Below are 72089 nucleotides of genomic sequence, written 5' to 3' on the forward strand. Positions count from 1 at the left end.
ACAATTCTAGTCAGTTAACGTACATTATTTTTACATTTTGTACCTAGTCAAGAGATGATAGTGTTTTGTATTCTACTCATTTCATTGTTAGTCTGTCATTTGGTTATTTAGTCTAACTGAATTGAACTCATGCATGCAAGTTGTCTGAATATGACCGTTTGAACTAGTTCTTAGTGATAGCATAATGGCTCATTTATTTGTGAATTTGTGTGAAAATGGAGATATTTACAGTATCTGGCGCGGAGTGTAGTGGAACAAGTTATCTAATTTGGTACTTCTGCATCCTGTGTGAGAGTTATCGTTCGTTGTGTGAAAAAGGCGCAAAGAATGCACGCTTGTTTTTGTTCAACCATGTGAATGTGAACATGATCGCTGAGAAAGTTGGTCAAGCACCTCGTTGTAAGTGCATTATCATACTATCATATTGTTTGCTAACGTTAGGCATATTGATAGGTGATATTTTACCAAGTTGACTCTTTTAAAGCTGTATTAATGGACAGTTCGAATTTCCTCAACCTTTGTTTTGGTGTTTTCTATAGTTTATAACTCTGTATCTCGTGACTTTAATTAATTACATAGTATTTGATGTAAATGTATGTGAGAATGTAAGAACTTATTAGTGTTTTGTTTATTATAGTTCTTACGGCGAACTTATGCTGAAATAAAGACCGTAAACTAGCTGCCGAGTGTTTTGTGGTAAATACAGGGGCAGTATACCAATTACTTGTCAATCAATCAATTATTAATCAATCATTCAAATCAGATATCAATCATGTCAATAAACATTGAGCGTAAGAATATGTGTTGCACTCGTCCAGTTGTGTTGAGGTGTGACAGAATACGCAAACATTAAGAATTCCAACCACAATAAGGCTGAAGTGGACACTATCCCCAACAGGCAGTCATCACCATATAGGTAAAACAAAGACTTCATCACTGCGACATTGGTTGATGCGGACGCTGTACCCAAACGGTAGTCTTTGCAGAATACGCAATCATACAGTATTCACTAATGTAACACAAGTAGATGAGGGAAGAGGAGGGTGGGTGGAAAAAATTAATTCATTGCAACAACTCCACTATATAAAATTTCCCATGTCCTTACCTAGTTATCGATTTATCAAGAAAGAAAGAGAAGGAAACAAGAAAATATTAGACTATTTGCGATGGGACCTAATTTTTCCGGAATGCTAGGTTGTGACTAAGGGTGAATATAATTATATATCTGAAAGGACTTAAGATATCCGGAATGGATGGACATAGGGTTACTGAAATCAAATCACTTATCCGAGTCCAGGCTCGTATAAACAGTTTTATTTATGAAGTAAAAATTTCAACATAAATAGCAATTTAGAATGTTCAAGTAACATGTACCTTTAATATATATATATATATATATATATATATATATATATATATATATATATATATATATATATATATATATATATATATATATATATATATCCAAAAATGAAAGAAATATCACAGTGTCCGGTAATTAATATTAGAAAAAAAATTGACAAGGCAACAATGTTAGTAAAACGTAAGCGCTTTCTTCATTATTTCTTCAGACGTTTTACAATTAAAAAAATGTGACGTAATAACGTTACCTGTTGATAACGTCAAAAACAATGCAATGACGTCACAATGCTTATAGAGGAAACAATTATAGAGTCAAAGTAAAATAACATAATTCATAGTGTTATAAGTAATTGAGTCATGAGACAGTCTATATCAAACTATTTAGGATAGTTTAAAAATCTTGATAAAATGTTTTTCTTTTTCCTGTCTTTCTAAAACGTTCTCTGTTTTGAGTTTATAAAAGGGATAAACTGTGAATTGTCCCTGTCCACAAACAGCAAGATGTTCACTGAGTTTTATCTTTCTGTACTCGGGTTGGTTGATATGCTGTCTGTGTATTCGTATCCGTGTGCGAAGGGCGGTTCCGGTTTCTCCTATGTATAATTCTCCGCATCCAGCGCATGATATACAATAAATCAGGTTTTTTGATGCACAGGTCATATCTGCATATACGGTAAATTTCTGGTTTCCGAGTGTAAAAGTACTCCCCTCTTTAATATGTCGGCATGTTCCACAACGTGAATCCGAGCATGTATTGACCGTGTATGAATTCCGTTGTTGAAATGAAGATTTGCACAATATTCTCCGGAGGTTTTTAGGTTGTCTTTTACTGTTGATGAATTTATATTTTCCAGCACTTTGGACATTTTCTCATCAGTCTGTAAAAGGTTGTTGAAGTGACGCACTGTAGGAGTAATATTCCTGTTCTTCGGATTGTAGGTTGTTACAAGCGGTAATATTGAGTTATCCGGGTTGTCAATTTTGAGGAATTAATCAGCGTTTCTCTGTCGATTTCTTTGGCCTTTTTTATCCCGTCCTCAATGATTCCGGAAGGATAACATTGTTCAAGTAAATATTTTTTCAATTCATTTAGACGATCATCTCTTGTTTTCTCGTCGCTAACTATTGTGCAAACTCTTCTAGCTAAATTGTACGGGATCGAGCGTTTCGTATGGCTAGGATGACAGGAACTGAAATGAAGATATTGATGGGTGTCCGTCGGTTTGTAGTATATGTCTGTCGAAAGACATTCTCCATCTTTTTTAATTAGGACGTCCAAAAATGGAATACTTTGTAGACTTTCTTCCATTGTGAATGTGATATCAGGATCTAGATCATTCATAATATTTAGCTGTTAGATTCGCATCGCTGTCATTCCAAATTATAAAACAATCATCGAGGTATCTTTTCCAATTGTTCTTTATATTTTCTGTAGTTTGTTGGTCAAAGTACCGAGTTGCGCTTTCATACATCTTTCAGAATGAGGGATTGCTTCTATTGGTCTGCTTTCATTTTGTGTTTCAAGAAACGATTTTAGCAAATTTATTATCTCCATTATTACGTCATAATACCGCTCTTGACGTCAAAAAGTCAAAAATATATTGCACATTGTTTTGTTTTAAAAATGACATTTGAACAGCGTAAATTTATGGCAAGTCATCAGAAAAAATGTAAATATAAGAAATGAAAATATAAGGAAGAATTTAAACTTTTGAAGATCGATGAGGTATATGACCTACAACTTCACGCCAGCATATTTATCATGAAGCGCTAACGCTAATTCATTTCCTAAGATAAGTCACTCCTGAAATTTGTCATATCGAGGATTTTTGAGAAGTATATTTTGGATAAAAACTCATAAAGTGTAATTCAAAATAGCAAAGAAAATAAGGGGTCAGTGTGCATCCTACTGATCTACGGTACATTTAATTTGACCTTTTTGCACTTAAATTTCATCTCTTTGGTTAATTACTTTAACCGTTATTACATTTGATTAGATGTAAGCATGGCAATAAATGAAATCTTTTTTTTTTACGTAAAATAGTTTGAATAATATTTATCAATATTTACATTCGCTGTGTTTTTCTACTAAGCCAACTGTAAAATTGATTTGAAAATTATTTTCGTGCATACTCACGCGTAGAAATATACACCAAGAAACGTGCGTTACTCTGATGTCACAATGAGACTGCAGCGACGTTAAAAAATTATAACAATATAGGGCAACGAGAAATTCAAATATTGAGTATATTTAGGTGCTTCCAAACATGTAAAATGTAAATATAAGGAATGTTTAGTTTAGTGTGAATTATTGGTGTGAGAATCACACAGACTTGCACGTAGGCATATTTTGCATGAAGCGCTAGCGCTTTTAATTATATTATAAATATTAATTTTTTTCAGTAGTTTTGAAGTAAAAGCTTCTGCGTGAACTTTTCTAAAAAGCTAACGAGTGACTTACCTTAACGTAGGACCACGTCGTATGACAACATTACTAGTGAATGTGTTTACCCTGTGCTAGATCCATTATGGCGTCATAATTGATTCATTGTCACTTTTCCCCGTACTTTTCGGCTTCAATAGAAATGGTAGAAAATATATTCACATAATTCAATTTAAGGGGGCCGACTATAGTTTCCATTGCACAATATTTCGCGCATCATAGTGTAAAGCGTAAAGCGTATTTACTGTTTTAATTCAACTTTCTTCGCTTAATTATCAAAAAGAAACAAAATTAAGAAATTATAGGTATAAAAATGTAATTACAATTTGATATAACTGATTTTTAACCGATTTTGCAAATGATAGGCAGGTTGAAATCGTTGTAGTGTGTTTTTGACGTTATGATAATCTGTAGCTTTTCAAGAAAGAGGTGATAAAAATATTATTTAAGAAAAAGTAATTAATATACGCTCTTGAAATTTAAAACATAGAAATTTGAGAATATCTCCAATATTTTTATTATGTTTTCATGTGGATTCATTGTGTACGTCATATTTTGTAATTTCTATAAAAATAGTAAAATTTGCTAATTTTTGGCATTTTGAGATGCCCCCTCTGGTTACAAGACGGTAGAATTTTGTGTTTCTTACATATATTGTATAATATTGTATAAGTCATCAAATTATATACAATTATGGACTCTTTTGGTGTTGAATATGGTTTGTTATTCACCAGAAAAATATTCATATTGACCGACACGAAGCCGAGGTCAATATGGATATTTTTCTGGTGAATAACAAACCATATTCAACACCAAAAGAGTACATAATTGTTTTATTATATAGTCGGGATTTGAATGCATAAAACATTGAAGGCTGTATGACGACACCATTTTCATTCTCGATCTTCCACTGTTGTTAATAAAAAAATTTCCAGATTACTGTTTGTAGCCTCTGTGTTTTCCTTTCCGAGTTTCGCTATGTGTAAGACGTCCAAATGTTAAAAAATAATCCTGAAATAGGTTTAAATGATTGTTTTCCTGCTCAGATACGTAGCTCGCTGCGGCCGTTGCAACCATTGTTTACAACGTTGATCGATATTTTGATTTTGACGTCACAATGCCGCTGCACGCGCATTGACCCTCCGGTGAATACGGCCTAAAATCCGGTGAATATGTAGTGTTTTGAACTGTTTGCGTTTGTATAGATTATATAGGGACTATAAATAGACTATATAATAATAATTATTATAGTTTGAACAAAATGTCTATTGTAGTATTTGTATAATTTGTTTTAAAGTGCTAAAAATTGGCATTTCCCTTTATGATCCTATTATAAATGCACCTGTATTTTAAAGGCCGAGGTTTTCAACCGTACGGTTTTCCTCAGGTAAGTTTGGTGTGGGGTGGAGCTTAATCGAAGCGGCTGAGAAGGCCCGAGAGAACGACGCTGGCTTGTGTATACTACCTATATACACAGGATGTTACCTGAGTGTATTACCTGTATGAGTTTTTCTACGACTTTTTATTTCGCGTTACAGAGAACCAAAAAGAGACCATCATATGCATGGACCTGACCACACTCATGAATTGAAATGAGAAATAAAGCATTTTTTGTTGCAGACAGAATTCTTCTCAATTTCTTTCTTTTAAAATAATTAACATTTTTAATAATTCAACATTTTTTATATACATGTATCACCAAAATCTGTCGTTGTAATCTAACGACAAAAAGGGAAGTAATTCAAATTGCATATCGTCTGCTCAAAAAGAAAGAAGAAAGTGAATCATAAAACAGTCTTTTGGTAAATAACAATAAAACTAAGAAACGATGTTTTGAGAATAAAATGTTGAAGTAGAAATATTATTGTCTAAATATATATCTTTTTAAGATAAAACCTTGTTGATTTTTATTTAGAAAACAGTACAGAATTGTCTTATAAACATGAACAATGTTACAATGCTGTCTTATTTGTTAAAAAAAAATATGATACTAGCTTCAAACGCTGGTCAGGTTATTTTGTTAATTAATGGAGGAATAAATGTAAATTAACTCATGTTTTGACACGGAAATTAAAATTATCGACTGTAATCGCGATATGAAATCCCCCATTTAAAATTAAATTTATATTATATATTAAATTAATTTATTAATTATTTGATAGTTTGATTATATTCCAGGCATATTCTTATTAATTGAAAGAAAGAAAAAAACGATTTGATTGCTTCTTTATCACGTCGGGATGTGCGGTAGGCATCAAAAGCCTGAAAGTTAATTCGATGGTTGGTACGATCTCCAGACAAGGTACACAAGATATACACAACAGCAGCAAACTAAATGTCAATCAAATCAACGTATCCAATCCCAGGCTTATTTCAGATGATTGACAGGGGTTCTAAGACCAGGTAAATTTTAAGGAGGTGCTTATTTCCTCCCCCTTTAAGACGGTCCCTCAAAAATACCTGTACGGTAGATTGTCCCCAAACTTTGCATGTACACTGAAATTAATGTAAATTATATATGGTATAAAAAGGAAGAGTTTCGCTATTGTAGTTTTCACACAATAAAACTATAGTCGGTCCCCTTAATATTATGCCGAAAAAAATCTTAATTAATTTTTTTTGTTTTGTTTTAATGCTTAATGAAATATGTTTTTTGAAATAGAGAAACCTGTAGGCACCTTTCAATTAATAGATCTTGACCTTAATTAAGTTAACAAATCCAAGACCATCTTGTGTAATGAAATAACAATGTATAAAGCTTACTGTATTTATGTAAATGGTATGTACATGTATTTATTTTGTAGGAATGCAAAAATCCTAAAAAAAATCTTCAGTTGCCAACTAAATAGTTGTAATTGTTTATGAAATGTGTCAAAGATGTACATGTTGTAGATCGTGTGATCGTGTGTACATTCTGTGATATCTATCATTCCTTTTCATAATTATTTGTCACTTATTCATATTCTTGGAGTTTGATTACAATTGATTACAAATTAATTTTTATTCTATTATATACATGTACGATCTTTTTAAATTAAAATTACAATTTTTGATAGACATTTATAATATGAAAGAAACCCCAAAGAGTCAATTAATAATTAAATCCCGTGTAAGTGCAAAAAGGTCAAGAATATAATGATTCATTCATTATCTCTCATTAGTTAGAGGGGAACGGTATATATTTTAATCACTTTTTGTAATCATTTAGATATATTCTTTATCAAATTAAAAATTGAAAACATTGTGACAAAGACCTCTGAAAAATATTTACAAATTTAGGGTGGACAATTGACGTGAAATTCAAATATATAGAGTTCATTCGCCTATAGTTTTTAAAAAGTGGACTTATCTTTTATTGCAATTGAATAAAAAAATTATACTCGGTAAATATTGTTTAAAACTACTCAATTATTAAACAATAAAATCTACGATGTTTAAAAAAATAATTTTTTGATTTTTTCTTTGCATGACAAGTACCCCTGAAAATTACTGAAATTTTTTTGAAGGCGTAAATTGTAATTACATGACTGTATCATTCCTTGTTTAACTGCCTGCACTACATTTAATAACAAAGAACATGTCATGAGCTTTTGACTGATTGATAAGCAGGTGCTAATTTATCATTATGAAAAGTTTGAAAATCTTGTGACAAAGACTTTTCCGACATAGGTTCTACCTCAAGTATACAGTTAATTAAGACAAACCACTTAGTTTAAATTCAATCAATGAGAGAACTGATCATTTTAGCAAAAGAAGGAAGGTGTTTAAAAATGTTACTTGTTATGTTGCCCAGTAATAGCAATTTTGAAAAGAGATGTGTTTTTAATTAAGCAATTTGCTGTCAAAGACTTCTGATTTGCACTTTGAAGAATAGTGAATATTTGAACAATAAAATAATCATTTATACCTAATATATGATTTACTTTAATAAAAAGAAGGCACTCATTCTCTTTCCACCTTGAATAAACGTCTCCCCGTAGACGGAAGATTTGGATTTAATGGTCGCCATGCTTATTTTTGGAAAAGATATTTATATCAACCCATTCTGTTGCCAAGATTTGACCACTTCTGACAAATAAACCGTTCTTTTTATAAAATAACTTACATGTAAATTAATTTAAAATTCAGAAAAATCATTAAGCTTTTGTGGCAGAGCGCTATGGAAGGGGTCACGTGTCCGCCTATATCACGTGATTCGCGCATGAGCAGTACGGTGGTTGATGTGCATTAAAATTAGGGAGGCATATTTAAAAAATAATCAACAGTGAAACCAAACATGTTTTTTTTATGGGGGTTATTCAATTAGTTCGCGAACTTTTTGATCACCCTTCTTATTAGTGATCTTTTTGTTTAAATTATTATTCAGGAAGACAGCTCAATTTCTGGAGGGTCTAGAAGCAAATTCTTTGCCAAAACAATTGAAGGGTTTTTGAGAGGAAGAAACCAGGGTCAGGAATCCACTACATTAAATCTCTTTACACCTTGTAGAGTTAAAGTGTGTTGGGGATAATCAGAAAGTTTTGGTTTTGTCACACCAGCAATATATGCGTCAGATCTGTAACCCTTTGACTTTGTTCAATTTTCCAAACTTGAAAATCACACTTTTCAGAAAAAAAGAGTCCAGGAAATCATAGAATCTGCTATATTCCAGAATATTAAGTGGCATTCAAGAAAATAAAACTAAAAATTCGATAAAAAATTTACAGATATGTGTTTTAATTAAAAAAATAATATTTCAGTTAAATCAATAAGACTAAATTATTAAAAAAACGTTTTTTTTGTTCTTTCTGAGCAGGGAGGATATTATTTATTGAACAGTTCTCTTATGGAAAATCAAAGTTTTCAAACTTATCACTATAGTGTCCTAGTTACATTGTTTTACTATAGTAAATCAAGGAATCGAAATGTTCACTATAGAAAATCAACATTTTCAAAGTTATCACTATGGTAAATCAAAGTTTATACCATAGTAAATCAAAATTTTCATAGAAAACACCATCATGGTAAATGAAAGTTTTTATAGTCATCACTTAATTTAGTGAATCAGAGTGTCAAATTTATCAATAAAGTAAATCAATATTTTCAAAGTATCAAAGTTATCACCATAGTCAACTAAAGTTAAATCAATTGAATATAATATCTTTTATTCGGGTTACAACACCTGTCCAAACTCCTTTTAAAGATTATTTTAGTCATAATACTATGATAATAATTTTGAGATGATCCACATCTTTGACACATTTTATACACAATTTGCCAAATTATCTTAATTGTCTAAAAACTTTAAGGTTTATTTTTAGTCTTAATACTGGGTGTGTGACTTTTATATTTTATTAGCTCACCTGAGCAGAAGGCTCAAATGAGCTATTCGGATCACATTTTGTCCGTCTGTCCGTCTCTCTGTTTGTCTGTCTGTCCGTCCGTCTGTAAACTTTTCATATTTTTGACTTCTTCTCAAGAACTAATGGGCCAATTTTGACCAAACTAGGTTTAAAACATCTTTGGGTGAAGGAAAATTTAAATTATTAAAATAAAGGGCCAAGATCCCCTTAGGGGAGATAACCAAGAAAAGACAAAAAATAGGATGGGATTATTAAAAAATCTTCTTCTCAAGAACCACTGGGCTAGAAAAGCTGAAATTTATGTGAAAACATACTTTGGTGGTGTAAATTCAAAAATGTCCAATTCATGACCCCCAGGGGTTTGGGTGGGGCCACAATGGGGAATCAAAGAAACATTTGAAAATTTTTTGAAAATCCTCTTCTCAAGAACCAATGAGCCAAAAAACTGAAAATTATATGACACTAACTTTTCTATTGTCAACTTCCCTTACTTTGCAGCAATATACCTTCATCACCTGCATACGGAGATTATATATCTCAGTTGATTCGATACGCAATAGCATGCTCTACGTATGAACAATTTCTTAAACGAGGTAACCTATTGACAAGCAAGTTGATGAAACAAGAATATCAACAGTCTCGTTTAAAGACATCATTTCGTAAATTCTATGGTCGATTCAATAACCTTGTTAGCAATTACAATTTATCATTGAATGAAATGCTGACTGACGTTTTTCATACCAATTGTTAGTCCATTATTTATACACTGAATTGACGATGGATTTTTTCTGTTATTTTCTGATTATGACAACGAGCACACGGCGGGTGTGACCGGTCGGCAGGGGATGCTCACTCCTCCATGGTACCTGATCCTACCTCTGATGTTTCGGAGGTCCGTGTTTGCTCTGCTCTTATTTTGTATATTGTTTAATGGACGTTGAGATTGAATACTGTTCGTTATTTCCATATCCTTCATGGAAGCATCCTGGGGTGGTAAAGATTCTAAATTGTACAAATCATGACCCCTATGGGTTGGGCGAGGCCACAATGCGGAATCAAAGTTTTATATAGAAATATATTGGAAAAATCTTTAGATATCTTCTTCTGAAGAACCACTGGGACAGGAAAGCTGAACTTATATGGAAACATTCTAAGGTGATGTAGATTCTAAATTGATCAAATGATGACCCCTGGGGGTAGGGCGGGTCCACAATGGGGAATCAAAGTTTTATATAGAAATATATAGGAAAAATCTTTAAAAATCTTCTTATCAAGAACCACCTGCCCAGAAAACTGAAACTTATGTTAAAGCATCCTGGGATAGTGTAGATTTCAAATTGTCTAAATTACGATCAGTGGGTAGGATGGGGTGACAATATGTATTACAAGGGGAATTATTGTAAAGAACAGAATGGTCAAAGCTTCTCAGGTGAGCGATGTGGCCCAAGGGCTTCTTGTTTTTAGAGCTGTAGCATTTTTGGAATATTTAACCACAAATCAGAACAACCTACATTGAATTGTGGTAGTTTGTTGGATGTATAAATGTTTTATATATTTTTGGGCATACTAATTTGTCATTTATTTAAAAATAAATGAATTACAATTTTAATTCATCAACAATTAGTTGAGTTTTCTTGTTTCAAACTGAGCACTTTTATAGCAGTTATCAATAAAGGATTTTCCTCAATTTGATCGTTTATCTTTTCGAACTTTGGAAGTAGTACATATTGTTTCTACATATAAATAGGTTATCGATGGTGCAGAGTATTTAGATGTGAAATAATTGCTGCATTATCTATCACAGTTAAGAAGATCATTTGTGGACCTCTACCATTGGTAACTTGTAAGTCTATTTCATTTGTTTGTATGTTAATAAGGGTGTGCTGAATTTTATTGATATATTTTATTTTTTTTTTCTGTTCTTTTTAACCATTGTTGTAATTTTAGTTTTTTTTTCTATTTTGTATGACCTGTCACGTAGCCTCATGGTAGGGCGTTCGCTACGATATGGGGGGTGAGTGGGTGGGGGTGATTGGGTGGGGATGCCGGGTTCAATTCTTGTCCCTGCGCCGTGTCAGATTTAAGGCGTAATAATATTCCTTACTGAAGCGAGCGGCATTCATAGTGAAAATCGACGGTCTTTCGGATGAGACCTAAATAACCGAGATTGTCACCGTAGTTGTTGACACGAAAAGAATAGTAACTGCTAAATCTCCGCAAGTGTCTAGCTCTAAAATTAATGCTTTTGTTGGCATTGAGTGACTTTTTAATATGTGAAAAAAATCCGCAAATGGGACGCTGATCAACATACAATTAAATGCATTTTTTCAAAAACCATAATTACTATTTTATTCATCTTGTATGTGTGTATGTTTTTCTACTCATAGCTGAACAGAGAAACGAACAAAAGGACAGGACAAAAAGTATTCATATATACTGTAGATCACTAAATTTTCACGACACCTTCTTTTGCGAAATAGTCATTGACTCTTCATAAGCAAGACAAACTTTTCACGAATTGTGGTTATTGCTCTACATAATCCTAAAGAACACTATAATAGTATTAAACAACTGAAATTTCGCGTACACGGTCTCACTGTAAGAAAGAACCTAATAGTATTACGTGATTGTTCATTTCTCGCAAAAAAAAAAAAAAACAAATAGTACCATAACACCTTTTCTCCGTTAAATGATTACTATTGAACCATATCGTTTTGTTTGTATTTTAATTTTTTATTCTGATTTTTATTTTTTGGTTTCTGTCAATGCTCACTAATAGGGAATACGAATCAGAAAATGTCAACCTCAACTGAGAAGGATCAATGTGATCATGGAACAATGGACATTAAAAGTAAGTCATTAATAGGATAACTTTTTTTTAATTTTACATTTCACAATTCATTAATAATCATTTAAAATTAGCTTGATTTTAGAATGAAGGGAATGATATAATAATTGTATAATTTGATAATTTACTTTTGAAACAGTATAGTTTTAATTGAGTCAAAGTTTCGCAAATTCTATGGTATACATGTATACAATGTACGTGTTATCAAATACAATCTTTCATTTATCTAATTGAATACTGAAGATTGTCACACAATTTGCATTGCCATGGCTTTCACACTATTGTTAACGGGTACTTCCATTTGCCCTATCATAACATTGATCACTGTTACAACGCACTTTCAAATATTACGCACTTAGAAAATAGTTTTTCGAAGTGCGTTAAATTTTGGACCAAATCAACGCACTTTGAAAAAAAAGTATGACTCGGTCAATATTCTTGCAAATCTTAGGTATAATGAATAAATGAAACTGTTTGGGAATTCTTTGGTAATGAGGTCACTTCAGTATATGAAAGTGAACAATTTTGATTTTTTCATACTTTGAATTATCTTTTACATACAAATATTTTTCTGTACCTAATTTTTTCCAGTTGGCATGCATTTTATGTAAACTTTCAAAGTCATACCAGTGTATATTTGGGTGTAGCATATATAGGCATCTGTACCAGGAGGGGGATTAGGCACACAAATGTTTTGCAAAGATACACATAATATAGGCATTGAAAATAGGAACTTACCTTGGGGGTAGTGTCCACTTTCAATTTGCTACCGACAGTTATATACAATGTATAAGAAAAAAGAGTTGGGCCTAGGGACATTCTACTCATCGTCTCCTTGTTTTCAATGAGGTTAAATGAAGACATGTTAATGAAACAGTTTTTCGCGAGATATAGTTACTACAAATTGATTCTATTTAGTACTAAAATCTAAGTAAAGATGTTTTATACGTATTTTTCAAAGTGCGTTAAATGTCCCCATGGTAAAAATTGTATATGTACACTCTTAATGCATTTTGATTTTTTTTTTCAAAGTGCATTGATTTTGTCCCAATATTAACGCACTTTGAAAAATTTTTCAAAGTGCAATTTTTTTTCAAAGTGCGTTGCCACAGAGCATGCAGTGCTGATCAACAAGGAATGCTAATTTTTCCATTTGACCAATCCGACCTCAGGTGCTTTAATGTAATGGTTTCATTTAAGATAAGCTTTCAAAGATACCGATTTCCAAAAGAAAAGGAGTAACATTCAATAGACTTTACAAAACAATGTCTCATTAATTAATGTTTCTAATATGTACTTAATATATAGGAAATGTAGGAAGAACCTACATCTATATGTAGGATCAACTCTTTCGTTTGGTTTAATTTTGTTTCGTTGTTTCGTTTTCATGTCCTTAAAGCTTATAAAGATTTATAAAAAAAATAATGCATCTGTAATTTTAGTTCGGATTCTCGCTATATCTTATACCTCTTTATGAAAAGCCCGACCTAGTCACTGTTCAGCAAATATAATCAGTCGACAACACTCAGTAAATAACAAAAAAATTCAAATGTCCAATGCAGGAAAGTAAGATACAAAAGAAACAATTATAGTTGTAAAGGCCAGTGCAGTATAAAAGCATACTCGGATATACAGAACAAGATACATGTAAAATGTTAAGATATTAAAGAGATGATTTATTGCTGATTGACAACATCTACATGTATGCTGTATTGAGTTTTACTAAAGGTCGTAAATTTTGCCGTAGACGTAGAAGTGAAGATAGACTCTACGACTGAATTTACGTGAGCGTAGAAGGCGTTTTACTCAAGGTCGTATCTACGTTATCTACGTTCGTAAACGTAGATCGTGACGTAACTTTCCACGTGCACGTAGTTTACGACTGGAACTCTTCAAAAAAGAAGTTGAAAAGTGATTAGCAATGTATGTTGCGCATACCCAATGCTACTTCCGTGTTCGTCTGCAATACTAGAGGAGAAAATGAAGAAAAAGACTCCATAAGCCGAGTTGGAATGATCTCGAGATGGAGGTTTTATTTGAGGCCTGCGCTTTGTTAGTAAAAGTCATCTGTGGTAAGCTGTTTTCCGGGTTTACCACGGATTCAAAGAAAAAATCCTGGGAGGCAATTACGAACAAGTAAGTTATAAACTATCGTAATTATTTGACCTTCTAAAAGCGTAATCTCTCTCTCTCTCTCTCTCTCTCTCTCTCTCTCTCTCTCTCTCTCTCTGAACTTTTAATGCGACTCTTTTGTGTTATTTGAGAGAAAAAATTATTGTTTTTATTTAAGCCCCCTTTTGCTACTGGGATGGACACAATTTTTATAATTGGAGTCTATCACAGAGCTTAAATGCACTTGATTACTTTGTAAAACGATTACGATGTACAATGTATTTCAACATGCTGATATCTTTCCTAGAAGCTTTAATCGGGGTTATGTGTAATAATTATAACTTTCATACTGAAGACTTGTCATCCTTTGAAGTGTAAGCATAGATGTGTTTTGATATGTACATCTTTTGTGAATTATTTACTAAGCTAAATATTGATAATGTTAATAGTCATCCTGGAATATACTTTGAAGGCTTTGACACATTGACAATACTGCTAACGTGGTTATATTGACGAGTTGAAAAATTGACTATTTTTTGTTTTTGAAAATTGACGATTGTTAATTTTGACGTAATATTTAATCAAGATGTATATGTATCTTTGAATTCACGGGAATAAAAAGGCAAAATTCATCAAAATTTTAATTTTTTTACAGACCATCTACAATGTGTAAGATTGTACAATCTTTAGTGTGTAAGATTTGATTAAATGAATTGCCTTCTTGTAATTTGTTTTCATTTGAAGTGGTCAATTGCCTGAGGTGACAAATTAGATCAAACACGACGTGATAATTACGCAAGGTTATTACGCATGAAGCATCTGAAACACTAGTTTAGATTCAATGATTTAAAAAAATGTTATTATATTTTACTGTGTTTTCATAACTTATTACAAAGGAAATTAACAATCACTTTGATCTAGTTTTAATATACGCGTAGGGAAAACCCGAGAAAATTAAGCGGTAATGTTGTACAATGGTCAATGTCTGTTGTGACGCTATATATATATGATATGAAGTTTGACGGGTGTACATTTTGACGAGAAAAGAAAAATCGTTAATGTAGTCAAAATTAGGACACTGTCAAAATTTCCACGTTTACAGTATTTGTGGTTTAATTAATCTGAATGTCATGGTGCAAAAATTTATTTCTATAGTAGCCAATTAGTGTCATTAAGCGTTTTTATATTGTTCCTATTTATCCTCATTGATTTCTTTTTAAATTTAAAGAAACAGTTAAAAATTAGTAAGTCAAGACATTTTGTTTGGCATTTAATGCGTTTATTTGTAAATTTTGTTTATAATACTTTTACAAAGTGCATGTACACACACATACAACACTCACCAGAGTTGTTGCCTATGTATCGTATGTTGGGTCAGCTATTTGCACGGAGGCTAGACCAGGGTGTTCTTACAAGACAGAACTGTAGTTCTACAATGTTGACACATCATTAAAATATATCATGATTTAAATATGATATGAACATGGTGTAATGTGTGTATGTACTTTCAATATGATTAAATTTAATGAGATATGTATGTGTGTTGTGTTTGTCTATTTGTTTTCGATGCACTGCATGCACACATGAATTAATGCTTCGCTACAGCCTACATGTACACCCATACGCATGGCCTCTCCATAATATATTTCTGTTGTGCCACTTCAAAATTGGCTATTTTGACAAAAATTATAACCATTATTCCATAATACGTAAAATGTATCTTTTACATTAATCAATAGGTATAATACAAATTAAGTAGTATTAAGCAACTGTATCTTGTACCAGATCAGAGCTTTCTGTGAAAAGAGAAAGAATAGATGCGTACAAGGCGAGGACAATGCCCCGCTTTGAGAAAAAAAAAACATTTCTCAATTCTTAAAGTTGTATTTTTAAAAATGTTACTGTTATATCACTTTCCACAAATTTTATCCTGTTTTTCATTAATATAATATTTTATCTAAAATTTATTTTTCACTCAAGTTTTTATGAAATAACAAAAAAGAAAAAGCTTCACGTTCGAATTCTCTCCATAGCTCAGGGTTTGGTCCAAGACCGTGACCGCTTTAACCACTACGTTATGAAGTTACGTGCAATATCGACGTTTGCCAGTGTTATTTAAATGAAAGAGTTTGTTGAAGCGTACTTTTTTTTCAAAAATTTTGGATTTTCATATAGAATGGGTTGGGATTCCATTTTTTGGACGAATGGAATAGATTTCACATTTATGTTTCCATCTTTAAAGCGTTAATGAAAAATTGATACTTGACCCATTCATGTTTAAAATTCATTTTTTATAGCTCTTATGAACTCATTTTCACTAAATATGCTTAACTGTCAACTTTGAAATAAAGATCATCATATAAAAAGTCGTTCAGTAAACTTTCTCTCTGAAAGTATGAATAATTTCATGGACAGGTGCAAATTTATTACTGATTTGGGAACTCTCCAAGGGGGAACAATATTTCATCAACTTCCATATTGTTTATATTTGTGATGGAAGTACCTGCAGCTGTGAAGGAATTTAAGGGGACCTTTTCATTATGGGTCATAAATAGGCATCAACTTCATTGATCAATTCTAGTACATAGAACTCTCCTAGGAAATCTGTATTTAGTCCAACACTTCTGGAGGTTGACTTCTGTAATACACGTTCTATAAGAAATGCTCGTCGAAGAAACAAACTGATGCCATTTTTGTAAAGCTATGTGCGTTTCTACGACTTCTACAGGGAACCCTTTGATTTTCCCGTAAATCTACGCTAAAACGATACGAGTTTATTGTTAAAGGCAAAATCGGCGTAAGTTACGGCTACGTCTACGCTTACGTCTACATTTTGACTTTAGTAAAACTGGTCTTCCAACAATCTTTCAACTTTCCCATGGGTATTAATTGCACTCAATTATTATTAGATTATTTTGTATTCATATGAGGCAGACTGTATTTGATAGAATGTACACGAGATGAAGAAGATATACTTGTTGTGGTCTTTAACTCGACATTAAGATATTTTTACAAACCCGTATCATTTTAAAATCGTTATTATAATTCAACCATCAACTTTATATATCAAAGTGATCTTTAAATAAACGTTTCCATAGAGTCTGACAAATATGTTTTACACTACTATAGTTCTTTTTGGGGGGAGGGTATTTCTTTATTGGTTCTTTCTCCATATAAAATATGAATAATAATCTATTATAATTTTCTAAATTATTTGGGACTTATTATCGGGAAAAAATAATTTACATAGGCGTAAACAATTCATAGTTGCCCACATAACTATGCCAATTGTTAGCAGACCACAATTTTTCCTAAACAGACCACATGTGATGATTTATTTATTTCTTGCAATAAACTTTGAAACATATTTGATATATTTCAATGTCAATTCCTATTTTTTAAACATGGAGCTTGCATAAATTCTTCAAAATCATTTCAGTGGAAAAGAGGGGAGAACCACGGGAGAAAGGATCTACGAAACCTAAAGTTCTCTACTACAAAAGTAAGTCACTGTAAAATTACACTACTAATCGAACGGATGTGATGAACTAATAAGATTCGTAATCAATTTAATCCCAAGCTTTGCGATTTAAGAAAACATAGGTAAAGTTAACATTCAAAAAACAGTGTAATCATTTATCATAAATTTAAAGATGCATAAAATTGAATGTATTGAACAAGAAATTCAATGAAACAATAAGGTAATATGTGACTTGGGTTCAGAGCAACATTGATTACTCAGAGCAAAAGACAATATTTTAAGCCTGAGGGGTAAAAATAATCAGTTTAGCAAAAATTATTATTAAATATCTAATCTTGTTGTCGCCCGCGTGGCGTAGTGGTTGGAGCGTCTCCTCTAGAGTCGTAGAGTAGAGAGTTGATCCTAATGTTGCTAGTTCGAGAGGGACGGTAAATAATACACAATCAGTCAATCCATGTATCTATGTAATTCCTCTGAAACACGCAGCACTGTTAAGGCTTACTATGAGAAATCAACGGACAATAAAAGTGCAAAAACGGGGATTGTTTTTAAAACTGAATTTATTTTTATTCAGCTGTTCTATTATCACAGAACTTAAATACTAATGGAAATAGCATAGTATAACCTACTCTGTGCTCTTCGGAGTTTGGTCCCATCGATGGACAGTCACGTGATGAATGCATTGTAGGTACATGGAATGTATGTCAATAACAAATTTCAATATTGCAAGGGCATAACCTAGATGAAATTAAAAATTCAAACAATCAATTGTTTCTGCATACTTTGTAGTTTCTGGAAAGTGCTGCTGCTTTGAATAGAATTTGCGTTTTAATAGTTATAATTTCAAGTAAATAGGCTGATGTCGAAATATGTTTGACTTTTACCAAATATTTTGTATACTTATGAAGTCATGCCTTCGATTTAAAGAAAGCAGCAGCAATTTTCAAGTTAAGAAACATAATCTTTATTTATATTATAAAAAATAGTCAAGATTTATTTAGTGTATGCCCTTGCGAAAAAGCGATTTTATGAGGCACGTCGATGTAAAATATACCTAACCGGAACATTAAAACACGACAGAATGATTTAACTACATTCTCTTGATAGTTGATGAATAATCGCACTTAACAAAGGATATATATTGGTATTATCAGCCTATTAAAAACCCGTAAATAATACTAGGAGACTTATTGTTCGCAGAACAATAAGAGGTCTTTCCACCTTCTTTGAATTTCAATTTCATTTAATATTTATCTCTTTAAAATTAAATTTCATCAAAAAGAAACCAGGAATGGCTTAAAAGAAGAAAAAAGGGAAAAAATTCAAAATTTGGAGGTGACCTTGACCTTTGACCTTCAAGTAATTTTCAAGGTTAAAGGTCAAGGGTCACATTGTAATTAACCTCAGGTCTCTATGACGTATAGTTTTAAAGTTATAAGGTTTCATGGTAAGCACAAAAGAATTAAAGGGCAGTAACTCATTCAAGGAGTCACCAGATCCTTTCTCACTTGAACATAAAAGTTGTGCCTAAAGTCCCATAAGACATAAGTGAAGATTTCATGTCTTTACGATTTACTTTTTCGGAGCAATAGCAATTACAAGGTTTTTCGCAAAAGGGGCAATAACTTTTAATAGGGTCAATCTTAAGGGACAAGAATGAAATCTTTGAAATAGGTTTAAGAGTACATATCAATGATGCAAAGACATTAAGTATATGTTAAAAGACAAAAAAAGATGTAAAAAGAGCTTCATTTCTCAATTTTGGAATGACTTTGACCTTTGACCTTTACATGAATTTTATGAGCAAAGGTTAATGAATCTTATGCAGTTAGTCCCATCTCTTTACGACTTCTCATTTTGAAAATTTTTAATTATTTGTACAATTCAAAGATTTTCAGGGGCAATAACTCATTGAAGGGGTCACCGAATATTTTCGCAATGAATAGATTCCAGAGTCTTCTAAAGGAGTCGAAAATATTAGTGAAGGTTTTATGTCTCTGCGGTTTACGGTTTCGAAGTAGTTGCAATAACAAGGTTTTTTGCACAAAGGGCAATAACTTTTAATAGGGTCAATTTTAAGGGATACGAATAAAATCTTTAAAATAGTTTTAAAAGTGCATAATAATGATGCTAAGACAGTTTGTATATGTTAAAAGACAAAAAAAGATATAAAAAGAGCTTAATTTCTCAATTTTGGAATAACCTTGACCTTTGACCTTTACATGAATTTTAAGATCAAAGGTCAATGAATCTAATGCAGTTAGTCCCATGTCGCTACGACTTCTCGTTTTGAAAAGATTTAATTATTTTTAAAATTCAAAAACTTTCAGGGGCTATAACTCATTGAAGGGGTCACCGAATACTTTTGCAATGAATAAATTCCAGAGTCCCTTCAAGTAGTCGAAGACATTGGTGAAGGTTTCATTCTTCTATGTATTACGGTTTCGGAGGAGTAGCGATAACAAGCATTTCTTGCGAAAGGGGCAATAACTTTGAAAGTGGTCATAGTTCATACGCGTTGGGTCAAATTTGTTCCTAACTTTTAATGACCTTTACGATGAACAAAAAGTCTTTTCGATAAATGTCGAAACAAAAAATCAGCGGAAGAAAAATAATAGGAATAACTAGTAGACTAATTGTTCAGAGAACAATTAGAGGTCATTTCCACCTTTCTAAGTGTTTCCGTGTCATTTGAATTAAAAAAAAAAAAAAAAAAAAAAATTAAAAATGCTGCCAGCAGGATTCGAACTGTGGACCCTCAGATTGCCAGGCGAGCGCTCTATTCACTACGCCACAGGCGCTCCGATGAAATTGTTTTCCGTAAACTAATAGTGTAGAAAAAGGAAGAAATGAAAGCACGTGAATAGTTTTAAATAGTACAGAAACACGTGTATTTATTTGTTTGTGATGGAACATAGAGAGGAATAATGAATAGTTCTGAGAAAAACGATTGGTGGATAATGAAAATGGAGATTTCCTATTACAAAAAATCATTTGAGTTTGTTTGTAGTTTGAACAGATTGAGTTAATCATACAGAGCTTATGATACATTCGAACTTCCGTGTCGGCACTGTGTTTACAATTTGTTAAATTTAGGCGCGTTCGTTTTGACAGAGATGGCGAACTCATAGGTAATATAAAATAATCCTCTCTATTTGGATTGAATTAATAGTTATGAGCATAGATTAAACTTGAAACATGCATTTCATGTAGAAAACGGTTTCACGGAGAGCATGGAAATTTATTTTATGTGAAAAATCGCTATTTCTGAGATTCAGTGGATTCATATTTAAATCTAAATAAAATTAAAATAAATTCCATACACCTAAGAAAGCAAGAATACTTGGTATTAAAATGTCGTAACAGAGCAGGAGAATCGAATGATATTAACAATAATTGCAGAAATAGCCAATACGAGCCTTAATTAATTGTTATGCTCAGCAATAACTAAATTTCAGACAGAAAAAAAATGCACATTTTGCCGATATTCACTAGAATTTCAAAATACTTTAGAGACTCACCTTAAAACTCTCAGGACACTTTCTTTCAGGTCTCTTCTTCCTTTTATTACGAATCTTATGCCGATATTTCGTTTCATTTGACTTGTAGACATTTTCTCTAAGTTGGTGTTGATTTTTTTTTATGGGGTGGGGGTGGGGGGCGGTATTTTATAAGCATTTGTTAGAGTGATGGTTGTAAATACCTCCACGACCTTTAGCTTGATTGTGACCTTTGGGTCAATGGGGCCAAAGGTCAAGGTCATTTATCAAGGTCAAAGGTCAAGGTCATCACAAGAGAGAAAGAGAGAGAGAGGTAAACTTGAGATTAACACTTGAAGCTGAATCTAGATAAAGGTAATGAATATTTCTTTTGAGTAAGGGTCAAGGTCAGAAGTCAAGGTCAATGTTAAATATCAAGGTCAAAGGTCAAGGTCATTTGGATTTTAAGCTTAAATTGACAATTTCTCTAGTTTTCTAATGACCTTGACCTTTGACCTTGACCTACTTTCAAGGTCAAAGGTCAAAAGATCTCATGCACTTGGTCCCATATCTTTACCACTTGTCCTTTAAAAGTTTTTAATTTTTCCTGTAAGCTTTAAGACTTATTGAGACAATAACTCATTGAAGGAGTCACCGAATACTTTTGCAATGAATAGATTCCAGAGTCCTCTCAATAGATCCAAGACATTGGTGAAGGTTTCATACCTCTACGGTTTACGGTTTCAAAGGAGTAGCGATAACAAACATTTCTTGCGAAAGGGGCAATAACTTTGAAAGGGGTCAAAGTTCAAACTTCTTGGGTCGTTTTTCGGAATAACTTTTTATATCCAATATAATGAATTATAACGTTTTTCAATAAGTCTTACGGTTTCAAAAGCTCGGCAGAAAAAGAATAATAATAACTAGGAGACTTATTGTTCAAAGAACAATAAGAGGTCTTTCCACCTTTCGAATTTCAATTTCATTTAATATTTATCTATTTGAAATTAAATTTCATAAAAAAGAAACCAGGAATGGCTTAAAAGAAGAAAAAAAAATGAAAATGAAAATTTTTTAGGTGACCTTGACCTTTGACCTTCAAGTCATATTCAAGGTCAAAGGTCAAGAGTCACATTGTAATTAACCCCATGTCTCTATGACTGATAGTTTTAAAGTTATAAGGTTTAATAGTAAGCACAAAATCATTTAAGGGCAGTAACTCATTCAAGGAGTCACCAGATCCTTTCTCACTTGAACATAAACGTTTTGCCTAAAGTCCCATAAGACATTAGAGAAGGTTTCATGTCTTAGCGGGTTACGGTTTTGGAGAAATAGCAATAAAAATGTTTTTCGCACAAGGGGCAATAACTTTTAATAGCGTCAATCTTAAGGGACAACAATGAAATCTTTATCACAGTTTTAAGAGTACATATTAATGATGCATAGACATTAAGCATATGTTGAAAGACAAAAGACATATAAAAAGAGCTATATTTCTCAGTTTTGGAATGACCTTGACCTTTGACCTTTACATGAATTTTAAGCTCAAAGCTCAATGAATCTTATGCAGTTGGACTCATGTCTCTACACCTTCTCGTTTTGAAAATTTTGAATTATTTCTAAAATTCAAAGACTTTCAGGGGCAATAACTCATTGAAGGAGTCACCGAAGACTTTCACAATGAATAGATTCCAGAATCCTCTCAATTAGTCGAAGACTTTAGTGAAGGTTTCATATTTGTACGGTTTACGGTTTCAAAGTAGTAGCGATAACAAGGTTTTTCGCACAAAGGGCGATAACTTTTGTTAGGGTCAATCTTACAGAATACGAATAAAATCTTTTAAATAGTTTTAAGAGTACATATTATTTATGCTAAGACAAGTTGTATATGTTAAGAGACAAAAAAGATATAAAAAGAGCTTAATTTCTCAATTTTGGAATGACCTTGACCTTTGACCTTTACATGAATTTTAAGCTCAAAGCTCAATGAATCTTATGCAGTTGGTCCCATGTCTCTACACCTTCTCGTTTTGAAAATTTTGAATTATTTCTAAAATTCAAAGACTTTCAGGGGCAATAACTCAGTGAAGGAGTTACCGAATACTTTCGCAATGAATAGATTCCAGAGTCCTCTTAATTAGTCGAAGACTTTAGTGAAGGTTTCATATTTGTACGGTTTACGGTTTCAAAGTAGTAGCGATAACAAGGTTTTTCGCCCAAAGGGCGATAACTTTTGTTAAGGTCAATCTTACGGAATACGAATAAAATCTTTTAAATAGTTTTAAGAGTACATATTATTTATGCTAAGACAGTTTGTATATGATAAGAGACAAAAAAAGATATAAAAAGAGCTTAATTTCTCAATTTTGGAATGACCTTGACCTTTGACCTTTACATGAATTTTAAGCTCAAAGCTCAATGAATCTTATGCAGTTGGTCCCATCTCTCTATCACTTCTCGTTTTGAAAACTTTTAATAATTTCTAAAATTCAAAAAGTTTCAGGGGCAATAACTCATTGAAGGAGTCACCGAATACTTTCGCAATGAATAGATTCCAGAGTCCTCTCAATTAGTCGAAGACTTTAGTGAAGGTTTCATATTTCTACGGTTTACGGTTTCGAAGGAGTAGCGATAACAAGCATTTCTTGCGAAAGGGGCAATAACTTTGAAAGGGGTCAAAGATCAAACATGGGGGGTCGTTTTTCAGAATAACTTTTAATATCCAATGTCATGAACTATAAAGTTTTTCGATAAGTCTTGCGGTTTCAAAAGTCCGGGAAGAAAAATAATAATAATAATAATAAACATAAGCATTTCAAGAGGTCTTTCCACAGAAAGGTGGAAAGACCTAATAATAAACATAAGCATTTCAAGAGGTCTTTCCACAGAAAGGTGGAAAGACCTAATAAACATAAGCAAATCAATAGGTCTTTCCACAGAAAGGTGGAAAGACCTAATAATAATAACTAGTAGACTAATTGTTCACTGAACAATTAGAAGGTCTTTCCACCTTCTTCTTCTTTTCTTTTTTTTAAATGTTTCCAAGTAATTTGAATTGTTAAAAAAAAAAAAAAAAAAAAAAATTAATAAGTGCTGCCAGCAGGATTCGAACTGTGGACCCTCAGCCATCAGATTGCCAGGCGAGCGCTCTACGCACTATACCACAGGCTCCGATGACATTGTTTTCCGTAAACTAAGAGTGAAGAAAAAAGAAGAATTGAAAGCACGTGGATTTAAATAAAAATAGTACAGAAACACGTGTATTTATTTGTTTGTTATGGAACATAGAGAGGAATAATGAATAGTTCTGAGAAAAACGATTGGCGGATAATGAAAATGGAGATTTCCTATTAAAAAAATCATTTGAGTTTGTTTGTAGTTTGAATAGATTGAGTTAATCATACAGAGCTTATGATACATTCGAACTTCCGTGTCGGCACTGTGTTTACAATTTGTGAAAATATAGGCGCGTCCGTTTTGACAGAAATGGCGAACTCATAGGTTAGATTAAATATTCATCTCTATTTGCATTGAATTCATAGTTATGAGCATAAATTAAACTTGAAACATGCATTTCATGAAGAAGACAGTGTCACGGAGAGCGTGCAAATTTATTTTATATGAAAAATCGCTATTTCCGAGTTTCAACCGATTCATATTTAAATCTAAATAAAATTAAAATAAATTCCATACACCTAAGAAAGCAAGAATACTTGGTATTAAAATGTCGTAATAGAGCAGGAAAATCGAATGATATTAACAATAATTGCAGAAATGGCTTATACGAGCTTTAATTAATTTTTATGCTCAGCAGTAACTTAATTTCAAACAAAAAAAAATGCAGATTTTGCCGATATTCAATAGAATTTCGTTGTACTTTAGAGACTCACCTTAAAACTCTCAGGACACTTTCTTTCAGGTCTCTTCTTCCTTTTATTACGAATCTTATGTCGATATTTCGTTTCGTTTGACTTGTAGACATTTTCTCTAAGTTGGTGTTGATTTTATTTTTTTTGAAAAGGGTGGGGGGGGGGTATTTTATAAGCATTTGTTAGAGTGATGGTTGTAAATAACTCCACGACCTTTAGCTTGATTGTGACCTTTGGGTCAATGGGGTCAAAGGTCAAGGTCATTTATCAAGGTCAAAGGTCAAGGTCATCCAAAAAAAAAAAAAAAAAGAGAGAGAGTTAAACTTGAGATTAACACTTGAAGCTGAATCTAGATAAAGGAAATGAATATTTCTTTATTACTTTTTGAGTAAGGGTCAAGGTCAGAGTTCAAGGTCAATGTCAAATTTCAAGGTCAAAGGTCAAGGTCATTTGGATTTTAAGCTTAAATTGACCATTTCTCTAGTTTTTCAATGACCTTGACCTTTGACCTTGACCTACTTTTCAAGGTCAAAGGTCATGAGATCTCATGCACTTCCCATGTCTTTACCACTTGTCCTTTAAAAGTTTTTTATTTTTCTTGTCAGCTTTAAGACTTTCAGGGGCAATAACTCATTGAAGGAGTCACCGAATACTTTTGCAATGAATAGATTCCAGAGTCCTCTCAATTAATCCAAGACATTGGTGAAGGTTTCATACCTCTACGGTTTACGGTTTCAAAGGAGTAGCGATAACAAGCATTTCTTGCGAAAGGGGCAATAACTTCGAAAGCCGTCATAGTTCATACGCGTTGGGTCAAATTTGTTCCTAACTTTTAATGACCTTTACGATGAACAAAAAGTCTTTTCGATAAATGTCGAAACAAAAAATCAGCGGAAGAAAAATAATAAGAATAATAATAATAACTAGGAGACTTATTGTTCACAGAACAATAAAAGGTCTTCCCACCTTTTTTGAATTTTTCAAGTTTGTTTTATATCTGACTAATTAAAATTAAATTCCATGAATAAGAAATCAAAAATGTCTTAAAGGATAGAAAAAAATGAAAATTTAAAAAAAAGATAAACTGACCTTGACCTTTGACCTTAAAAAATATTCAAGGTCAAAGGTCAAGGGTCACAATGCAATTGACCCTATGCTTCTACGACCTATACTTTTCAAGTTATAAGGTTTATTAGTAAGTACAAAGATATTAAAGGGCAATAACTCATATAAAGGGTCAACAGATCCTTTCGCACTTATATAGTGAAGTAAGGCCTAAAGACCCTCAAGACATTAGTGAAAGTTTAGTGTCTCTACGGTCTACAGTTTCGGAGGAGTAGCAATAACATGGTTTTTCGCACAAGGGGCAATAACTTTTAAAAGGTTTAATCTTAGGGGACAAGAATGAAATCTTGGAAACAGTTTTAAGAGTACGTATTAATGATACATACACATTAAAAATATGTTGAAAGACAAAAGAGATACAAAAAGAGCTAATTTTCTCATTTTTGGAATGACCTTGACCTTTGCATGAATTTTAAGGTCAAAGGTCAATGAATCTTATGCAGTTGGTCCCATGTCTCTACGACTTCTTGTTTTGAAAATTTTTAATTATTTGTAAAATTCAAAAAGTTTCAGGGGCAATAACTCATTAAAGGGGTCACCTAATGCTTTCGGAATGAATAGATTGAAGAGTCCTCTTAATTAGTCGAAGACACTAGTGAAGGTTTCATACCTCTATGGTTTACGGTTTCAGAGAAGTAGCGATAACAAGCATTTCTTGCGAAAGGGGCAATAACTTCGAAAGGGGTCAAGGTTCATTTACGCAGGGTGAACTGCAATAATCTTTTATGGAGTACATTCTTATGGACTATAAATCTTTTCGATAAATCTTCAAACAAAAAAACATGCGGCGGAAAAATAATAAAAAAAAGAAAAAAGAATAATAATAAACAGAAGAATATCAATAGGTCTTTCCACAGAAAGGTGGAAAGACCTAATAAACAGAAGAAAATCAATAGGTCTTTCCACAGAAAGGTGGAAAGCCCTAATAATACTAAACATAAGCAAATCAATAGGTCTTTCCACAGAAAGGTGGAAAGACCTAATTATGCTTTATAATAAAACGCATTTTTCATTGTTAAAAAATTCCCAAATCTGCCTCTCACAGTACATGAAATACGTCATTTTTACCAAAATGACGTCATGATTGACAAGTTCATCGAGATCAGTGATTTGTTTAAAACCAGCTGTATGGGATTTAACTAGCGACTTTTGTTAATGCATTGGTAAGTTTTATTGTTGTTTATTATGCTTAAACAGTTTAAAGTTGCAAATAATTTCATTTTCGGGTAATATGATGAATGCATAAAAATCATATTTTCGTGTGACGTCACAGTAAACTTTTCCCGTATAAATAAGGCCCCGCCCCCTTTTTCTAGCCTTAACAGTGCTGTGCAGGTGATATTCCAAATACCAATCACAATCACCTGTATCTCTCTTTTGCCTTAAGAATGTGGTAAGATATCCGCTCTGCTCATCCACAACTACATGCCGGATTCCGACTTGTGCGTCAACTACAGAATAGACGCGTATCTTGGATAAGTCTGGTAGTATGTTCTCAACTAGCGGAGTAGGGAAATGGTTAACCTTAGGATCTTAATCAAGTGGGTTCGGACCGACCATATCCATTCTTTGGATTGTGTTGCATTGACAAGACTAGAAAACAAATAAGTAGTTTTCACACGTACGAGGGCTGTTCAATAAATAATGTCCTTGGTGCTCTGAAAGAAGCAAAAGACGCTTTTCAATGATTAATTTTAAGAAAGCCTAGAAGTCTCATTCGACATTCGAGTTTCGAAAAACGAGACTCGAAATTCGAGATTCAAAATTCGAGTTTCGAAATTCAAGATCTAAATATACCAATCAAAAGGTGGGTTAAACTTTGATTATTCCTCTTTATTATATTTTACCTTTTAAAAATCGTTGATTATATTCATAACAAATGGATTTACTTAAATAATGATGCAATAAAAAATGATATATGTCTTAAAACGGAATAAAAAGGAAAATTGGGTTCCATTTTGGAAAATATATATTGATTCTTTTTTTTCTCATTAAACAAAACAATAGATACGTATGTAGAATATTATATCGTTGTATTGCTGCATTAGTAGGTCGACATTTTTTTTAATAAGAACATTCGTGAGGGAAAAAATTATTAATTATATGAAATACTAATGAGAGTATATTTCTTTATATAGTAAACCCCCCCCCCCCTAATAATTTTGCCGATATATAGAATACTGTAGAAATCATAACTACTGTATGCTTGTGCCCTTTCAATAAAACGTCTGATGACTTTTTTTGCTTTTAATTTGGTTGTCAAGAAATTTTGGTAGTTGAAAACTGAAAATGTATGCTTGTGCCCCCCCCCCTCCATGAAATGACCGTTATGGTTTTACTAGTATATTTAAGTCTTTGCCCATAACGCTGTGGTCAGAGACTAAAATATAAAACAATAACGCCACACTTCTACAGCTTAGCTAGACTTACTTCTATTTGATATAAAAAAATTAAATTCCAGTCTGTATTGTATGTATCCTTACAATAATTTATTTTAATTATTCCTAATGGGTCATTATCTTTATTAAGCATGCATGTTTCAGCCATCCGTATTTAAGGGGCCATCTATTGGTTTCGTAAACTTAGTCACTGGCCACTTTTTTTTACCTTGTCACAGACACTATCCACCTTGAAACCCGTAATACTTATTATAACAGAGACGAAGCATCGATTTTGAAAGGGAGTGTTGGGGGAGGGGGCAGACAAAACTATTATTTCAAACCTGAAAATAAAAATTGACAAAAAAATTGTCAAATCCCAAAAATCCTATTTCGGGGCGTGAACGGGGGCGGGGAGGGGATCGAACTTCATGTAATACCTAATTTCCTTTAATACACAACTGCTTAAACTTCTTTGACTATTCTGCACCACTGCACCAAAACGTAGGAGGGGGCTTTGCAACCAACCTCTCGATGAACATTTGCAATAGTAAAAGAAATGTGTGGGAAAAAAGGGGGATGCATGTACTGTTAATCTAAGTTAACTATTATGTAAACAACCCTGTATCCAAAGGATATAATACGTATAATTCCTTATATAAATCTCTTATGACATTTTAGAAGCTATTATAAATTAATTATGCATATCTTGCAGACCAATATTCAACATTCCTTTAAATTTTGTTTTCATAATATAAAACACTTTTTCTTGCGTTGTAATTTAATCAAATGACCTTCTCGGTATTAAAATACTCAACGATTTCTTAAAAGTAAAAATTGATAAAGGGTAGTAATTGAATCTCAAACAGTCATTTGATTGGTTAGTTTGGATCTTGAATCTCAAAACTCGAATTTCGAATCTCGAATTTCGAGTCTCGTATTTTCAATCTTGATTGAGCCTTCTGGGCTTTCGTATTAGTCTCCATTATTTTACCTTTAAATCTTTTTTAATTAAAACACATGTCCATCACATTTTTTATCCAGTTCCTAATTGTTTTTAGAACTCATTATTGGGTATGACCCATAGTACTGGGTATGACCCGTAGTATACTGGAAAATGGCAGACCCTATGATTTCCTGGACTGGTTTCTTCCGGGTGTTTTTTTTTCTAGTTTGGAAATAGAAAAAAGTCAAACGGTCAAAGATCTGGCTAATATTGTAAATGTGAAAAAATATTAACTTTCTTTTAATCCCGAAAACCCCTTTACTCTTCAGGACGTGCGGGTTTGGACAGTTTCATGTAGAAATTTAATGTAGTGGATTCCTGATTCCCGGTCCTTTCTCTAGTAAACGTTTCGATTTTTTTTTGCAAGCAATATCCTTTCTACACTCTTCCAAATATTAAACTGTCTCCCTAAATACGAATTTGAACAACAATACCACTAAAATTTAAGAATGAAGGATATGGAAATAACGAACAGTATTCAATCTCAACGTCCATTAAACAAATATACAAAATAAGAGCAGAGCAAACACGGACCTCCGAAACATCAGAGGTGGGATCAGGTGCCATGGAGGAGTGAGCATCCCCTGCCGACTGGTCACACCCGCCCTGTGCTCGTTGTCATAATCAGGAAATAACGGAAAAAATCCGTGGTCAATTCAGTGTAAAATTAATGGACTAACAATTGGTATGAAAAACGTCAGTCAGCATTTCATTCAGTGATAAATTGTATTTGCTGACAAGGTCATTGTATCGACCATAGAATTTACGAAATGATGACTTTAAACGAGACTGTTGATATTCTTGTTTCATCAACTTGCTTGTCAATAATTTACCTCGTTTAAGAAATTGTTCATACGTAGAGCATGCTCTTGCGTATCGAATCAACTGAGATATAAATACTCCGTATGCAGGTGATGAAGGTATATTGCTGCATAAGTAAGGGAAGTTGACGATAGAAAAGTTAAAGTCATCACGTTTATCATATAGCTTGGTTGTTAGATTACCATTAGTGTCTTTTTCAAGTAAAATATCCAAGTATGAAGCAGAAGTGTCGGACTCTGTGGCATCTTTTATCTCAAGCTCACCAGGATATATCGTGTCGACGTAGGAATGGAAATTATCATAATGATTATTAATTGACAATACGTCGTCGATATATCTAAATGTCGAGTTGAAGGCCACAGCAAGTGTTTTCTTCTTTTCACGTAAAAGATTTTGCATTAATTCTGCTTCATATGAATATAAAAATAAGTCTGCTAATAACGGAGCGCCATTTGTACCCATGGGAATTCCAATAGATTGTTGAAATACCTGGTCTCCAAAAACCACATAGATATTGTCAATCAGAAACTCAAGCATCTTCTTCATGTCAACTTCAGAGTACTTATGTGTGCAATCAGAATCTGTTTTAACAAAATAATTTTTCAAATGACCAATGACGAGGTAAGTAAACTTACGAGTTCCATTTTTGTTGAAGAAGCAGCTGTCAATGATATCAAAAAGCCTGGATTTTAATTTGTCGTGGGGAATTGTTGTGTATAAAGTTGAAAAGTCGTAAGTTTTTATGCTGTTGATTTTTGTAAAGTCTTGTGATTTCAAATTGTCCAAAAGTTCTTTAGAATTTTTAAGTATCCACATCTGATTTACACCACTTCTTGAATATATAGTTGTACAGTACTCTTGAAGTTTTTCCTTCACTACTGTCAATATTTTAGTGAGAAGTAACGAAAGAGGCTTGGTTGAACATTTACTGGAACCTGCAATGTATCTTTGTTTGTAAGGATTCTTATGAAGTTTCGGAATCCAATATATATAAGGTAGTTCAAATTCATTTTGGCTCTGTGAAATATTAAAAGTATTCAAAACTGACAGGTGATTTTGAAGAATTTTTTCCTCAGAAAGAGAAGTATATGTATAAGTAGGATTACCACTTGTAGAATTAAATCCAAGTTCTTCTAGAATGCAATTTATATAATGAGCCTTACAAACGAAGACAATGTTGTTACTTGCTTTGTCGGCAGGAACCAGTACGTACTGATCGTGTAATCTATCTAATTCTATTTTCACTTCTGGTTTATTGAGCACAGAAGGATAGATGGTTTTCATTTTGCCCCTCAATCTTTTAATACGTGACTTTAACATGGATCTGATACATTTAATCCATTCTGACAAGGTGTCAATGTCTTCTTTTTATATCTAGCCCATCGTCTGGCGTAATTTTCAACAGAATCCATAATATTTATGAAATTCCGACGCCAGTTGAAGGAATCGGGGTTCCCTAAATTTAGGACCTTTTAAAATAAGTGATCTAAGGTCCTCATTACGAACTATTTTTACGTCACCTGTAATAACGTGTCGAGCAGGACTATAGTTATAGGGCGAAGAAGAACATGAACACGAAAGGGGATTATTTTTCAGATAGTCGATGTCCAGGCCATGTAAAGTGTTCTTGTAATTGAAAAGTTTGGAAGCAATGGTCGATGTCGCATATTTCAGTGAATATTTTTTAGGATTTTTAACAAGTTTTACAGCAAGTAAGATGAAGCTTTTTTCACTCTAGTTTACCGATTCTTTACCATTCATTTATAATGGAGTGTCTCGAAAAGCCCTTGTTTAAGAATGAAATTAAACTATGTGATGAAAAGTGGTCACATAATTTGTTATAAATTATTAAAGATTCAGTTATGAGAGTAAGTAAGTTTAATATCATGTGATACTGAATTGTATGTCATACAGTTTTAGACATTATTTTTTGAACAGCACTCGTGCATGTATGTATGGTGATCTCTAACTGTTTTAAAATCTAAATATCTAGGTCTTGTACTACTTTGTTTTTGATGGTAAGTGGTGCTTTTTTGACTTGCATATTTACCGGTTTGACATTTACTTCTACTATAGATGTTCGTTTTCCATACGTTTTGATTTATTCTTCATTAACTACAACTCTGACATATAATATGTATCAAAAGCTGTAAATATTAGATATCGATAAATAAAATATAAACTAAGAAATCATGTACAGCTAGTTGTTTGACCAGTTCCGAATAAAAAAAAAACAATTTGGCTGTGCTATAAGTATACAAGGACTTATTTTAAAATCTCAGATTTTTGTCAAGGCTGTTAAATGATTCATGAATTAAGTTTTGTTTCAAAAACGCTCAAAACATTTATTTCAGAAGATAACAAAGAACTTATTTTACAAGTAACGAATTCGAATAAGCTTAAGCCGACGAGTTCTGAATACCTTAATATTTCCAATTCAAATCGACCCTAAATAAAAAAAACCATACATTTCACATATTATGCATTGGCATATCTAAGAAAAATGTTGAAATTATTGCTTGAAGTTATTTGAATTTCCAAAGTACTGAGAGGAACAAGAGGTCCAGTGGGTACCGAGCTCACTTCAATGATGCCCCACACCTACAATGTGATTATTTTCATAAAGTCCATATTTCGCTCTGGGAGACCCGAAATAAATGTCAGATAAAAAAAGTAAAATAAAAGGTACACAATTGTATTATGTCATTAAGAATCTTGTGAAGGTATCATGAAATTTAATTCAGTAGTAAAAGAGGAATTGTGGATACGAGATGGGTATAACCTTCAATATTTCAGGGTTCTCCATCATTCAAATTTAACTGTGGCACAAGAATACGCAAATTTTGAGATTGTAACTCTTCTACGGTAGAGGAGCAAAAAGAATCCATTTCAGAATGAGGTGGGACAGGTTGTTTCTTGATACAAACGTTCATAAATAAATTAACGATATTTATGCCTTTAAAAATTTATTTAATGTCATAAAAAGATAATAATGTTAAGCCATTGAATAGAAATTAATTCAGTAAACTGTAGATCTATTTAACTACGTTCTATCCTGATATTTAAAATCAAGTATATTTTAAGTTTCTACAAAAATTTCGAATCAAACAATGGGGACAATACGCTTTCTTGGTGCTACAGTACATTTATTGTGACCTTTTTGAACTGAAATTTGTGTCGTAATTAAAAATAAATTTTTGACGTTTTCCTTTCAATATTTTTATCCAATTAAAGCATAAAACAAAATGAACTCTAAGTTTGTTTTAAAATAAAGACACTTAAAAAGTTTGACTGAGAAAACGTTTCAAATTGCTGCGCATAATCAATTATATGACCTTTATGCACTAATAAAAAGTCATTTTTCTGGCATAAAAAATTTATTGAGCAAGAAAATTATTTGAAATTCCTATACTTTTTCTTATTTTAAGTCTTTATCTTAAATATTTAGAAAAGAACATCAAAAGTTGGGGTATACTAGTATGATGTACATTTTCAGATATAACAAAAAAGTGTTAATTTAAGGTTATCCGATCCTCAGGTTCTGAAAATCAGGCATTGGGTAATTGAAAATGCTCACAAAGATGTTTGTAAATTCTCAAATTAAAGTGTATTTACCCTCGGCGTTTCTTTCAAATTCATCTTTAAATTTAATCATATTATGTAGGGAAAATTAGTAAATCTCGAATAATTTTTCAAGAAATGCGATTTGAACTACCTACTGCATATTTTTTAATTGATAATTGATCAAGAATTGCATTTTAGGAATAAAAATCATAGGTATCTAGATTTTTTAAGAAAATTGCATTAATTTTACAATTATTTGGACTTTACTTTCTCCTACTTACTTCCAATGTTTCATAATAGTGTATGAAGTGTTTCCTTTCAAGGAAAACATTGAAAATCACTTCTAATTTCAAATCATGCATATAAACATTAGCAACCAAGGCTAAATTAAAAGAATTTTGATTTTTTTTTTAAATATGCAATTTTTACTTCATTTTATGAGGTACAAATGCCAACTTTTTAAATACTGTTTATTAAAACTTTAAAGAGCATTGAATCATATGTGGAAGCATAAAATAAAAATTGTTGCATGAAAAAATTTCAATTTCAAGGTTTATTTTAATAATTTTTGAAATAAATTATAAATTAAAGAGTTGCCCTTCCTGGCTGAGGATTGTATATCCTTAATGTTAAAATTGACTCAATTCTATCCCGGATTTTCAGAATATATTTACTATATTTGTCACACTTTGTTGATAGAATAAATAAGAAATAATTTAATAGATATTTCAAAAACCAACATAACGTATTTCACTGCTTTGTGTGCAACCAGGATGGAAAAATAGGAATCCAAAATTAACAGAACAGTAATAGTTCAAAATGGAAAAACTGATCATTTTCGTCTAAAAAAAAAACTACCGCCACATAATATAGTTCCTAGGTTAATTCTACTTGAATGGAATTTAATCGCGGTTTTTCCTTAAATATAGTTAAATTTGCGCTTTAGAATTCAGATTTATTGTTAGAACTTTAAAATGATGCGGAATTTTATAAATAAGGGACCTGACCAAAATACGCTCACAATTTCAGAATCGAACGTCCTTAACTCTTTACAACTTACTGAACAATTATACAACATACACTAAATGATCACGTCATAGAAATAGAAATTTACCATTTCCCCGCAAGAACCTTTTAGCGTGGTACACATTTCTCTAAAGTTTAGCGTAAATAATATTATGACGCTATATTTTAATACAAAAATGACTTTTCTTCTTTGATGAGATTTTCGCAAGTATAAAATAAAAGGAAATTGGCATTAAATCAACGATTTAATGTGCTTTTTGAAGTGCGTGAAAATGCGTGATTGTGGGGAAACGGTATGTGCGTGATTTTTGGTTAGAAATAGGAAATGGTATATGCGTTAAAATGCGTGAGTGCCGGGAAGGGGGTTAAAGCCATATATGGCGTATTTACAATGAAAATTATTCGACTAAAATTATAAGAACTTATTATTTGTATCATTACTTTATATAAAGATAGAACTTTTCGGTAAATTACAAAATTTAAGTCAATTGCGTTATTAAGATATCACAATTTAATTTATATTCTCGGAATTTTCTCCGACTCGGAAGAAAAATACAAAAGTTTTAAATAACACATTACAGAGAAGATAAAATCGTATTATTGGATGAAACGAGGTGTTCTCCGTGTTCAGAATTTTGTGAAAAGCTTTAATTTAAATGTATTAACTATATTTCTTCACTTAATTTTGTAATTTTCAAAAATATTTTTTTTGATCAGTTACGCCATATATGGCTTTAAGAAAATCTAATTGATATTCAAAACTTCCATTGCAATTATATCGTCAAGTGTGAAAAAAACAGTTTCATGTGTCAAGGGAGGTCTAGACGATAATTGGTTGTGTAAGCCAAACAGTGGGCCGTAATTAGAGTAAATTAACAGTAAAGCATAAGAAAATGAAAACGATACATACTTTGGAGGTTGAGAAATTTATTTGAATAAAATATTATAATATTTATCGATCGATCTTTCTGTGGTGCTAATATTTTAACTGTGGCGGATCTATGGCGCTGATTTTTTTACAATGGCGCCAAGGAATTTAACTTGATAACACATAGAGAAACCTTATATAAGACATAATAGCGTATTCATGTTTTGCTAAAGGAGCATAAATCATGTGTCAGATCAAAAAACGAAATAAAGGGTACACTAGTACTTTGGCATTATTTGACAGATTCTTTGAAGCCTCATTAGATTTTATTCAGTGATGGAAGAGGATTGCAAATATGAAATATGTACCTAAAGTGTAACAGACGGACGTATACTGTGAACTCACAAATTTTCGTCGGGGGTTAATTTTTGTTGTTTTGGAGGTATGAAGAGACCCGCAAATTCATGTACACCAGGAAATGTTAAATGTTACATACATAAGTACTCATTAATTCATAATCCATGAAATCAAATCGCCACGAACTAAAATATATTCTTCTAACAACAAAAATCTTACCCCACGAAAATATGTGATTTTACTCTAGACAGATGGGATGACGTACAAATGGATTGATGGAAAAACATCCCATTACTATATATATACCCCCTGCTGTTCAAGCGGGTGTATAATAATTCACATTCACAATGAAGAAAACAATAAATAATGAATATAATAATAGTGTTTATTATGGGTAATGCGTATTCGGAACCTGTAAAATGACAACACAAAAATAATTTGGTGTCTTCCTTTGTTCGAAATATCTATCTGATACAACTTTTTAGTATTTGTTAGAGTCCATCCCAAACTTACTTTTGATGATTGTAATGTTGTTTTATGCGAAAAAGTGATGGTTCTACAGAGGTTTTTTTCTGCAGACGATCAAGTACGATAACGAAATCGAACTGACGGCAAAAAATGCTCACAGAATTCTAAACCTCATTAATAAGCCTTCTTACCATAGGTATCAATAAATACCTTCTAGTTTATAAATTATCAGCTCTTAAATTAATAATCATTTGGATAAAAAAAGTCTTAGAAGCTGGAGGGATTTGCACCATCCATTTGGAAGGTGCCTGCGTATCACCCTTACGAACTGAAAGGTTGACTAAACGCCCGACTTATTTTGAAACTTTGACTCTGCTGTCGAAATCATTCGATAAACCTCGGCTGATTCCGCCAATTAATTTAAAGGGTTTTTATCATGACCCTTTTTTTATATAACAATGTTTATATGCTATTAAAATCGTCTATCAATTTTTTTTGGCTAGAAAATTAACATAGTGGGTGTTTTACCGATTTAAAGTTTGAAATTCTCCATATGCATATTTTGATCGCAGATGTTGCCTACGTCATAGGATTGTGATTACAAAAGGCCTCGATACTTTCGTTTAGTAAACCTGCTAGAAATTTAATCAATAATAATTGGATAATTGGCCGATAGTTAGATATAATTTGTTGTGTTTGGATGAAAAATGCGCAGGACCTGTCTATGTATTATTGAGATAACTTATTATTTCCACTTTTATAAATATTTACGAAATCAAACGTTAATAATTTGATCTATTCAGTCGAAGCCCGGAGTTGTCAACCGCTTCGCCCTCGATGCCCTTTCCCCTTTTCAAGGTATGTTTTTGGTTAATTCTCTGTGGAAGTTGTTAATACATTACAAATTGAGCGTCCATAGTTAAAGTAATAGCGTCCATCTCAAAATTTCTTCCAAACTAGTCGTGTATTCTTTTTATTTTACATAAAAGTCTGTTCCGTAGACGTTTCTTTACGATACGCTTTACGAGTTTTAATTGTCCCTACATGTAATTAGCGGCGATTTTCAATCATTACATGTACATTACGGACGTTTTATGGACTAAATGTGTCAGTTTTTAACATCATTTTATAATTAAACGATAATTATGTTTCAAGAATACAATAGTGTTTAATCTTTAAGAAATCTAGATTCGTGATAAAAACCCTTTAACAATGAAGGGGAAAAGTATAAATACAGAATGTAAAGCTTGCATTCAACAAAGAACAATTCTATTTACAATTACAATAAAGAAGCTTTCAGCTGCAGATCAGTAGCATTATGGCTTTCTCCCCCTAATTTTAGGCATATTACTGCGTATTTGACTATTCTGCATATTTAATCGTTCTCCCAATCATTTATAGTCGTCTCTACAAGTGATAAACTCGCTTGATTAAAATTATCTGAAGGATTGCTGAAATTGTACTTCAATCGAATTCATTGCCTGTAGAGACAACTATAAATGGTTGGGAGGTGGATATATTATATACAAAATGGCTACAGAGTGTGTCTAGAAATAGGGAGTGAAAGGTAGTTGATTGCCCAATGCTGGAAAGTGGAAAAATTCTCCACCAAAGTGTGCAAAAAATATTGCACCGTAATTTGCACCTTCTTTGCATTACGGGATCTGTAGTGTAATGGTCAAAGACAATTAAATATATATATATATAACCATAACCCTACAGTTCAGCAGCTTAGAAGCTTTTCGGTGTCTTTTTCATAAAATATGTTATTAAAAATTACTAACTGCCAATGTTCGCTGTTCGTTCTGTCGTATTTTCTTTTCCATTTAGAATATTGATAAATTGTTAAATCATACGAAAACTAGTTTATCGGAAAATGATCTCCCTTGTCTTCAAAGGCATTTCAACAAATGATATAATTATTTTCTCATCATACAATTTCTACCAATCACAAAGGAGAAAAAGTGTAACTAGTCCGCAGACTAAAAAAATCAACTATCCATATTAATTTTATAAGTAGAGAAAGACACATAAGAAAAGTGAGGATTCTTGGAAACATTACAATTCCGACTTTAATTGAAAACCTTAAAAATTGTTTTCAGGCAATCCCAATTTTGCTGTCATTATTCCAAGCAATGAATCTACGGGAGAACCAGTCTTCACAGCTTTCCTTTCTGTCTTATTAAAAGAAAAAAGTCATCAAACGAAAGATATAGAAGACTTAGAAAAAGGAATTCTTTGTTTTGTTGTATGTTGTCTATTATCTAGATTAGAGGCGGACGTTACAGCAGTGTGGGAAAAATGGAAAACATTCAACAAAGAAGGTATGCACCTTTTTCTCAACTACAGGAAAATGTTTTACAAAATTTATTATATCTGATCTTTTTTATGATTTATCTCGGTGAACTAAATTATTTTAACGATATCTTTTTCAGATTCAAAAACAATGTTTGTCGTACTTAAACCCAAGGACAAAGATATAACTGTAGAAAACATTACATCGATACTTTCAAACGTAATTGACAACCACGTTTCAACTACTGTTATACACTTCAAAGATAATAACGAAATTCCCAAAAAAATTAATCAAAATGCAAAACAAGACATCGGAAAATTTTTGAACAAGAGAATTTGCTCTAATTGTTGCTGTTTTTAATGAATTAGAAAATACTTTTTATTAAAGCTAGACTAATCAATGTCTGTTTTATTCTTATTTTTTATTTTTTTTTAGTTTAAATTCTATTCATGTTTGAAACTCATTATTGTTCACATCTACATAACATAAGGTACTTAGAAGTAGTATTTGTAAAAACAAAATGTAAAATAATTTAACATAAGAAAAATCATTCAATTATGACTGCATTTGAAATGTAACGACAAATTTTACTCGGTTATCCCAGCTGGAAAAAATCCTACATACAGTTATGGTAGATAAATTTTCCCCACTTTCAAAATGGCCGCCAAGAACGCACATACGAAGTTTCTTCACAGTTCGTGGTCGATAAAATTAAAATCTTACCTCAGTATTTGGTCAGATTTCCTTTCATTTTGATAACTTCCCTAAATCGTCTTAAAATGGAGCTATTAAGGTCTTTACTATAGGTTATCGGAATGTTTCCCACACGGTCCGAATTTCTGCCATCAGATCTTGTTGCGAATGTATGACATGAATACGGGAATCTTACGCTTTTTTCACACGTAACCAAATATTTTCAATAATTTTCAAATCTGGTGATGGTGCTGGTCATTTTATGTATCAACATTGTTATTTACTATGCTAAAATCTTTTTCTATTTATGCGCGAACGCCAACTTTCGTTTTGTAAGCGAAAACACGGTGCTATTTGCATGCAGGGTGGCGAATAATTATGTCCCATGAGTACTTTATATCTTCTTTGATTGCTGATGATTCTTAGGAAATGCCTCAACTCCTGAATCAAAACTCTTAACTATCTAGTTTCCCGCAAGATAAAAAAAATTTAATTTTTTTGTCCTTTTATTTTATTTTCATGATTGCGAGTCATTTTATTTGAATCACACTTATACTTAAGTTATATCAATAACTAAGTAATGATCAGTAATAATGTAAAGATGTTTGTTTTGGTTTTCCTTTTTGGCCAGCTATAGATTTCCTTACAGTCTATTGACCCTTTATATTACACGTTTTATAACATAGCATTCGTTTTGGTAAGCATAAAATAGCTGCTTTGAAAACAATTGAACTCCTCTATTTAATTTAGTAATAAATGGTTTTGTATTAACTGTTTTTTGTAAGTATTCTCTTTGTTAAACAACTAATCAGCTGATAATATATATATTAAAATTATTCTTACAAAGCATATTTTAAGGAGCTTTCAAGGAGCATGACATTGTACTTTGCGTTACAGTATGTGATAAACAAACGAATTACAGTATTAATTGACATCGGAATTGAATTTAACACCAAAAAAGACAAAAACAGAGAACAAACTACGGCTAAATGTAACAGGAATTGTTACAGATTTTCCCAAGACGCTCCCTTACTCCCTTTTGGTGCCTTATTCCTTGAACACTTCATTAAATCTCTCTGAATTTTAGACTTCAACAACGTTTTTTATGAATTCCTAGTTTCGCCGAACCTCCTTATGGCAAGTCCTTTTCCAAATTTTTCGTCAAATAAAAAAAATTTTTCAATGAAGGATATGGAAATAACGAACAGTATTCAAGCTCAACGTCCATTAAACAAATACAGTGGACCTTCAGATATCCGTACGCCAGATATCCGGATGCTTCAGTATCCGGACGATCTTTCACAGGAACGAAATTTTTAAATGTTATTCTAACTTGTTTAACTGGTGATTCAGATATCCGGATGCTTCACATATCCGGACAAATTGACTGGGAACCAAAGCGTCCGGATAAATGAGGGTCCACTGTATACAAAATAAGAGCAGAGCAAACACGGACCTCCGAAACATCAGAGGTGGGATCAGGTGCCATGGAGGAATGAGCATCCCCTGCCGACCGGTCACACCCGCCGTGTGCTCGTTGTCATAATCAGGAAATAACGGAAAAAATCCGTGGTCAATTCAGTGTATAAATAATGGACTAACAATTGGTATGAAAAACGTCAGTCAGCATTTCATTCAATGATAAATTGTATTTGCTGACAAGGTCATTGTATCGACCATAGAATTTACGAAATGATGACTTTAAACGAGACTGTTGATATTCTTGTTTCATCAACTTGCTTGTCAATAATTTACCTCGTTTAAGAAACTGTTCATACGTAGAGCATGCTCTTGCGTATCGAATCAACTGAGATATAAATACTCCGTATGCAGGTGATGAAGGTATATTGCTGCATAAGTAAGGGAAGTTGACGATAGAAAAGTTAAAGTCATCACGTTTATCATATAGCTTAGTTGTTAGATTACCATTAGTGTCTTTTTCAAGTAAAATATCCAAGTATGAAGCAGAAGTGTCGGACTATGTGGTATCTTTTATCTCAAGCTCACCAGGATATATTGTGTCGACGTAGGAATGGAAATTATCATTATTAATTGACAATACGTCGTCGATATATCTATATATATATATAGAACATGACATGGGGGTCCCCTATGGCTTTCCATAAAATCCATGCTGATTTTGGTGATGATTATCGTGCTTTTTAATTAGAAATATACACTAGTATATAACTATTACCAAAAGAGAACGATTTGGTTGTATATTCTAAAGTAAAATGGCACATAAAAAGAGCCCATTAAACATTGCTTAAGTGCACTTGTCCTTTCAAAACAAAAAGTCTGCTACACTTCGTGAGCTCCAATCTTTGATTGATATGTTGAATTTTGCATGCAATGTTGTACCTCCTAGGCGCACATTCTTAAGAAGGCTAATCAATCTCACTATTGGCCTGAAACAACCCTACCATCACCGAAAACTTAATTTGGAAGCTAGGGCAGATTGAAAAGCTTGGGCTGTGTTCTTAGAACATTTTAATGGAAAAGCATTCTTTCCATCTGGCATTACACATTCATCACCCTTCCTACACCTTTTCACAGATGCTAGCAATTTAGGTTTTGGGGGTACATTTGGAAAGAAATGGTTCTCTCATAATTTTACATCTGATTGGTTACAGTATCACATTTCTGTACGTGAGTTCTTACCCATTGTTGTTGCTTTGGAAATGTGGGGCTTTACATTAAAAAATTCTACTGTGGTCCTCCATTCAGATAATATACGAGGGTTGATCCAAAAGTAATGTCACAACTTCGATAAAATTACTACAAGTCAACGTAAATTAACAAAATTATACATGATGGTAGCAACATATATTTGAAATCAGTCCTGAAAAATTCAAATAGAAATGATTTATACTTTTCAAAATATCGAATTTTATACAAAATGCGATTACGGTAGTCGCCGCACCTCACTTACGTCATATGACGGATACGCGCCGTCACACAGTTTTAAAAACTTCCCCATCGTTTCATTAAAATAATTGCTATTCAAAAACACATTCACACATTTTACTTTCTTTAATAATTATTGTCACCAATTGTACACTTTATCAGTAATTTAGCCCTTCATCAAAATTCTTTGAACAGTACCATAAGACAAACTTAAAAGTTTCTCATACAATGTATGACTCAAACTGCGTGACACGCATCTTTTTTTTGACAACGTCAACGCCATTGATTGTCTCCACCAAACCTCGTATCTTTCTGTCTTTCTGTCCTTAGCTGATCAGTTAATTACCAACGACCCACCCAAAATAATTGAAAACATCTATGAACAAGTCTCGTTTTCACATTATTTCCTCTGCGAGTCTGATTTACCATCGTTAACTATCTCTACTAGCGATTTCCTGATTTTATAGGAAAAACGCATTAAAACTCAGTTCGGCATTTTATTCCATTTCCTTTCTTCAATACATCGGATATAAACAACAATGTTAATAATAAAAAAACAATGTCGCCATTTTATTTTTAAATAAAGACTATAAATTGTCGTCAATTTTATTCTTTTTAAAAATAAGAGATGATTAGAAGCTTTTTTGAATGATTTTCAAATGTGTTTGTCTTTTTTATTCTAACTGTGTACATTTTAAAACGTGACGTTTAGATTGACGCGGCGACACCCCCTATGTTTGATTTTTTCAACGTCTATAGAAAGAATTCAATTAAACATTATTAAATGAAATTTTCAATTTTGATTCGATTTCTTTTTCTGTATCTTTTGATGCATTACGAGGGTTGATCCAAAAGTAATGTCACCGTGTCCATATCTTTAATATTTGGCGTCATATTATCAAATACAATATACCAAAAGAAGCACAATCATAAATCCAATTAACATTGAAATTTTCATCTAAGAATGTTTAAATGAATTTATTTTATAAATGTTTAAAACAAAGGACATAGGGGGTGTCGCCGCGTCACACCCAAACGTCACGAATTGAAGTGTAGTTTTTAAGAATGAAAAAGACAAGCACATTAACAAAGCATCTTTACAAAGCACATAATCGCCCAAAATTTCAAAAAGACGAAATTTACAATATTTAAGTTGAAAATTAAATGACACCATTGCTATTTTTATCATACACATTGTTGTTTTACTTTGATGCATTGATCAAAGGAAATGTCGAAATGGAAGAAAATCGCCACATTAGTGACAGCATACTGTAATGCATTTTTGCTTTATTAATTAAAATCGGGAAATCAGCAGTTGAGACAGTTAGGTTGATTCACAAGTCTCACAGAGGAAAGGATGTAAATAAAAGAGTTGTTCAGATGCATGGTTTTAGGATATTGGATGGTTGATGGGTCATTGAATGCTCAGCAGATGACAAGAAAACCGAAAGATGGGAGGGTGGACGGAAACGTTCAATTTCTTGAGTCGTTGTCAAAAAGACAGACGGTTAAAATATGTAAAATTATAAGTTTGTCTAATGCAAATAACAATATTTTACAGGAGAATTAATGATGAAAAAGTGAGCGTACGAGGGTACCAAGAATTCTTTAAAAATTGAAATCTGTGAAAGTGTTTGCGAATCTCAAATTTTTGTTTGAAACTAAGACACGCGTTGAAAGTGTATGACGGTACGTATCCGTCATAATTATGACGTTATTTAGGTGCGGCGACTACCATAATCACACGTTATATATAATCCGATATCTTAAAAAGTATAAATCATGTTGATTTGAAATTTTTAAGTCTGATTTGAAATAAATGTAGCTTCAATCATTTATAATTTTGTTGTTTTACGTCGACTGATAGCAGTTTTATCGAAATTGTGACATTACTTTTGGATCAATCCTCGTATATTTGATAATGCGACGCGAAATATTAAAGATATGGACACAGTGACATTACTTTTGGATCAACCCTCGTAGCAGTTGTTCAAATCATTAACAAAAATTCATCAAAAGATCCTAATCTGATGCAACTAATGCGACATTTGATGATTCTGTCCCTCACATATAATATACATTTCTCTGCTAAACACATTCAAGGGGTCGCTAATATAGCTGCTGATATGCTTTCTCGGTTACAGGTCTCAGAATTCAGAACCAAGTTTCCCCATATGGACAAAGAACAGACACCAGTCACTCTTTCCTTAAGGGGGGACCTATGTCCTAAAGTCTTTATGTAAAATTTTTCAAAACTTTGACATTTCTTTCCTGACCACTTGCTTGTATTTTTTAGGGTTAAAAAACAATTCCTTTATATGCTTATTTTTTCACAGGAGCACGTGCAAAAACAGTGTGAAATGCTAAAAATAGATTATATTAAGATATTATTGTTCTACTCCAAATATGCGCTAAAAAGAAGTAAAAATCTCAAATCACATTCGAAATCAATAGGTATTTAATTTATATGACGTGTATCTTTGAAATAAAGGTAAATTCATTGTAATATATCTCGCAAAAAGAAATTATAAAGGCGCACAATGTAAGTATCACCCCTTTTTCTTGTATTATTTACAATTCCGGAGTGCAAAACAGGTAATATCTTTAAAAGTCTTTGTGTGAAAATGTTGAAATTCATATTTTTTGAAAGAAATGATTCATTTTTTTAATTTTAATAAAGAAAAAAGTATACCATTATGATAAAATAAACGAGAAATATGATGTTTTCTTTTATTTTCGTACTCTTGTGTCATAAATATTGACCTTTCTGCACTTAAAACGGGTAAGTAAGCACTGACAAACATCTGAGTATAATACTATTTTTCGAAAAAAATAGTATTTTGTTTTGATGAGACACAATTTAAACAGATTAACTCTTTTTTCCTTCATTCTAATCATTCTGCCCCCCCCCCCCCTCCCCCTCCATTTTCCCGTTAATAACCAACACCTTTTAGAATATAGGAATTACTTTATACAATAAAATCTACATGTACTACAAATCAATAAGCAAATATAGGTACAAGTACATTTCACCTTTTTTTAAAAGAGTTTATCCAGAAAAAACACTTAATGGTAAACATAAAATTAAACATATTTCCCTGATTTTAGTCGCTCTGTTTGCTAAATTTTATCTTATATATCAGCATATCATAGAGGTGTTCTTTCACAACTGAAATTGTTATGAAGTATCAACAAAAGGAAGAGAATTAATCAAACAAAACTGTTATTAAAGATAAATTAATTTTCTTCTTGTAAAGTGTAAACGTTATTGACTAATAACATTGTTATGCCTATATAACAGTTGCAAAAATCAACAGGTAAGCAACAAACGTCACTATTGTGACGTCACATAACGCTGATTTGACGTAGAACGACATAGGTCCCCCCTTAATCAGGATTTAAGTCAAGCAGGTGATTTATTACTTCGCAGTTCACTCAGCAAATCCACAACCTGAGCTTACAAGTCCATTTTTCAGTCATATAAACACTTTGTAGAACAGTCCTTCCCTACAGAACACCCTCTCCTTCCATACCTTCAACACCCCACAGCCTTTGCAATTGTAGCTCACTGTTACCTTAAGGGATCAGTGGCCTCATCAGTACGTACCTTAGTGTCTTCGCTAAGTTTCACATTTCAGCTATGGGAATTTACAGATATCACAGAACATTTTTTGTTAAAAAATGCTACAAGGTATTCAGAAGATTAAACCATCATTAGATTCTAGGCTCCCAATAACACCTATCATTTTAAAATCTCTTCTCCAGGCTTTGGAACATAACACATCATCATTTTTTCATCAAAAAACTGTTAAGAGCTATGTTCCTGGTAGCGTTCTGTGCATTTTTACGTATAGGGGAGATACCTAAAACCTCGGGTGTAACACAACACTACATTTTATTTCAAAATGTGGCATTAAAATCAGACACACAACCTGGCCAGTACATAGAAATAAGAATTCTTCCCCACTTCAAACATTCAAGATCTGATACCTCAGTAATACGACTTCATGCAAACAAAACGCATTCTAACCTTTGCCCACACCATTCTCTTACGCAGTATCTCAATATTAGGAAACATGACACACCATCCCAGCCCCTATTTTCCTTTATGGATGGTGCTCCAGTATCGAGACAATTTTTCACATAACAGCCTCAGCTCTATCATTCTGCAACCTTAACCTCCACCACTACCAAACTCACAATTTTGGCATTGGAGCCGCTACCACTGCAGCTGCTCGAGGGTTTTCCGAACTTCAAATTCAACATATGGGCAGATGGAAATCAAACGGTTTTAAAAAGTATATCCGTATTCCTTAGAACTCTGAATAAGTTACCTGACTCAATCATGGACTTCGAAGGCTATCAGTCAGGGGCTGACAGCCAATATGTTAGGGAAACTTGCCATCAGTCATTGGCTGATAGCAGCAAACTAATTTTACCCCATCTGTGGACTCTTGCTATTAGTCAGGGGCTAATAGCCATTGAAATGTAATTCAAAGAGACTTGTTTCAGTCAGGGGCTGATGGCTAGCAAACCATGGTTTAAAAACACTGCTATTGAACTGAATTTATTAATCTCTTCACAATTTTACAATTGTATAGCGAGATATAAATGTAAACTACAATGATGAGAAATAAAAACACATATATGGCATGCGTGAGTATGAGGATAGACAAATAGTACAATTATAGGTTTAGGTCTTAACTAGTTTGGGGAGCATGTTTTAGTAATTTTTTTAATAAATATACACAGTCTTCTTAAAAATGACTGTTTATCTGAATTCATTATTTCTCTAAATGTAATTGTATTTTTGAATCGTAATTGTTTTTGTGTTAAACATTTATTTCTTTCACGTGTCATTGACGTACAATTTAATATGTAATGGAATTCATCTCCTATTTCATTTAATTGACATTTCTTACATAGTCTAATCTCTCTTGGTTCATTTAACCAACGTCCAGTTTCAATTGGCAAATAATGATTACAAGTACGAAATTTGCAGAAATTTATGGCTTTTTTTTCGTTATAGAATTTCTAAATATTTTTCAAATTTTAGTCCGTCTTTGTATATTCTATTATTTAGGGTCTTTGATAAACTTTGAACATCCGAATTCCATTTTTTGTTTAAATTGATCTATTAAAGTTACTTTTACTTTCGCTCTTAACCAATGCGGATTGAAGGCTTGACTGTTCCAAATATTTGAAAGTCCACAATTGTTTAAAATATTCAAGACATTATTTATCCAAGCAATTTTCTTAGTCTTTTGATTTACGATATCACTTAATTTAAACAGCAGACTTGATATTTTTGTTTCTTTTCCAAGTTTGAGTTTACACCAATAGGAAATAATACGCGTTTGTATTTCAATAGACATGGGATGTCGACCGAGTTCACCATACACCATACAGTCCGGAGTAGATTGTTTAAGGTTAAGAAGTAATTTACAAAATTTTAGATGTACTCTGTCTACAATTGCATTGTTCGAAAATCCCCATACTTCACATCCGTACAACAATATAGGCTGAAGAATTTTATTGAACAGGTCTAACTGACATCGTATTGATAGATTATGTAAGCGGCCTTTCTTCAGAATTTCAAATATTGCTTTATTTGCTTTGTCAACTTGTTTCTGTTTTGCTTCCTTGAAAGAACCTGACGTACTAAATAAGATACCCAAATAATTAATTTCATTTACAACTTCAATCAGCTGTTCACCGTATTTAATTTCAAGCTTTTCTTTTTTCTTTCCTTTACTTATTATCAAAACTTTTGTTTTGTTTATATTAATCTTCAAATTCCATTTTCTGCAATATTGTTCAAAACAATTAATTTTTGCTTGTAAGTGCTCGGCAGATTCAACTATCAATACGGTGTCATCGGCATATAATAGTGCAAATAATGTCAAATACACATTTAAATGCTGTTCAAACATAACAGATACAGTAGGTAAACCAATTGACATATTTTGCTGGAAAAAATTCTATAGGTCATTTAGATAAATTGAAAACAAAAAAGATGACAAGTTTTCACCTTGTCTGACACCGTTTTCACAATTAAAAAAATCAGTAACGTTATTATCATAGACTATCCTTGATTTGATTTGATTATACATATTTGTAATAACATTGTACATATTTCCATTAATATTGTTTACACACATTTTAAACCAAAGAGCTTTTCGCCATACATTATCAAATGCTTTCTCAAAGTCTATGAAAGCACAAAAAAGTTTTTTCTTATTTAGTTTCAATAATTCTGATATAATATGTATGGAAAATATATGATCAACAGTTGAATATTGTTTTCTAAAACCAGTTTGATTTTCCTGTAATATTTCATATTTGTTTGAAAAATCGTTTAATCTATCATTTAATATGGATGTAAAAAGTTTTCCAATACAGCTTAAAATTGTTATAGGTCTATAATTTTGCGGATTGTTTTTCTCTCCCTTGTTTTTATATATTGGCAGGATATTTCCTTCAAGCCAACATTCGGGTAATTTACCTGTTGAAAAAACTAAATTAAACAATTTTTCATAAAGTGGGAGCATAATTTGTATTGATGATTTTATATATTCATTTCTTATTTTATCCTCGCCTGAAGCTTTATTGTTTTTTAATTTTTTTACAGCATTAAGTATTTCATCTTGCGAAATGTATTTGTTTAGATTATGATTCAATTCTTCTATTTCTAGTATATTGATTTCATTATCTAGCATCTCTTCTATATTCTCTGGTATTTCGGGTGCCTTAATTAACTCTTTGAAATAATTAAATAATTTTTCAATATCGATTTGATCTGTATTTTTTTGTTTATTGTTTTTATTCAATATCTTCCAATATTGTCTGGGAGTTTTGAGTCGCATATTTTGTAACTTTTTGCTCATTTCTTTACTATACTTATTTATTTCTCTGTCTAACACTCTTTTATAAGCCTTTTCTTTGTTTTTAAAATTTTCTTTAGCATTTTGCGAACGTTTCCTGAAATAATAAACTTTGCTATTTCGGTATTTTTTCTCGCTTTGTGACAAGCTGTTGAAAACCATGGCTTATTGTTTTTATGAATGCTTTTAGTCGTTTTATTTTTGTTCACTTTGATTACTCCTAAAGCTTGTTTAGCTGCATCAATATAATTGTTATTTAGTTCATTTACAATATTGTTGACAATTTTCTCTGGGTTTTCACTGGAATTTATTGCTTGATCTATGTTTGATATCATTTCTTCGACGCAATTTTTGTTGATAGCTTGAATAAAAATATTTTCTTTCTCCGTATCCCATGGCTTTATCCTTTCTAGATCAGTTGTAGAAACATTTGTTTTCATTTCGTGTATTAATTCGTGTTTATTTATACTTAAAACAAGGGGGTAATGTACGTCGGAGTACAGTGAACTATGCTCCAAAACTTGCATGTTTTCTATAGAATTCCAAACGCCGTAGTTACATATAAAATAATCTACAGCACTTGTGCTTTTACATGTTGGTTTTCCACTTATATTATCTCCAATTCGACCATTTACTATTAATAAATTGTTTGTCTTACAAAATTCTAATAACAATTTGCCATAGTAGTTTTGTATTTTATCAACATTATTACGCTCTACATGTTCTGATGTTAAATTAAATTCACTTTGTGATTCTTCAAAAATATCATTAAATTTGTCTGTGGTTTCGTATACAACAGGATGGATTTCAGGTTCTGTTCCGGTTCTGGCATTAAAATAACCTGTTAGAATTAAGTGTTTGTCACTTTTAAACATGTTTTGTAGTTCAATTTCTAATAAACTAAATGCATCTTTTCTACTATATTTTGAGTTTTCTGGGGGAATTTACACATTTCCAATTAAAATATCTTTATTTGTTTTTTAAATTTTTGTTGATATTTCAAACCAAAGAACAAAATCGTTATCATTTTTGTGAATTACAACATTTTTACTGAATTCTTTCCTGTACGAGGGCCGTTCAAAAATTACGCGGACTGTGCTATTATTTACTCTTATAGACGTCATATAGTTATGAAATTTCACAGAAATAAGTATCTTAAAGATTCCAATAAATTTTAGGCAAAATATCTGTATTTTTAAAAAATTCTGCTAAAATTATCGGTATATTGATATCGCTGATGGAGAGGTACGGAGCACGACCAAAAATTTGAAGCAAAAGCATTCGGAATCCAAAATTTAACTCATCTATTTTCTATAATTCGCGATATTTTTCGACAATTTTCTCAAATGTATCTTTAAATTCTTCTATTATTATGTATTTAGATTTCTGGCGTGATATTTGAAGTACTAACAAAAATATAGTGATTTTTCTCTGATGCGATTACCGTGAAAACGACTGTGAAAATGACGTCTCCTGAATTGACGGCGCACCACATTTTGTTAAATTATACAATGTACATGTGTAATGCTCGAGATATCGCCAACATAGATACAAAATATGCATAATAAAACATGTAGTAAACTAGGGTATACGTGACATTCGTCCACAAATAGCAAATTGAAATTTTAGACCGTTAGATCTCTGTAGAAAGGCTATACGGGAGGACGGGAAGAAGATTATCGACGAAAACTTTATCCGGACTGTAAAGAACGTGACTGAGAGTCACTAATATCACACTATATTTGATAAATACATGCAGTTTTTGGTTTTAAAACAAACAAAAATATTCTTTATTTGTTTAATAGATTTTAAGCTTGACAAGAAATATTGTTTGGATGTTGAGTAGATAAGGTAACTCAAACTGTACTGAGGTACTCTTGGAAAAATGTTGAGAAAATGAAAACTCAATCACATATTTTTTTTATAATGCCTGTGACGTCGAAGATTTTGCTGCTCCGTGACTTAATGATATGTCCTGAAAAATCACTCAAAATTGATACCAATTTACAACATTTTGATATGAAATTTTGAAGACCATATAAGTAAAGATTCTTTTATATTATGTTTGACATTTTGCCCGATTATGTCGTCAAATATTTTTTCTGTGCAACAAGTCCGCGTAATTTTTGAACGGCCCTCGTATGCCAATGCAATTCCTCCAGAACACTTTTTGCCTTGTTTACTTCTGTTTTTCAAATAAATTTCAAAACCATCTAAATAGAGTGTGTCAAAATCGTCAGTTTTAGTTTCCTGAAAACATAGTATGTCATAATTTTTAATAAAATTTTGGAATTCCGGATATTTAGTTTTTGTTTGATGCCGCAACAGTTCAAAGATAGAATCTTTAGTTTGCGACCAGACGGAAAGTTTTCACAAGTGTCAACATGGTCCCCTGCGTGTCCCTATTTCCATTCCGGTGATGATGCAACACGCCTTCTTTTGAAACCCTGGGCCCCCGGAGTTCGAACTGACCCGTGTTTGTCTTGCATAGATCCTGTGGTGGCTTCCATCTCTGCTTCGGTCGGATCATATGGGTGCCCATTAACATATAAAATATCTCTCACCATGCAACTTCACTCGCTCGCCATTCTGTCGCAGTTCTTTCATTACAGGGTATAGAGTTTTCCTGGCTTGTTCTATTTCATCTGGGTATTGCCTATTTATTTGGAAGGATTTGTTTTTCAGTTTATACGCTGACTTCTTGATAAAGTCCAGTTCCCGTTGGTATATGAACTTTGCTACTATGGGTCGTGGCTTATTCCTGTGTTTCCTTCCAAATCGGTGTACATTGGCAATTTCTATGTAATCTGTGATTCCGAGTTATTGGAAGAAAAACTCTCTCAGCACCTCCTCGGTGTTTTCGCCGTCGTCCTCCATTATGCCTGTGAAAATTAGATTGTATTTCATTGAGCGGCATCTCCGGTCTGTGATTTGTTCCGATAGAAGTTCGTTTTTCTCTGTGATTTCTCTCACTTCTTTTTCTTTTTCAAATCTTAATTTACTGAAATCGTTTTCAATTTCTTCTATGCGAGACTTTCATGTCTAGTAATTGTTTACTGGAATTCGACACATCTTCTTTTACGCCATCAAATATATTGCTTAACCCTTGGAGACTTTCTTGGAAATCATTGGATGTTTTGTTCATTTCATGGAGTTCCCCTTCTATGCTTTGTACTTTTGCCGATAAACTCATGAATTTTTCGAACATTTCATCAACTCTTTGTAGTTTACTTTCTATGTTCGAAATTTTTTGTTCAAAGTTTGTGTTTATTTGGTTAAATCTTAGGTTCATAGTATTCCCCATGGATTTCATCAGGTTGTACAGCTTTTCTATAGTGACTTCTCCACTTTTATTTTGTTCTTGTAGTGTATCGCCATATAGTACCGACCTACATTCACCAATAATGTTCGATGTGTCCGACATCATGTTTGTTTATACTGTTCACTCATGCATCACAGATTCACCTAACTTTTACCTGTGGACGGAATGGTATTCGTGTCTTCGTGCCTTCTATTGTTCACCGAATTGTTCAATTTTAGATCAGAAATACTAAAATAATACACAATATTTCGACATTTAACTGCTCTATACTGTTTGTAAACACCTTAAATACCTTCTTTACGTTTGTCCTGGCTGTATTAATGCACTTTTTTGGATGAAATCTTGAAATTTTTTTCTCTCTGAAATGAAGCGGTGTTTCTCCAAACTCGCGCATGCGCTATCCCAGCCGCTTTTAGTCAGCAGCTAATAGCTTCTGTTGTGCTTATTAGCATAATCTTGTCAGTGAACAATGTACATATTACTATTTAACTATTTTGTATTGGACTGTTTCCTTTTGTTTGGACGTCTCCATATGAGTGAAAAGTTCTCGAGAGGGACGTTAAACAATATACAGTTTCCTTTTGTTGTTGGTTGTGATGATGGTGGCGTTAACAAGCAAGTCAATATCTGTACATCTGTGTATGCATTTCTACAAATATTGCTTGGCTTGTTAACATGGGATTTTAACGCCCCCTTTTCAGATTTTTTCCAAGTTGTACAAAGTTTTTATTTACATTTTATATGCCAAATATGCCATAATTTTTTATTAGTCATAATATGTCGGATGGCACACCTATTGTCTCAGGGGCAAATTTTGTGATTTGGCTATTTGTTATTCATACTTTACTTGTATTTTTATATGTATATAATCCTTACTTATCTTTGAATTTTGATTGTGTTTTCTTACTGTCATTTATTATATATTGTAATAAATTACCTATACTATTCTTAAAGGGGTGTTTCTTGTGTTTTATTTTTTGGAGGCAGACAGGTAGAAAATGATTTATGCCAATAAATCATTTATATATGTTGCCTTCTGTTTACTTTCATTATGCGTATAGCAGGGACTCCGAGTGATATTTATAGCAACCCGATTTACATAATTACCGAATGCGCATGCGCAGTCTAAATTGATATTTTTTAAACAGAGGCAACTTTGATTCTACCACCACCCTCCTCACCTCCTTTGTACCTTATGGAGTATATTATTGTTATTTTGATTTATTCTTCCCTATATTTTGGGCTTTTAACGCCCACTTTTCAGATTTTTTCCAAGTTGTACAAAGTTTTTGTTTACATTTTATGTGCCAAATATGCCCTATTTTTTTTACTAGTCATAATATGTCGGATGACACACCTATTGTCTCAGGGGCAAATTTTGTGATTTGGCAATTTGTTATTCATACTTTACTTGTATTTTTATATGTATATAATCCTTACTTATCTTTGAATTTTGGTTGTGTTTTCTTACTTTCATTTATTATATATTGTAGACAGGTATGAATATCATATTGCCATGCAATTTGTGTACATAAAGTATTTGCATTGTGCGGAGGGAATTGCATCAAATTGATCCCCGTAATTTCTTCTACATATTGTATATAAAAGTAATAAATTCAGTATATTCATTGAAAAAAAAATTCAGAAAAATTATCAGTATAATTTGAAATTATATTTATTACTTTTGCAAAATAATTGTCAATTAATTAATTTTTTGTCCTAGAAAGGCTGTAATTAAATTGTAGTTGAATTGCTGAAAACGTCAGGCTTATTGTTCAATTGATTTCTTTTAAAGTAATTGACCCTTTCCATGCATCCAAGATATATGTATAGGTCACAGTTGTTACACACTTTAAGAGTGAATTTAGTGTTAGTTTTGCTCCTTTCATAGAGATTGGGGATGGTTTTTGCATAATGCTTTTATTTCATTCTTATCAAAGACATTGGAATGTTGCGGCATTGCTGTTCGGTGCAGTTGTACCCTGACGTCATAAACGTTCTTTTCCGACCCTTCTGACTTTGCAATTTGCGTGTCAAACCATAGATGTTGGCGCAGACTATCAGACATTGTCGGACTTTGGAGTCACACTTTGTTGTCATATAAATATAACACTGGTTTTGGTATATGTGCATGCACCTTTCGTTAAATAAAATAGTTCTTTCTGGGATTTTTGTTTGTTTTGTGGATTTGTTTGTGACTTTTATATTATTTGTCTGCTGACTGGATCTGATTTTGAACTTCCGGGATCGTTCCTTGCTTTTCGCCTGTCTAGGTTTAAAATTAAACTCCCATCGGTCAGCATCTTTAATTCCTTCTAACCAAATCCGTCTTTTCATACACAGGTAAGTAGATTTATTTTTATCTTAGGAGTTCGTATCTGCTATCTCTCTAAGCTGAATAGTGCAAATCCATAAAATACATTACAATATTATTTTTGTTATGATACGCCTTTGATAGGGTCACTCGTCAATTTCCATTCAATGAATATTTATGGAAGAATTTCCCTATCAACAAATACTTACGAACATAGTGATTATTATGCCTCTGTGAATTTGTTCTAAATAAAAGTATGACGAATAAACATGTTATCTTTTCCAAACAGCCCCTATCGTGAAATAGTTTTTATGCTATCTGCCCTTGGTGAATCAAACTATTCACCGACAGCATTCTGTCTCCCTCGCTTTACATCTCGGAAAACTTCTGATTTTATACGGATGTTGACGTATATATATTACAATGTACAATGAAGCGCATTGAAGTGGTAAAATTTTCCATTTGGACGAAAAGTTCTGAGTCATGTTTTGAACGGCAATTATAACACAATGACACGCCCATATTTTTAGAAAGAAATATTAGTCGTAGTTTTAGGACAATCCGTTATTCGAGACAAGCATCAGGAGTTACACTGAAAAGGAGCTTTGAAAAATTAGAATGAGGGAGTTAGAGACTCTCCGCTTCTGTAAAATACAAATTGCAACGAATATGTACATATCTTTGAACTTGTCATGCCTATTGAAGTTACAACAACACATTTTTCGGTCGAACACGTGTTTACTTGGTGTTTATTTAGACCGTCACTTTGATTAGCTATTATATTTATGGAAATCCTGTTCTACAGGTATTTGAAGAAACAACTTGACCGTTTTATCAATTTCCAAAGAAATGGGCGTGTCATAAGATGACAATAAACACTCTAAAGATAGCTCAAAACGTTACATTCGACCGGAAAATTTTACCACTTCAATTCGCCTCATTGTAAAAAAAAGTAATGTCAGCATCGGTATAATAAAACACCTATTTACTGCCTATTCGTTCAATAGCAAGTTTATCGACCCCCTCGACAGCAAACTATTTCCCTGGTTTTCTGGTGCTGTAACCATACATGTAGTTTTAAAAAAATATACACAAATAATGTGTTTTATTTTCATAAAAATAATTATTTATAAAAATGAATTTAAAATCTTATCAGCCTTTATTTACATATCTTATTAGATATTGATATGATGCATTCATTTACAGCGAATATTTAACCCGAAAACATACATGTATTTGGATATAAATAATTATTTTGATTTTCTTTGAAAAATACCAAATTAATAAAATAAAATAATTAAGAGCTAATATCGACATTTCAATGCTGAAACCAATGTTTAAAAAGGATGACTCAAAAATCTATCAAATAAGAAGTTTGTGTGGCATTCCATCTCAAATAGAGACAACAAAGAATAAATTTTACAACGACAAGACCCTTTAAAAACATATTTACACGCATAATAAAAAGTTTGTGTGGCATTCCACCTTAAATAGAGACAACAAAAAATAAATTCTACAACGTCAAGACCCTTTTGAAACATATTTACACGCAAAATTTACGCACAAATAATATATTTTTAGTTGATTAGGTAGGTAGGTAGTTTTTATTATTTTTTTATAATTAAGAAAAATAATTTTATGTTGCGTCAAGAACCCATGGTTCAAATATATATTTGTAGTAATGAGCGCAATTCGAGTAAAAAAATAAATATATACAAAATTAATGCAATGATATAGAAACATAATTATGCATTGATAACTATTCACAAGTTTATGTGATATATTGTTGAAAGTTCTATCGTACTTGAAAACAGTTCTTTTCTGTTTGTATACTTTAATAAAATAATATATATTTTAACGTAGACTTAACATAATATATCATATTTTCCTCTCCGAAAAAATTATATTAATAGACCGGTCTGCCAAGATATTTTTGGATAGCTACAGTTCTGGCAGACACGTAGAAACAGAGGGGTCCGAGGGAGGGGGGTCGGCACTTGAAAAAAAAAACTTGGCTTCTACATACGATCTTAGAGATTGGGCATTTTTTTTTTTGTTTTTTTTTATGCTTGTCAACTTTTTTTTAGAAAAGTAAAAAAAATTATGGCTGTGCCCCCTTTCAAAAAACGATGCTACGTGCCTGTCTGCAACAAACCCGGTCCGTAGAAATGTTTAAAGGTCGATTGGGAGGGGGTCTTAAAAAATTCTGATCCCACCTATAAAAAAAAACCTTAATTGTTCTGATGTTCCGAGGTCAAATATCTTATTTCTGTGTATGTATGTGATGGAAATGTGTTCTTATTTTTTGGTTAACTATTCCGAAAAGGAAACCTTGAACATGCCAGAAGTGTGTAAGGGAGGGTAGGGGGGTTGCAAACACGGCATTAAATAAACAATTACAAAATAAACTCAGAAAAAAGTATCCCTTGCTATACGGGCCTTTGCACACTCACACCTTTCCTTAAACAACTTGTAATTTTATAAATTATTTTTATTATTTGTTCAAACGTTTAATACCGTAAATCTGGAAATTTATACGTCGATTTTACTTTGCGAATTTGGGTCAAAATGTTTTTTATTAATTTTTACATTTCAAAATTTTGCAAATGACCACTACTTTGTTACATTTTCTTATTAAGGTCTTCCGTTTCCAACGAAAGACCTTCTACTGATTCTGTTGGTAAAGATTATTAAGGTCTTCCGTTCCCAACGGAAGACCTTCTACTGATTCTGTTGGTAAAGATTATTAAGGTCTTCCGTCTTCAGCGGAAGACCTTATTGTTATTCTTAGGTTTCTTTTTCACTTTTATTATTAAGGTCTTCCGTCTTCAGCGGAAGACCTTATTGTTTTTCTTCGGTTTCTTTTTCACTTTTATTATTTTTTTTTTTTCTTACCGATTTTGTGCACGCGATTTCTCGAAAACGGCTCAACAAAATCTTATGAAACTTTCAGGACGTATGCAACATCACTTGAACCTTATGCGTTTTTTTCCGTTTCGATGACGTCACTTTCGGTCTAGAGATATCGTCGATTTTCTGATTTTTAAGGGTCATTTTGTCCACAATTTTCCCGAAAAACGGCTCTAGATAGAAACTTCAAACTTTGAGGCTAGGTAGAGCTATGTCTGGAGAGGTGCATAAGGTATATCAAATTTACCGGAAGCGACGCTCGTCGGCGCTCGCTATGCCCGAAAATAGACCTATCACAAGTTTCAAAATTTCTCACACCTTTTCTTCGATATCTTTTTACCTGAAAATATTTTGTGAAAACGTATAGAACAAAAGAAGTGCAGAATTTAAAGATCTTTCAAATGATATCTCGAAAAAAGGGCCGGCCCCTAAATTAAAGGGCTTAGAGGGGCCAACAGTTTTTTCTTTATATCTCAAAACGTATTGAGAATTTGTAATACGTCAAAGAAGCAAAGTTGTTCAAAATGACAAGCTTAATCTATTGAAGTCGTCAGAAAACGTCCGGCGTCGTCACTTCCGGCCAAACCGGAAGTAGTCGAAAAACGCGTATTTTTGCCGTTCTTGACAAGTTTTTTGGTAACAAATGTCTCTAGAAGCAAAAAAATAATTTTTCGTCCGTTGTCGTCACTTCCGGTCAAACCGGAAGTAGCAAAAAATTGCTTATTTTTGCATTAATTAACATAGCGTTAAAGGATTCAAACCATTTTTAGGCGTTATTTCTCATTTTTGTTAAAAATTAATGCTACTTCCGGTCAAACAGGACGGAAGACCTACTCGTTGCTTTGCAACGAGCTTTGCTCTAGTTAAGGTCTTCCGTCTTCAGCGGAAGACCTTCTTGTTATTCTTAGGTTTCTTTTCCACTATTTTTATTATAATTGTTTTTTTTTCTTACCGATTTTGTACGCGCGATTTCTCGAGAACGGCTCGATCGATTTTCATGAAACTTTCAGGTCTGATAGAATATCAAAAAAACTAGGAATATATTTTTTTTTTTTGATGACGTCACTTCCAGTTCGGAGTTTTCGGCGATTTAGTGATTTTTAGAGGGTCACTTTGTCCGGCAGTTTTCTCAAAAAGCACTTAACACAGAAGCTTGAAATTTTCAGTGATGCTAGAGCAACTTTTGGAGAAGTGCACTAAGTATATCGCAACTACCGGAAGTACGAGGCGCCGACCCACGCTATGGCCCGAAAATAGTCCTATCAAGAATTTCAAAATTTTAAGCACCTTTTCAACGATAACTTTATACCTAGAAATATTTTGTTAAAGCATGTAGAACAAAAATGGTGTAGAATTTCAAGATCTTTCAAATGACATCTCGAAAAAAGGGCTGGCCCCTTAAATCAGGGGCCTGGAGGGACCGAAAGTTTTTCCTTTATATCTCAAAAAGTATTTGTGATACGTCAAAGAAGCAAAGTTGTTCAAAATGTCAAGTTCAATCTATTAAAGTCGTCAAAATACGTCCGGCGACTTCACTTCCGGCCAAACCGGAAGTAGTCGGAAAACGCGTATTTTTGCCGTTCTTGCCAAGTTTTTTGGTAACACATGTCTCTGGAAGCATTAAAAACAATTTTCCGTCCGTCGTCGTCACTTCCGGTCAAACCGGAAGTAACAGAAAATAGCTTATTTTTGCAATAATTAACATGGATTTAGAGGAATCAAACCATTTTTGGACGTTATTTCTCATTTTTGTTCAAAATGAAAGCCACTTCCGGTCAAACATGACGGAAGACCTACTCGTTGCTTTGCAACGAGCTTTGCTCTAGTTATTAAGGTCTTCCGTCTTCAGCGGAAGACCTTCTTGTTTATCTTAGGTTTCTTTTTCACTTTTATTATTAAGGTCTTCCGTCTTCAGCGGAAGACCTTATTGTTTTTCTTCGGTTTCTTTTTCACTTTTATTATTATTTTTTTTTCTTACCGATTTTGTGCACGCGATTTCTCGAAAACGGCTCAACGAAATCTTATGAAACTTTCAGGATGTGTGGAACATCACTTGAACCTTATGCTTTTTTTTCCGTTTCGATTACGTCACTTCCGGTCTAGAGATATCGTCGATTTTCTGATTTTTAAGGGTCATTTTGTCCACAATTTTCCCGAAAAACGACTCTAGATAGAAACTTCAAACTTTGAGGCTAGGTAGAGCTATGTCTGGAGAGGTGCATCAGGTATATCAAATTTACCGGAAATGACGCACGTCGGCGCTCGCTAAGGCCTGAAAATAGACCCATCAAATTTCAACATTTCTCACACCTTTTCTTCGATATCTTTTTACCTGAAAATATTTTGTGAAAACATTAAGAACAAAAGAAGTGTAGAATTTAAAGATCTTTCAAATGATATCTCGAAAAAAGGGCTGGCCCCTAAATTTAGGGGCCTAGAGGGACCGACAGTTTTTTCTTTATATCTCAAAACGTATTGAGAATTTGTAATACGTCAAAGAAGCAAAGTTGTTCAAAAAGTCAAGCTTTATCTGCTTAAGTCGTCAAAATACGTCCGGCGTCGTCACTTCCGGCCAAACCGGAAGTGGTCGGAAAATGCGTATTTTTGCCGTTCTTGATAGGCTTTTGGATAATATATGTCCCTGGGAGCATAAAAATTAATTTTCCGTCCGTCGTCGTCACTTCCGGTCAAACCGGAAGTAGCCAAAAATAGCTTATTTTGAAGGTTTTGATGCAAAATTTAAATTATAAAGTCACTGGAGACGACTTAGCTCATTGCTATCTTTTGTTGATGTCACTTCCAGCAATTCCGGTCAAAACCGGACGGAAGACCTACTCGTTGCTTTGCAACGAGCTTTGCTCTAGTTAAGGTCTTCCGTCTTCAGCGGAAGACCTTATTGTTTTTCTTCGGTTTCTTTTTCACTTTTATTAAGGTCTTCCGTTTCCAACAGAAGACCTTATTGTTTTCGTTCGGTTTCTTTTTCCCTATTATTATTAAGGTCTTCCGTCTTCAGCGGAAGACCTTCTTGTTATTCTTCGGTTTCTTTTTCACTTTTTTTCTTACCTATTATTATTCTTTTTTTTCTTACCGATTTTGTGCACGCGATTTCTCGAAAACAGCTCGATGGATTTCCATGAAACTTTCAGGACTCATGTAACATTACTTGAACTTGATTCATTTTTTTCCGTTTTGATGACGTCACTTCCGGTCCGGAAATATTGTCGATTTTATGACTTTTGAAGGGTCAGGTTGTCCGCGAACGTTCTAAAAACTGGCTTAAGATAGAAACGTGAAAATTTCAGGTATGATAGTCCTAAGTCTATAGATGTGCAAAATGAATTTTATTTTTATCGGAAGTGCCGCGCGTCGGCGCTCGCTATGGCCCGAAAATTGCCCTATCGCGGATTTCAAAATTTTTACCACCTTTTCTATGATATCTTTTTACTTTGAAATATTTTGTTATAACATATAGAACAAAAGAAGTGTAGAATTCCAAGATCTTTCAAATGGTATCTCAAAAATAGGGCTGGCCCCTAAAATTAAGGGACTGGAGGGGCCATAAGTTTTTCTTTTATATCTCAAAAAGTATTGAGAATTTGTAATACATCAAAGAACCAAAGTTGTTCAAAATGTCAAGCTTAATCTACGAGCATCGTCAAAATACGTCCAATGACGTCACTTCCGGCCAAACCGGAAGTAGTCGGAAAACGCGTATTTTGGTCATTCTTGACAAGTTTTTGGGTATCTTATGTCACTAGGAACATAAAAATAAATTTTCCGTCCGTCGTTGTCACTTCCGGTCAAACCGCAAGTAGTAAAAAATGGCTTATTTCTGCATTAATTAACATAGATTTTGAGAATTCAACCAATTTTCGGGCGTTATTTCTCATATTCGTTAAAAATGAAAACTACTACCGGTCAAACAGGACGGAAGACCTACTCGTTGCTTTGCAACGAGCTTTGCTCTAATTATTATTATTTTTCTTCCAACCGATTTTGTGCAAGCGATTTCTCAGAGATGGCTCGTCCGATTTATACCAACCTTTCAGATCTGATAGATATTTAATTGATCTTGATAGGTTTTTTTGCTTTTTGATTATCTCACTTCCGGTCGTGAGATATGGTCGATTTTCTGATTTTCAGAGGGTCGGCTTGTCCAGGAAACTCCTCCGAAACGACTAAAGATATTGATTTAAGATTTTCACTGAAAGTAAAGGAAGGTTTAGTGAATTGTAATTGGGTCTCCAAATCTTTCTAGCACAAAAGGCGCCGGAGCTCGGTAGGGCCCGAAAAATGTCTCAAAAATATCTCACAAAATTTGACACATTTTGTTTCATATCTTCATACCCGTTCATAATTTGTTAAAGCATATTGAAGAAAAAATATGCAAAATTACAAGACCTTTCATTTGATGTCAAAAAAATGGGGCTGACCCCTAAAATTAGGGGCTCAGAGGGGCCAAAAGTCTTTTCTCTATAACTTTCTAACGATTAATACTTTGTTATACATCACTGAAGCAAAAGTATTAATCTTAACAATTTGCAACAATATATGATTAAATTTTGATCATATGTTACGTAATTAGGGGTCACAAGGGGCCAGAATGTCAAATCTTTGACGCTTTATATCTCAAAAAGGGGGAATATTTTGATAAGCAATATTGAACAAAAGATGGTCAGAATAATGTTTTAAACAATACGCATACTTTGAATTTTTGTAAAACGGCCCCATTAAGGACTTGTAGGGGTGGCCTCTAAATATTTCAATTCAGCTTATCTCAATAACGAAAAGAAATCTCTGAATAGGTGTTGAACAAAAAGTCTTTGAATTTACAAGACCTTTCATTTGATATCAAGAAATAGGGGCTGACTCCTCAAATTAGGGGCTCAGAGGGGCCAGAAGTCTTTCATCTTTAACTATTTAATGATCAATATTTTGTGATACATTACAGAAGCAAAGATATTCATCTGAACGAGTTGCATCAATATATTATAAAATTTTGATCATATATTACGTAATTAGGGGTCACAAGGGGCCAGAAATCTAAATCTTTGACGCTTCATATCTCGAAAAGGGGAAATATTTTGATAAGCAATATTGAACAAAAGATGGTCAGAATAATGTTTTAAACAATACGCATACTTTGATTTTTTGTAAAACGGCCCCATTAAGGACTTGTAGGGGTGGCCCCTAAATATTTCAATTCAGTTTATCTCAATAACGAAAAGAAAGCTCTGAATAGATGTTTAACAAAAAGTCTTTGAATTTTCAAGACCTTTCATTTGATATCAAGAAATAGGGGCTGACCCCTAAAATTAGGGGCTCAGAGGGGCCAGAAGTCTTTCATCTTTAACTCTTTAATGATCAATATTTTGTGATACATTACAGAAGCAAAGATATTCATCCGAACGAATTGCAACAAAATATTATAAAATATTGATCATATATTATGTAATTAGGGGTCACAAAGGGCCAGAATTCTAAATCTTTGATGTTTCATATCTCGAAAAGGGGGAATATTTTGATAAGCAATATTGAACAAAAGATGGTCAGAGTAATGTTCTAAGCAATATGCATACTTTGAATTTTTGAAAAACAGCCCTGTTAGGGACTTGTAGGGGTGGCCCCTAAATATTTCCATTCAGCATATCTCCACATTGAATAGAAGTCTCTGAATAAGTGTTGAACAAAAAAATTTCAAAATCACAAGACCTTTAATTTGATATCAAGAAAAAGGGGCTGACCCCTCAAATTAGGAGTTCAGAGGGGCCAAAATTCTTTTTATCTATAACTCACTAATGATCAATATTTTGTTATACATTACTGGGGCAAAAATATTCATCTTTACGATTTGCAACGATATATGATAACATTTTGATTATATGTTACGTAATTAGAAGTCGCAAGGAACCAAAATGCTATATTTTTATACTTTATGTCTCGAAAAGGAGGAATATTTTTATAAGCCTTATTGAACAAAGGATGTTCAGAATATCGTGATAAAAATGAAAAACTTTAAATTTAATGAAGGAAAACTTAATGTCCTTCTCTTCTAACGAATATCTCAGTCAAAATCACATCTAATCTTATCGATAAATTCAACGGAAGACCTACTCGTTGCTCGCAACGAGATCTCATCTAGTTATTATTGTTTTTTTCTTACCGATTTTGTGCACGCGATTTCACGAAAACGGCTCAACAAAATCTTATGAAACTTTCAGGACGTATGGAACATCACTTGAACCTTATGCGTTTTTTTCCGTTTTGATGACGTCACTTCCGGTCTGGAGATATCGTCGATTTTCTAATTTTTAAGGGTCATTTTGTCCACAATTTTCCCGAAAACGGCTCTAGATAGAAACTTCAAACTTTGAGGCTAGGTAGAGCTATGTTTGGAGAGGTGCATCAGGTATATCAAATTGACCGGAAATGACGCACGTCGGCGCTCGCCATGACCCGAAAATAGACCTATCACAAGTTTCAAAATTTCTCACACCTTTTCTTCGATATCTTTTTACCTGAAAATATCTTGTGAAAACATAAAGAATAAAAGATGTATAGAATTCCAAGATCTTTAAAATGATATCTCGGAAAAAGGGCTGGCCCCTAAATTAAAGGGCCTAGAGGGGCCGAAAGTTTTTCCTTTATATCTCAAAAAGTATTAAGAATTTGTAATACGTCAAAGAAGCATAGTTGTTCAAAATGTCAAGCTTCATCTATTAGCGTCGTCAAAATACATCCGTCGCCGTTACTTCCGGCCAAACCGGAAGTAGTCGGAAAACGCGTATTTTTGCCGTTCTTGACAAGTTTTTGGGTTATATATGTCTCTGGGAGCATATAAAGTAGTTTTTCCGTCCGTCGTCGTCACTTCCGGTCAAACCGGAAGTAGCAAAAAATGGCTTATTTTGAAGGTTTTGACGCAAAATTGAAATTATAAAGTCACTGGAGACTATTTAGCTTATAGCTTTGTTTTGTTTCGTCACTTCCAGCACTTCCGGTCAAAACCGGACGGAAGACCTACTCGTTGCTTTGCAACGAGCTTTGCTCTAGTTATTATTAAGGTCTTCCGTCTTCAGCGGAAGACCTTCTTGTTAAGGTCTTCCGTCTTCAGCGGAAGACCTTCTTGTTATTCGTTTGTTTCTTTTCCACTGTTTTTCTTATTATTTTTTTTCTTACCGATTTTGTTCACGCGATTTCTCAAAAACGGCTCGTTAGAATTTTATGAAACTTTCAGGTCTGATAGAACATCAAAAAATCTCGATACCCTTTTTTTTTATTTTGATGACGTCACTTTCGGTTCGGAGATTTTCGCAGTTTTGTGATTTTTAAGGGTCAGTTTGTCCGTCGCTCTTCTTAAAAACCGCTCATCACAGGAAGATGAAACCTTTTCAGGAAGATAGAGCAACACATGTAGATTTGCATTGTGTTGTTAACTTTCACCGGAAGTGCTGCACGTTAACGCTCGGTATGGACTGAAAAAAGCCATATTGAGCGTTTCAAAATTTCTAACACTTTTTCTAATATATCATTTTACTTATAAATATTTTGTTAAAACATATAGAACAAAAGTTGTGAAGAATTCTGAGATCTTTCAATTGATATCTCGAAAAAAGGGCTGACCCCTAAAATAAAGGATCTAGAGGGACCAAAAGTTTTTAATTGATATCTCAAAACGTATTGAGAATTTGTAATACGTCAAAGAAGCAAAGTTGTTCAAAATGTCAAGCTTAATCTATTCGTGTCGTCAAAATACGTCCGACGTCGTCACTTCCGGTCAAACCGGAAGTAGTCAAAAATGCGTACTTTTTGCCGTGCTTGTCAAGTTTTTGGGTAACATATGTCTCTGGGAGCATAAAAATTAATTTTCTGTCCGTCGTCATCACTTCCGGTTAAACCGGAAGTAGCAAAAATTTGCATAATTTTGCATTAATTAACATAGCTTTTAAGGATTCAAACCATTTTTAGGCGTTATTTCTCATTTTTGTTAAAAATGAAAACTACTTCAGGTCAAACAGGACGGAAGACCTACTCGTTGCTTTGCAACGAGCTCGGCTCTAGTTATTCTTAGGTTTCTTTTCCACTATTTTTAGGGTCTTCCGTCTTCAGCGGAAGACCCTTCTATTATTCTTCGGTTTCTTTTTTACCTTTATTATTAAGGTCTTCCGTCTTCAGCGGAAGACCTTACTGTTATTCTTAGGTTTCTTTTCCACTATTTTTATTATTGTTTTTTTTTCTTACCGATTTTGTGCGCGCGATTTCTCGAGAACGGCTCGATTGATTTTCATGAAACTTTCAGGTCTGATAGAACATAAAAAAATCTAGATATATCTTTTTTTATTTTGATGACGTCACTTCCGGTCCGGAGATTTCTGCGATTTAGTGATTTTTAGAGGGTCACTTTGTCCGGCAGTTTTCTCAAAAAGCACTTGACACAGAAGCATGAAATTTTCAGTGATGCTAGAGCAACCTTTGGAGATGTGCACTAAGTATATCACAACTACCGGAAGTACGAAGTGTCGACGCTCGCTATGGCCCGAAAATAGTCCTACCAAGAATTTCAAAATTTTTAACACCATTTCTACGATAACTTTTTACCTAGAAATATTTTGTTAAAACATGTAGAACAAAAGAAGTGTAGAATTGCATGATCTTTCAAATAAAATCCAAGAAAAAGGGCTGGCCCCTAAAATAAAGGATCCAGAGGGGCCAAAACGTTTTATCTGATATCTCAAAAAGTGTTGACAATTTGTTATGCATCATAGAAGGGAAGTTGTTGAAAATAATGAATAGCAGAGGCAGAGATCATTTAAAGTCGTTAAAATACCGTCACTTCCGGTCAGGCCGGAAGTATTTGTAAATGGCTCGTTTTTTGCACTCATAACCGTAAATGTCTATCAATCTCGATATCATCTTCTTCAGAATTAGACGGAAGACTTATTTGTTGCTTTGCAACAAGCTCGTCTAGTTATTATTATTATTATTATTATTAAGGTCTTCCGTCTTCAGCGGAAGACCTTCTTGTTATTCGTTTGTTTCTTTTCCACTGTTTTTCTTATTATTTTTTTTCTTACCGATTTTGTGCACGCGATTTCTCAAAAACGGCTCGTTAGAATTTTATGAAACTTTCAGGTCTGATAGAACATCAAAAAATCTCGATACCCTTTTTTTTATTTTGATGACGTCACTTCCGGTTCGGAGATTTTCGCAGTTTTGTGATTTTTAAGGGTCAGTTTGTCCGTCGCTCTTCTTAAAAACCGCTCATCACAGGAAGATGAAACCTTTTCTGGAAGATAGAGCAACAAATGTAGATTTGCATTGTGTTGTTAACTTTCACCGGAAGTACTGCACGTTAACGCTCGGTATGGTATGAAAAAAGTCATCTTGAGCGTTTCAAAATTTCTAACACTTTTTCTTTTATATCGTTTTACTTGTGAATATTTTGTTAAAACATATAGAACAAAAGTTGTGAAGAATTATAAGATCTTTCAAATGATACCTCGAAAAAAGGGCTGATCCCTAAAAAAAGGGATCTAGAGGGGCCAAAAGTTTTTACTTAATATCTCGAAAAGTATTGAGAATTTGTAATACTTCAAAGAAGCAAAGTTGTTCAAAATGACAAGCTTAATCTATTTGAGTCGTCAAAATACGTCCGGCATCGTCACTTCCGGCCAAACCGGAAAGAGTAAAAAAACGTGTATTTTTGCCTTTCTTATCAAGTTTTGGGGTAACATATGGCTCTGGGAGCAAAAAAATTAATTTTCCGTCCTTCGTCGTCACTTCCGGTTAAACCGGAAGTATCAAAAATTGCTTTTTTGCATTAATGAACATCGCTTTAGAGGATTCAAACCATTTTTAGGCGTTATTTCTCATTTTTGTTGAAAATGAAAGCTACTTCCGGTCAAACAGGACGGAAGACCTTCTCGTTGCTTTGCAACGAGCTTTGCTCTAGTTATTATTATTATTTTTATTCTTTTTTCTTCTTACAAAATTTGTGCAGAGGATTTCTCGGAGATGGCTCGTTCGATTTGCTTCAAATTTTCACAGTCAATGCGTTGTCATCTGAAGTTAATTCCGGCAAATTATTTTTTGGAAATTCACTTCCGGTCGGGAGTTATCGCCCTTTGATCAAAATTTGGAGGACCTCCTTGTCTGTGATGGAACTCAAAAATGGCTCAAGCTAGAAAGCTGAAATTTTGAGGGATGGTAGAGGACATGTTGCCATCTTGCACCTGGGTCAGGATATTTTCCGGAAGTGCCTAGTATGGAAGCTCGGTAGGGGTCAAAATTTAGGACACGTTTTACGAGTGGTTTTTTGAGACATTTTGTATCATATCTTTTAAAATATAAATATATTGTTAAAACATACTGAACAACATTTGTGCAAAATATCAAGATCTTTAACTCATTCAGCTCCAGCCGCCTTATCTAAGATAAGCCCTGATAGTGATTTGCAGCCTGCGCCCCAGACAAATTCTTATCTGACTCCCTGCTGCTGATGTACAATCAACAACCAAGAGATAATTGCTCATTACTTCTTTATTTATGCATCTATCATTTTCATATTTTCAGGATAAACAGATGAAGTATTGCTGATTTCAATGATTTTAACTTTGAATAACCTTACCAATATCAATTCGAATATATTCCAATAAACAAATACAAATTGTTGTTATTTTCATGAATAATCACCTAATAAATCTCATTTATTGTCCATATATTTCAGGAAATTTTTCCAAATGATAAGGTTTGAAACAGTCAATACATAAGTTTATTTTGCATTGTTCACATCCACTGAGGGGCTCCTTTCTGATGCCTTTTTTAGTGCATTGTTTACACCTTCTCTGTTTGTCTGTGGTACAGGGCCAGTGATGCTCCTGTGAACGCTCCACATTGAAGGTGTGTTTCCTTTTCCTGGTTGTGAACGTACCTATCAGCTGATGGGCCAGTTTACTGCGGAATTCCAGTTGTGTTCTGGTTCTCTGTTTGTTTGTCTTGGTTCTCAAAATGTGATTTGGAGATTCACGCATCAGAATAAATGCATTTACAATGCAGACATCAAAGAGAAAGAAGAACAAATACTTCCACCATTTCAGACTTTTTCTTGAAATATTGTATGTAGACCTAAGTTGGTCTGCATGGTCTACACCATTCATATGCGCATTGTATAACTTCACAACATTCGGACAGCCAACTGCCTTCACGGATCCATCCTTCTGTCTCCTTTGTACTTCCTGGTCTGCTTTCGTTGTGTTTGTTGACAAAATAGTTAGATTTTTTTTGTCTCTCCAAAGTGTAACAATCATGTTTCCTTTCTGTCTTACAATGGAGTCTCCTTGTTGTTTCAGTTTCATGTTCTTCAGGTCCTTTGGTAGGCCTTTTCTATTAGCTTTGACTGTCCCACAGGCGATTGTTCCCTGGTCCCAAAGTTTTAGGAATAGGTCTGGGGATGTGAAGAAACTATCACAGTAAACATGGTGTCCCAAGTTTAGAACAGGCTCCATGAGGTCCATTACTACGCGTCCCCCTAAGTTTGACTCTGGCGCACCATGATGTTTCCCGGTGTAAACCTGGAAGTCATTCATATATCCATTGGATGGATCAGCACGCACCCACACCTTTATTCCTCTTTTTGTTGGTTTCAAAGGCACGTACTGTTTGAAGCCCAGACGTCCAGAAAATCCAATCATGGCCTCATCAATTGAGATCTCCTTGTGGGGATTATATTCTCTCTTAAAATTCACTCGAATTTCTTCCATAATTGGCCGAACATGTGACAATTTGTCATGTCCTTTTTGGTCACGAGGTGGGTTCTTTGTAGTATCCGCCACATGAAAATATCTTTGTATATTTTCAAAACGTGTTCTTGTAAACCTTTCCTCAAGGCATGAGAGGTGAAACAGTTTATCTTTAGTCCAATACAAGTCTTGGGCTGGGGCACAAACAATCCCCATGACAATCAAACATCCCATGAATGCCTTCATTTCTTCAGGGGTCGTCTCATACCACCCAGGATTTGGTTTTATCAAAATGTTTCGTTCCGCATAACGGTTGGTTTCCTCTGTCATTTTAGTGTAAAATTCCTCTGTAAAAACCAAATTTAGGAAGTCTATTTCATTCTTCTCGGTCTCAAGAATGTTTACGGGACCAGGCTGATGTCCAGTAAACCCCGGTGTATTTGTTTCCCGCAAGTTATTTGTCCAACGATTATAATCAGCCAAGGCAATATCATCGTCACTGTCACTTTCACTTTCCGGTGATTCCACGTCTGAATCTGACGATAAATCGGATAAATCCACATCTGAACCTGCTTCCAGTGCATCATCATATGCCAGCAGATTTGCTACGTAATTTACTTCAGCTTTTTGTGCATCTTCTAACGTAAAACCCTCAAATTCCTCTCCACTATCGTCGTCTCTGAAAAGCGCCGCCATGTTTGTTATTGATACTACACCACGCTTGCATTTTCTTTGTCTGGTTCTATTTTTATCATGAATATTAATGAGGTAAACAACACAAAGGTTTTGTAAGACATTATTTTATTGGATTATACCCTTCCATTTCTCTTATTTCCTCTATTTTGGACCAATCAGCGTTTGTTTGACAGTTGGGTTTTGGAACGTGTATATACGTCATTGGCCAAGCACATGTGGGTTTTCCCGACGTATATACACGTCTCTGGGTAAATACTGCACTTAAAATAGGACGTATATACATGTCTGCGGGGCTGAATGAGTTAATATGATATCAAGAAAAATGTGCTGACTCATCAAATTAAGGGCTGAAAGGGGCCAACAGTTTTTATTCAATAACTCTTTTAAAGTCAATATTTTGTTATACATTACTAAAGCAAAGATGTTCATCTCAACCATCTACAACTTTATATAATGATTTTTATATCATATGGTACATAATTAGGGGCCACAAGGGGCCAGAATGCTAAATCTTTGATGCTTTATATCTCGAAATGGAGAAATATTTTGATAAGCAATATTGAACAAAAGATGTTCAAAATAATGTTCTGAACAATATGCAACCTTTCATTTTTTGCTAAACTGCCCCATTAAGGAGTTGAAGGGTTGGCCCCTAAATATTTCTTTTGCTAATAGCTCAAAAACGAAAAGGAATTTCTAAACAGTTGTTGAACACAAAATGTTCAAAATCTTAAGAGCTTTAAGATGAGATCCTGAAAAAGGGGCTGAGCACTTAAATTAGGGGCCAAAAGGGGCCAAAAGTCTTCAATCGATAGCTCGTGATCAGTTAATATTTTGTAATACATTACTGAAGCAAAGATGTTTATCTCAACCATCTACATCTTAATATTATGATTTTTATGTCGTTTGGTTCATAATTAGGGGCCACAAGGGGCCAGAATGCTAAATCTTTGATGCTTTATATCTCGAAATGGAGCAATATTTTGATAAGCAATATTGAACAAAAGATGTTCAAAATAATGTTCTGAACAATAAGCTACTTTTCATTTTTTGCTAAAAGGCCCCATTAAGGAGTTGAAGGGTTGGCCCCTAAATATTTCTTTTGCTAATATCTCAAAAACGAAAAGGAATTTCTAAACAGTTGTTGAACACAAAATGTTCAAAATCTTAAGAGCTTTAAATGAAATCCCGAAAAAGGGGCTAGGCACTCAAATTAGGGGCCAAGAGGGGCCAAAAGTCTTCAATCCATAATTCTTTATCAGTTCATATTTTGTAACACATTACTGAAGCAAAGATGTTCATCTCAACCATCTACATCTAAATATTATGATTTTTATGTCGTATGGTTCATAATTAGGGGCCACAAGGGGCCAGAATGCTAAATCTTTGATGCTTAATATCTCAAAATTGAGAAATATTTTGATAAGCAATATTGAACAAAAGATGTTCAAAATAATGTTCTGAACAATATGCAACCTTTCATTTTTTGCTAAACTGCCCCATTAAGGAGTTGAAGGGTTGGCCCCTAAATATTTCTTTTGCTAATAGCTCAAAAACGAAAAGGAATTTCTAAACAGTTGTTGAACACAAAATGTTCAAAATCTTAAGAGCTTTAAATGAAATCCCGAAAAAGGGGCTAGGCACTCAAATTAGGGGCCAAAAGGGGCCAAAAGTCTTCAATCGATAGCTCTTTATCAGTTAATATTTTGTAATACATTACTGAAGCAAAGATGTTTATCTCAACCATCTACATCTTAATATTATGATTTTTATGTCGTT

The 72089-nt window shown here is 33.2% G+C and overlaps 1 protein-coding gene across 1 annotated transcript; it reads left to right on the plus strand.

Moving 5' to 3' along the window:
- The first annotated feature begins 11934 nt into the window (after positions 1-11934).
- On the plus strand, positions 11935-39209 carry LOC134235377 (uncharacterized). The gene is made up of 4 exons (XM_062717512.1): positions 11935-12001; positions 17550-17612; positions 38656-38877; positions 38989-39209. Exons 1-4 carry the CDS (start codon positions 11947-11949, stop codon positions 39207-39209), a joined length of 561 nt encoding a protein of 186 aa, XP_062573496.1. The 5' UTR covers positions 11935-11946.
- The last annotated feature ends 32880 nt before the right edge of the window (positions 39210-72089 follow it).

This window comes from Saccostrea cucullata, unplaced genomic scaffold (genome assembly GCF_032062105.1).
Source record: "Saccostrea cucullata isolate Sc308-1 unplaced genomic scaffold, CSIRO_AGI_Scuc_v1 ctg2368, whole genome shotgun sequence".
NCBI lineage: Eukaryota > Metazoa > Mollusca > Bivalvia > Ostreida > Ostreidae > Saccostrea > Saccostrea cuccullata.

Excerpts from the sequence above, each read along its gene's own strand:
- LOC134235377 (XM_062717512.1), top strand. The coding sequence starts at position 11,947 with ATGTCAACCTCAACTGAGAAGGATCAATGTGATCATGGAACAATGGAC. Across the intron at positions 12,002-17,549 it reads TGGAACAATGGACATTAAAA|TGGAAAAGAGGGGAGAACCA; the intron begins GTAAGTCATTAA and ends AAATCATTTCAG. Across the intron at positions 17,613-38,655 it reads TAAAGTTCTCTACTACAAAA|GCAATCCCAATTTTGCTGTC; the intron begins GTAAGTCACTGT and ends AATTGTTTTCAG.